At 35.9% G+C, this 60,948-nt stretch overlaps 1 protein-coding gene, 3 long non-coding RNA genes and 1 other non-coding gene across 19 annotated transcripts; 2 read left to right on the plus strand and 3 right to left on the minus strand.

Annotated features, from left to right (window-relative positions):
- The first annotated feature begins 22,863 nt into the window (after positions 1–22,863).
- LOC112745490 (small nucleolar RNA R71) lies at positions 22,864–22,971 on the plus strand. Its single transcript, XR_003173416.1, has one exon. It is a non-coding gene; the product is annotated as a small nucleolar RNA R71 (small nucleolar RNA).
- A 6,978-nt stretch (positions 22,972–29,949) lies between these two features.
- On the plus strand, positions 29,950–30,721 carry LOC140178890 (uncharacterized). Its single transcript, XR_011871875.1, has 2 exons — positions 29,950–29,999; positions 30,146–30,721. It is a non-coding gene; the product is annotated as an uncharacterized lncRNA (long non-coding RNA).
- A 605-nt stretch (positions 30,722–31,326) lies between these two features.
- Positions 31,327–33,503, minus strand: LOC112743163 (uncharacterized). The gene is made up of 3 exons (XM_025792377.1): positions 33,313–33,503; positions 32,959–33,219; positions 31,327–32,815 (listed from the first exon to the last, which is right to left on the minus strand). The coding sequence occupies exons 1-3, from the start codon at positions 33,501–33,503 to the stop codon at positions 31,327–31,329; spliced, it is 1,941 nt and encodes a 646-aa protein (XP_025648162.1).
- Positions 33,504–34,184: 681 nt separating this feature from the next.
- LOC140178891 (uncharacterized) lies at positions 34,185–35,247 on the minus strand. The gene is made up of 3 exons (XR_011871876.1): positions 35,107–35,247; positions 34,696–34,810; positions 34,185–34,432 (listed from the first exon to the last, which is right to left on the minus strand). It is a non-coding gene; the product is annotated as an uncharacterized lncRNA (long non-coding RNA).
- Positions 35,248–53,444: 18,197 nt separating this feature from the next.
- Positions 53,445–59,459, minus strand: LOC112744090 (uncharacterized). Of its 15 annotated transcripts, none has more exons than XR_011871285.1 (15): positions 58,539–59,459; positions 58,325–58,436; positions 58,003–58,127; positions 57,652–57,867; positions 57,482–57,520; positions 57,026–57,178; positions 56,735–56,935; positions 56,492–56,566; positions 56,263–56,316; positions 55,755–55,848; positions 55,624–55,677; positions 55,190–55,487; positions 54,594–54,722; positions 53,995–54,034; positions 53,445–53,885 (listed from the first exon to the last, which is right to left on the minus strand). It is a non-coding gene; the product is annotated as an uncharacterized lncRNA (long non-coding RNA). The 15 variants fall into 15 exon arrangements; XR_011871277.1 differs by having other exon boundaries at positions 54,594–54,726; XR_011871287.1 differs by having other exon boundaries at positions 53,995–54,093; positions 54,594–54,726.
- Between the last annotated feature and the right edge of the window lie 1,489 nt (positions 59,460–60,948).

Consider the following 60,948-nt stretch of genomic DNA (forward strand, 5'->3'; position numbering starts at 1 on the left):
AGGGGACAAAGCATGCTTTTTGTTCAGTGAAAGTAAACACACAAGCACACACACAGGCTAGCTTACTTATTTTAAGAGTGATTCTACTTGTACTAGATGAACACTTTAGCAAGACACAAGTCAAAGCATTTTTCAACAGTAAGAGTTAAGTGTAGATACAACCTATTGGTTTGCAGTTCCTTTGTCCTTCCTTCTATTGTGCCCTTTTGAGTTATGATGCATGGTGTCTTCAAATGGTAGTGAGTTCCCTGCACAATTCTCGAAAGTTGCTTGCTTCTCAAGCCCTTAGGTGACTGGTTAGTATGCATGAATTGAGTGTGGCTTTTGGGTTTGATTTGGTGTGGGAACACCAAACTTAATTTCTTGCCACTTCCTCTGATGCCACAGGTTGACTATATGTAAAATCTTGTTTCCTTACTAAAGGTTGTGGAATTAAAACTAGAAACCAGTTAAGTAAGTGAATAACCTGTTTGATTGCTTAGAGCTAGTATTGTGCAGGAGGTGAGAATGTGCTTTTAAATGAGGTTTTGATGGAACACCAAACTTAGAATCCTTCATTCTCCCTTAAATTGTTTTGGTGTGCAACACCAAACTTAGCTCCTTGCAATGCATACCAATTATTCAACATTTTTATTGAAAAGGCTATGAAAAGAAAATTACCTCAGGTTGGGTTGCCTCCCATCAAGCGCTTCTTTATTGTCATTAGCTTGACATTCTTCAATTCTTTTCAAGAAGGTTGTAGGTTCTGAACCTCTTTTTCTTTATCCCATTGTCCTCCCAAGTACAGCTTTGCTCTGTGACCGTTTGCTGTAAATTGACTCTTTGTTGCTTCATCTAGCAATTCAATACTCCCAAAAGGAAAAACCTTTGTCACCAAGTACGGGCCAGTCCACTTAGACTTAAGTTTGCCAGGGAAGATCTTAAGCCTTGAGTTATACAGGAGCACTTGTTGTCCTGGCTTGAACTCCTTCTTTGTGATCTTCTTATCATGTCACCTCTTAGCTCTTTCCTTGTATATCTTAGCACTCTCATAGGCTTCTAGCCTGAATTCATCTAACTCATTTAGTTGTAACAACCTTTTCTCTCCTACAGCTTGGGAATCAAGGTTGAGGAGTTTAGTGGCCCAAAAAGCTCTGTGTTCCAGCTCTACAGGGAGGTGACAGGATTTGCCATATAATAACTGAAAGGGTGACTTGCCAATAGGGGTTTTGTAAGCTGTCCTATATGCCCATAAGGCATCTTCTAACTTCCTAGCCCAATCCTTTCTCGTGTTTCCCACTGTTTTCTTTAGGATCTTCTTCAGTTCCCTATTTGCGAGTTCAGCCTGGCCATTAGTCTGAGGGTGGTAAGGTGTGGCTACTTTATGGATTACTCCATATTTGTGGAGGAGTTTCTCCATCTGTTTGTTGCAAAAGTGACCACCACCATCACTAACCAGCCCCTTGGGTACTCCATATCTTGTGAAAATGTGCTTTTTAAGGAATTGGAGGACAATCTGTGCATCACAGGTGGTTGTGGCTATTGCTTCCACCCACTTTGATACATACTCTACTGCCACCAGGATATATCTGAAAGAGTAGGAAGGAGGAAAAGGTCCCATGAAATCAATGCCCCATAAGTCAAACACCTCCACTTCCAGGATAAAATTTTGAGGCATCTCATTTCTCTTTGTCAATCCTCCAGTTCTTTGACATTCATTGCATTGGTGAACAAACTCTGTGGCATCCTTGAAGATGGTTGGCCAATAAAACCCACTCTGTAATTGGTGCACGAAATTGTGATCTCCAGGCTCAAACAAATCCTGATAATGGATCCAAAGCTTGGTGCTCTGATCTTAATTCATAATTGTCACAACTTCGATACAACTAACCAGCAAGTGCACTGGGTCGTCCAAGTAATACCTTACGTGAGTAAGGGTCGAATCCCACGGAGATTGTTGGTATGAAGCAAGCTATGGTCACCTTGTAAATCTCAGTCAGGCGGATTTAAACATGATACTTTATTAGATTAAAATAAACAATAAAAGGGATAGAGATACTTATGTAGATTCATTGGCAGGGATTTCAGATAAGCGAATGGAGATGCTTTTCGTTCCTCTGAACCTCTGCTTTCCTGCTATCTTCATCCAATCAGTCTTACTCCTTTCCATGGCTGGCTTTATGTGATACATCACCACTGTCAATGGCTACTTTCGGTCATCTCTCGGGAAAATGATCCAATGCCCTGTCACGGCACGGCTAATCGTCTGGAGGCATCACCCTTGCCAATGGCTTCATCTTATCCTCTCAGTGAATAATATGCTCACGCACCCTGTCACGGCACGGCTATTCATCTGTCGGTTCTCGATCATGCTGGAATAGGATTTACTATCCTTTTGCGTCTGTCATTAACGCCCTGCAATCGCGAGTTCGGAGCTCGTCACAGTCGTTTAATCATTGAATCCTACTCGGAATACCACAGACAAGGTTTAGACCTTCCGGATTCTCTTGAATGCCGCCATCGTTCTAGCTTACGCCACGAATATTCTGGTTAGGAGATCTAAGAGATACTCATTCTAGCTTAATTCATGTAGAACGGAAGTGTTTGTCAGGCACGCGTTCATAGGGGAGATGGTGATGAGCGTCACACATAATCATCACCTTCATCACGTTCTTGGGTGCGAATGGATATCTTAGAAGCGAAATAAGATGAATTGAATAGAAAACAGTAGTACTTGCATTAATCTTTGAGGAACAGCAGAGCTCCACACCTTAATCTATGGAGTGTAGAAACTCTACCGTTAAAAATACATAAGTGAAGGTCCAGGCATGGCCGAGATGGCCAGCCCCCTAAAACGTGATCAATAGTCTCCTAAGATGAATAATGGAATAAAACTGAGACCAAAGATGCCTAATACAATAGTAATAGGTCCTATTTATAATAAACTAGCTACTAGGGTTTACATGAGTAAGTAATTGATGCATAAATCCACTTCCGGGGCCCACTTGGTGTGTGTTTGGGCTGAGCTTAAGTGTAGCACGTGCAGAGGCCATTTGTGGAGTTGAACGCCAGTTTCTGTGCCAGTTTGGGCGTTCAACTCTGGTTTTGGATCCTTTTCTGGCGCTGGACGCCAGATTTGGGCAGAAGGCTGGCGTTGAACGCCAGTTTACGTCGTCAATTCTTGACCAAAGTATGGACTATTATATATTTCTGGAAAGCCCTGGATGTCTACTTTCCAACGCAATTGGAAGCGCGCCATTTCGAGTTCTGTAGCTCCAGAAAATCCACTTTGAGTGCAGGGAGGTCAGAATCCAACAGCATCAGCAGTCCTTTTTCAACCTCTGAATCTGATTTCTGCTCAAGTCCCTCAATTTCAGCCAGAAAATACCTGAAATCACAGAAAAACACACAAACTCATAGTAAAGTCCAGAAATGTGAATTTAACATAAAAACTAATGAAAACATCCCTAAAAGTAACTAGATCCTACTAAAAACATACTAAAAACAATGCCAAAAAGCGTATAAATTATCCGCTCATCACAACACCAAACTTAAATTGTTGCTTGTCCCCAAGCAACTGAAAATCAAATAGGATAAAAAGAAGAGAATATACTATAAATTCCAAACTATCAATGAAACATAGCTTCAATCAAATGAGCGGGACTTATAGCTTTTTGCCTCTTGAATAGTTTTGGCATCTCACTTTATCCATTGAGGTTTAGAATGATTGGCATCTATAGGAACTCAGAGTTCAGATAGTGTTATTGATTCTCCTAGTTCAGTATGATGATTCTTGAACACAGCTTCCTTATGAGTCTTGGCCGTGGCCCTAAGCACTTTGTTTTCCAGTATTACCACCGGATACATAAATGCCACAGACACATAATTGGGTGAACCTTTTCAGATTGTGACTTAGCTTTGCTAAAGTCCCCAATTAGAGGTTTCCAGGGTTCTTAAGCACACTCTTCTTTTGCTTTGGACCTTGACTTTAACCGCTCAGTCTCAAGTTTTCACTTGACACCTACACGCCACAAGCACATGGTTAGGGACAGCTTGGTTTAGCCGCTTAGACCAGGATTTTATTCCTTTAGGCCCTCCTATCCACTGATACTCAAAGCCTTGGGATCCTTTTTATTTGCCCTTGCCTTTTGGTTTTAAGGGTTATTGGCTTTTTCTGCTTGCTTTTTCTTTTTCTTTCTATTTTTTTCTATTCCCTTTTTTCGCCCTTTTTTTTTTCTGCAAGCTTTGTTCTTTGCTGCTTTTTCTTGCTTCAAGAATCATTTTTATGATTTTTCAGATTATCAAATAACATGTCTCCTAGTCATCATTCTTTCAAGAGCCAACATATTTAACATTCTTAAACAACAACTTCGAAAGACATATGCACTGTTCAAGCATACATTCAGAAAACAAGAAGCATTGTCACCACATCAATATAATTAAGCTAAGTTCAAGGATAAATTCGAAACTCATGTACTTCTTATTCTTTTGAATTAAAACATTTTTTTCATTTAAGAGAGGTGATGGATTCACAGGACATTCATATCTTTAAGACAAAGTTACTAACTACTAATGATCATGTAGTGAAGACACAAACATAGATAGGCACATAACATAGAAAACGAAAAACAGAAGAAAGAAGAACAAGGAATGAATCCACCTTAGTGATGGTGGCGTTTCCTTCTTGAGGAACCAATGATGTCCTTGAGCTCTTCTATGTCTCTTCCTTGTCTTTGTTGCTCCTCCCTCATTGCTTTTTGATCTTCTCTTATTTCACGAAGCATGATGGAGTGCTCTTGATGTTCCACCCTTAGTTGTCCCATATTGGAACTCAATTCTTCTAGGGAGGTGTTGATGTGCTCCCCATAGTTTTGTGGAGGAAAGTGCATTTGAGGCATTTCCGGAATCTCATGGTGATGAGCTTCTTGCGCCTCTTGAGTTCCATGACTGGGCTCTCTTGCTTGCTCCATCTTTTTCTTAGTGATGGGCTTTTCCTCTTTAATGAGGATATCTCCCTCTATGTCAATCCCAGCTGAATTGCATAGGTGGCAAATGAGGTGAGGAAAGGCTAACCTTGCCATGGTGGAGGACTTGTCAGCCACCTTGTAGAGTTCTTGAGGTATAATCTCATGAACTTCCACCTCTTCTCCAATCATGATGCTATGGATCATGATGGCCCGGTCTATAGTAACTTCAGACCGGTTGCTAGTGGGAATGATTGAGCATTGAATAAACTCCAACCATCCTCTAGCTATAGGCTTGAGGTCCAATCTTCTTAGTTGAACCGGCTTGCCTTTGGAGTCAATCTTCCATTGAGCTCCTTCTACACATATGTCCATAAGGACTTGGTCCAACCTTTGATCAAAGTTGACTCTCCTTGTGTAGGGGCGTGCGTTCTCTTCCATGTATGGCAAGTTGAACGCCAACCTCACATTTTCCGGACTAAAATCTAAGTATTTCCCCCGAACCATTGTAACATAGTTCTTTGGATCCGGGTTCTTACTTTGATCATGGTTCTTGGTGATTCATGCATTGGCATAGAACTCTTGAACCATTAAGATGCCGACTTGTTGGATGGGATTTGTTAGAACTTCCCAACCTCTTCTTTGAATTTCATGTCGGATCTCCGGATACTCATTTCTTTTGAGTTCAAAAGGGACCTCAGGGATCACCTTTTTCTTGGCCACAACATCATAGAAGTGGTCTTGATGGGCTTTGGAGATGAACCTTTCCATCTCCCATGACTCGGATGTGGAAGCTTTTGTCTTCCCTTTCCCTCTTCTAGAGGATTCTCCGGTCTTAGATGCCATCAATGGTAATGGAAAAACAAAAAAGCTACGCTTTTACCACACCAAACTTAGAATATTGCTCGTCCTCGAGCAATAAACAAAAGAATAGATGAAGAAGAAGAAGAAATGGAGGAGAGGGAGAGGGTGATGTGGTTCGGCCAAGAAGGGTATAGAGGGGTTGTGTTGTGTGAATTTGATGAAGAATGGGGGGCTTTATATAGGGAAGGGAAAGGGGGGTTTAAGGTTCGGCCATATGGGTGGGTTTGGATGGGAAATTGGTTTTGAATTTTGAAGGTAGGTGGAGTTTATGAGGTAGGTTTATTGGGAAGAGTGGGTGGATGTGAGTGGTGAAGGTTTAATGGGGAAGAGAGATTGAGGTGATTGGTGAAGGGCTTTTTAGGGAAGAGTGTTTATGGGGTTGTGTGAAAGAGAGTGGTGAGAAGAAGTGAGTGGAGGTAGTTGGGGATCCTGTGGGGTCCACAGATCCTGAGGTGTGCAAAGATTTACATCCCTGCACCCATTAGGCATGTAAAAATGCCTTTGTATCCAACTCTGGGCGTTCAGCGCCAGGTTGGTGGCCATTTTGGGCGTTCAACGCCCATATGTGTGCCATTTCTGGCGTTGAACGCCAGAACCATGCTTGTTCTGGACGTTCAGCGCCAGGATGCTCCCATTCTGGGCGTTCAGCGCCAGAACTATGCTCTGTTCTGGCGTTTGAACGCCAGACAGATGCTCCTCCAGGGTGTGATTTTTCTTCTGCTGTTTTAGATTCCGTTTTTGAATTTTTTGTTTATTTTGTGACTCCACATGATCATGAACCTAAGAAAACATGAAAAATAAGAATTAGATAAACATTGGGTTGCCTCCCAACAAGCGCTTCTTTAATGTCAATAGCTTGACAGTGGGCTCTCATGGAGCCTCACAGACGTGCAGAGCTCTGTTGAGACTCTCCAACACCAAACTTAGAGTTTGGATATGGGAGTTCAACACCAAACTTAGAGTTTGGTTGTGGCCTCCCAACACCAAACTTAGAGTTTGACTGTGGGGGCTCTGGTTTATTCTGCTTGGAGAGAAGCTTTTCCTGCTTCCTCCCCATGGTTGCAGAGGGAGATCCTTGAGTTTTGAATACAAGGGAGTTCTCATTCCATTGAAGGACTATTTCACCTCTGTCAACATCAATCACAGCTCTTGCTGTGGCCAGGAAAGGTCTTCCTAGGATGATGGATTCATCCTCTTCTTTTCCAGTATCCAGGACTATGAAATCAGCAGGGATGTAAAGGCCCTCAACCTTTACTAATACATCTTCTACTTGTCCATAAGCCTGTCTTCTTGAGCTGTCTGCCATCTCTAGTGAGATTTTAGCAGCTTGCACCCCATAGATTCCCAGTTTCTCTATTACAGAGAGGGGCATGAGGTTTATTCCTGAACCAAGGTCACACAGAGCCTTAAAGATCATGGTGCCTATGGTACAGGGTATTATGAACTTTCCAGGATCCTGTCTCTTCTGAGGCAATGTCAGTTGATCCAGATCACTTAGTTCATTGATGAACAAGGGAGGTTCAACTTCCCAAGCATCAATGCCAAACAATTTGGCATTCAACTTCATGATTGCACCAAGAAACTTGGCAGTTTGCTCTTCAGTGACATCCTCATTCTCTTCAGAAGAGGAATACTCATTAGAGCTCATGAAGGGCATAAGGAGGTTCAATGGGATCTCTATAGTCTCTAGATGAGCCTCAGAGTCCTTTGATTCCCCAGAGGGAAGCTCCTTATTGATCACTGGACGTCCCAGGAGGTCTTCCTCCTTGGGATTCACGTCCTCTCCTTTCCTCACAGGTTCGGCCATGGCGCTTATGTCAATGGCCTTGCACTCTCCTTTTGGGTTCTCTTCTGTATTGCTTGGGAGAGTACTAGGAGGGATTTCAGTGATCCTTTTACTCAGCTGGCCCACTTGTGCTTCCAAATTTCTAATGGAAGACCTTGTTTCATTCATGAAACTTACAGTGGCCTTAGATAGATCAGAGACTAGATTTGCTAAATTAGAAGCATTTTGTTCAGAGTTCTCTGTCTGTTGCTGAGTTGATGATGGAAAAGGTTTGCTATTGCTAAACCTGTTTCTTCCACCATTATTAAAGCCTTGTTGGGGCTTTTGATCCTTCCATGAGAAATTTGGATGATTTCTCCATGTTGAGTTATAGGTGTTTCCATAAGGTTCACCTAAGTAATTTACCTCTGCTATTGCAGGGTTCTCAGGATCATAGGCTTCTTCTTCAGAAGATGCCTCTTGAGTACTGTTGGATGCAGCTTGCATTCCATTCAGACTCTGAGAGATCATATTGACTTGCTGAGTCAATATTTTATTCTGAGCCAATATGGCATTCAGAGTATCAATTTCAAGAACTCCCTTCTTCATAGGCGTCCCATTATTCACAGGATTCCTTTCAGAAGTGTACATGAACTGGTTATTAGCAACCATGTCAATGAGTTCTTGAGCTTCTGCAGGCGTTTTCTTTAGGTGAATGGATCCACCTGCAGAAGTGTCCAGTGACATCTTTGATAACTCAGATAAACCATCATAGAATATATCCAGGATGGTCCATTCTGAAAGCATGTCAGAGGGACACTTTTTGGTCAACTGTTTGTATTTTTCCCAAGCTTCATAGAGAGATTCACCTTCTTTCTGTCTGAAGGTTTGAACATCAGCTCTAAGCTTGCTCAGCTTTTGAGGAGGAAAGTACTTGGCTAAGAAAGCCGTGACCAGCTTATCCCAAGAGTTCAGGCTGTCTTTAGGTTGAGAATCCAACCATAATCTAGCTCTGTCTCTTACAGCAAAAGGGAAAAGCATGAGCCTGTAGACTTCAGGATCTACTCCATTAGTCTTAACAGTATCACATATCTGCAAGAATTCAGTTAAGAACTGAAAAGGATCTTCAGATGGAAGTCCATGAAACTTGCAGTTCTGCTGCATCAGAGAAACTAATTGAGGTTTCAGCTCAAAGTTGTTTGCTCCAATGGCAGGAATGGAGATGCTTCTTCCATGTAAATTGGAATTAGGTGCAGTAAAGTCACCAAGCATCCTCCTTGCATTATTATTATTTTCGGCTGCCATCTCCTCTGCCTGTTCGAAAATTTCTGAAAGGTTATCTCTGGATTGTTGTATTTTAGCTTCTCTTAATTTTCTCTTCAGAGTCCTTTCAGGTTCTGGATCTGCTTCCACAAGAATGTTCTTATCCTTGCTCCTGCTCATATGACAAGGAAGAATGGCCAGAAAAATGATAATAATAATAGAGATCCTCTATACCACAGTATAGGGATCCCTTTGTGAGTGGAAGAGAAGGGGGAGACAAAGAATGTGATGTAAAGGAAGAAATGCAACTGTACGAATGGAAGAGATGTGAGATGAGATGTTAGGATATGAATGAATAAATAGAATAGGATGGGGGAGGTATAATTTTCGAAAATTATTTTGAAAAGGAGTTAATGATTTTTGAAAATAGTTTTTTTGAAAAATGTTTAGTAAATTTTTTTTTTTTTCGAAAATTTTTTTGAAATCAAAAATAAAAATTAAAAATAATTAGTTAATTAAAAAGAAATTTTGAAAAAGGGGAATATATTTTCGAAAATAGAGAGAGAGAGAGTTAGTTAGGTAGTTTTGAAAAAGTTAAGAAACAAACAAAAAGTTAGTTAGTTAGTTGAAACAAATTTTGAAAAAGATAAGAAGTTAGGAGGTTAGAAAAAATATTTTGAAAAGATATTTTTGAAAAAGATAATATGAGAAGATATTTTTGAAAAGATATGATAGAAATTAGTTTTGAAAAAGATTTGATTTTTAAAATCACAATTAATGACTTGATTCATAAGAAATCACAAGATATGATTCTAGAACTTAAAGTTTGAATCTTTCTTAACAAGCAAGTAACAAACTTCAAATTTTTTAATCAAAACATTAATTGATTAAGTTATTTTCGAAAATTTGGTATAAAAATAAGAAAAATATTTTTGAAAAATATTTTTGAAATTTTCGAAAATAACTAAGAATTTTGAAAAAGATTTGATTTTTGAAAAAGATTTTGAAAAAGATAAGATTTTCAAATTGAAAATTTGATTTGACTCATGAGAAACAACTTGATTTTAAAAATTTTTGAAAAAGTCAACTCCAAATTTTCGAATTTGATGAGAGAAAATAGGAAAGATATATTTTTTTTTTATTTTTGAATTTTTATGATGCAAGAGAAAAACACTAAAAAGATGCAATGCATGAAATTTTTAGATCAAAACATGTGATGCATGCAAGAATGCTATGAATGTCAAGATGAACACCAAGAACACTTTGAATGTCATGATGAACATCAAGAACATATTTTTTGAAAAATTTTTAATGCAAAGAAAACATGCAAGACACCAAACTTAGAATTCTTTAATGCTTACGCACTAAAAATTCAAGAATGCATATGATAAACATGAAAAGACACAAAACAAAAATTCATCAAGATCAAACAAGAAGACTTACCAAGAACAACTTGAAGATCATGAAGAACACTATGAATGCATGAAATTTTCGAAAAATGCAAGATGCATATGCAAGTGACACCAAACTTATGATATGACTCAAGACTCACACAAGAAAAAAAATATTTTTTTATTTTTATGATTTTCTAATTTTTTTGGATTTTTTTTGAAAATTATATGAAAAAAAAGAAAAAATAAGGATTCCAAAATTTTTAATATGAATTCCAGGAATCTTGCCATGTTAGTCTAAAGCTTCAGTCCAGGAATTAGACATGGCTCACTAGCCAGCCAAGCTTTCAAAGAAAGCTCCAGTCCAAAACACTAGACATGGCCAATGGCCAGCCAAGCTTCAGCAGGTGATCAGAAACAGTAGCAGGTGGATTAACTCCAACTAGCTTGCTCTTGATAACAAATTGCTGCCTCAGTCCAAATGAATTTAGACATGGCTTTACAGCCAGCCAGGCTGCAACATATAATTACATGGGCTGGAGTGATTAGTTGAATACCAATTCCAAAGTAGTTTGGGTATGGCTTTACAGCCAGATATGATTCAACATATTTCATGAAACACTAGAATTCATTCTTAAAAATTTTGAAGCCATAGAATAATTTATTTTTGAAAACATTTTTATTTTTTTCGAAAACAGATGAGAAAATTTTAGAAATTTTTTTGAAAAAATTTTGAAAATAAAACAAAAAGAAAATTACCTAATCTGAGCAACAAGATGAGCCGTCAGTTGTCCAAACTCAAACAATCCCCGGCAACGGCGCCAAAAACTTGGAGCTGTTGCCGGATCAAAAGGGAATCTGGCACTGATGTTACCGGACCAAAAGCTTGCCGAAGACTCAAACAATCCCCGGCAACGGCGCCAAAAACTTGGTGCACGAAATTGTGATCTCCAGGCTCAAACAAATCCTGATAATGGATCCAAAGCTTGGTGCTCTGATCTTAATTCATAATTGTCACAACTTCGATACAACTAACCAGCAAGTGCACTGGGTCGTCCAAGTAATACCTCACGTGAGTAAGGGTCGAATCCCACGGAGATTGTTGGTATGAAGCAAGCTATGGTCACCTTGTAAATCTCAGTCAGGCGGATTTAAACATGATACTTTATTAGATTAAAATAAACAATAAAAGGGATAGAGATACTTATGTAGATTCACTGGCAGGGATTTCAGATAAGCGAATGGAGATGCTTTTTGTTCCTCTGAACCTCTGCTTTCCTGCTATCTTCATCCAATCAGTCTTACTCCTTTCCATGGCTGGCTTTATGTGATACATCACCACTGTCAATGGCTACTTTCGGTCATCTCTCGGAAAAATGATCCAATGCCCTGTCACGGCACGGCTAATCGTCTGGAGGCATCACCCTTGCCAATGGCTTCATCTTATCCTCTCAGTGAATAATATGCTCACGCACCCTGTCACGGCACGGCTATTCATCTGTCGGTTCTCGATCATCCTGGAATAGGATTTACTATCCTTTTGCGTCTGTCACTAACGCCCTGCAATCGCGAGTTCGGAGCTCGTCACAGTCATTCAATCATTGAATCCTACTCGGAATACCACAGACAAGGTTTAGACCTTCCGGATTCTCTTGAATGCCGCCATCGTTCTAGCTTACGCCACGAAGATTCTGGTTAGGAGATCTAAGAGATACTCATTCTAGCTTAATTCATGTAGAACGGAAGTGTTTGTCAGGCACGCGTTCATAGGGGAGATGGTGATGAGCGTCACACATAATCATCACCTTCATCACGTTCTTGGGTGCGAATGGATATCTTAGAAGCGAAATAAGATGAATTGAATAGAAAACAGTAGTACTTGCATTAATCTTTGAGGAACAGCAGAGCTCCACACCTTAATCTATGGAGTGTAGAAACTCTACCGTATGAAAATACATAAGTGAAGGTCCAGGCATGGCCGAGATGGCCAGCCCCCTAAAACGTGGAAGATGCCTTGGATTGAATCGGATCTAAAACATAAATATAAAAGAGCTTGAAAAACAGTAAACAGAGGAATTAAAAATGGAAATCCAGATCTCAGGACTCAAGAGACTAGATAACTAAGTCTAGATCTCAATGCCTTCCTAGATCCAACAAGAGCAATTGCAAAGGAGATGAAGAAATGTAAATTGCAGAGAAAGTAGAAGAAGAAGCAATTAACAGAAACTGAAATTCAATGATGCGGAAAATTAAACAAGATCCCAAGGTGAGATTGAAACAGAATTTCTTCAATTCTCCACCCAAGATCCGAAGCAAGAAAAGTAAAGAGTATTCAAGCAAGAACAAGGAAGAAGAGAGATCAATTCTCCTCCCCAAATTCTCTTGAATTAAAACAACAATGCCAAAAGGTAAAAGTGAGCTCTCTACAAACTACCAAATCAAAACCGAAAAGAAAGCTCTCCTAAAACTTAAATCTTAAGCTATTTATACACTTTCTTCAAATGGTCTTCAAGCCTTGAATTGGGCCTTTGCTCATGATGGAATTGGGTTGATAGAGGCCTTGGTTGATTGCTCTTGGAGTTGGAGAGAGAACTGAAGTGAACCGGGTTGGGAATTATGAAAGCTTGAGTAAAAGTTTGAGTAAAAGTTTGAGGCAAACTTTTACTCAAACTTTTTACATCAGCAACCCCATTCTTGCTGCTACCAACGTTTGAGCTAAAGTTTGGGGTCAAACTTTTGCTCAAACGTTGGCCCTCTTATGCACACTCATGGCGCCAACGTTTGCCAAAAAGTTTGAGGCAAACGTTGGCGCAAACTTTTTGTCTCCAGGGTGTGTTGCTGATGGCGCCAACGTTTGCCAAAAAGTTTGAGGCAAACGTTGGCTCAAGCTTTTCTCCCAAAAGTTTGAGCTAAAGTTTGAGGCAAACTTTTGCTCAAACTTTTTGTTCTCTTTTGCTCCTAGCCATTCCTTCTTGCTCCAACCTTTCTCCAAGCTTTCTTCACCTATCATTAATCAACCAAACACATCAAAGCTATGCTCAAAATCATGAGTTTGTCATTCTTTCATAATATGTGGCAATTATAGCATAAATCCTCATGAAATTGCATTAATTCATTTATGGTTGATTAAATCAAAGGAAACATGAAAATTTACCCAATTGGCTTGCTTGTGGCTCAAGAAAGTGCATAATTCAATTGAAAATAAAAGAAAAGGGCTAGTGAAACTAGGCTAAGATGACTTGTCATCAGTTCTAGCCCTGAGGGAGTTCTTACTGTTATGGAAATGAATTTTGATGCCAGAAACTTCATAGATTCTCAGCTGCTTCCAGGCACGGAAGAATACTTCCAGGCACGGAAGAATATTTCCATAGCTCCGACCTTTTCGGGCAGGCGAGGTGGATGTACCGCAGTCTTCTTCGTGGTGCTACCATAGCAAGGAAGGCCGAGTTTTCCCTGTCAGGGATGCAGTCAGTGCAGAGGAAACTTGAGGCTTCTGTTCAAGCTAATAATAAATTCAAGGTCGAAGTGGAAACACTTCGGGAGCAGCTGTCTAGCGCCGATAAGAAACTCAAAGCTGCCGAGGAGAAGGCCACAGTCGTTGAGAAAAAATTGAAGATTTCTGATGCAGCCGTTTCTCAGCTAACCGAGCGAGAGCTGACTTTGGAGAGCCAGCTTAATGCTGCTCAGGGTCGGGTGGCTGCTTTTGAGAAGGAACGCGACGAGGCTGCCTCGTCGGCTAAGACTGCTCAAACCGAAGCTAAAGAATTTAAGAAGAAGTACAAAGAGACCGTGAAACTGGGGAAGAGCGCCATACTGATGACTGAAGAGGCACTTAAAGCCCAAGTGAAGCTGTGGCTCCTGACTTCGACACGTCGGTAGTCGGGGTCCTTAAAACCATCAAGGATGGCAAGATTGTCGATATGCCGAAGAAGTGATCTCTGTACTCTTGTATGAATCTTGTAATTTTTTTGTTTTTGTGGACCTTGTCGCATAGTTTGATGAACTTTGTTGTTGTGCATGTTGGATCTTGCAACTTTAAACTACTTTATTAGTCGCTTGGTCGGCTTACGATTATTGTTCTTCCCCGCTTACTCGGTAGTACATTTTCATTCTATTTTATTACTGTTTTGTTGGTATTGGCTTGTTGCTTGTGTTTGTTTACCGTTGCATCGGTAATTTGATGAAGCTAAGTCGTGGCTTTATTATTGCTGTAGCTGTTTGTTATGGTGTTAATTTGGTTGGTTTCCGGGGTGATCAGTCCTGGGATACCGTATCGTCGCCTCATTTAACACGTATCATAAGAAATTCGTTATCATGGGATGTATAAAAGGGAAAATGTAAATTTAACCACAACTAAACATTAATCGGCAGTTGAACAAATCTATGGCAATGATAAGTATTTAACAGAAGTAAATTATTTAATGATAAAGCGAAACCCGGGTCTTACTGAGATTCTCGGGTCGCCTCTTTAGCCCATTTGGTCTAAGAATAAAATCTTCTTAGGTTACTTGCATTCCATGTTCTCGGGATTTCCTTGCTGTCGAGTCTTTCCAACTTGTAGGCGCCTTTGCCGATTACTTCCTTTATCCTGTACGGGCCTTCCCAGTTCGACGTCAGCTTACCTTCCCCCTGAGTCGGCAGCCCGATGTCGTTGCACCACAGGACCAGGTCATTTTGTTCGAATTCTCTCCTGAGTACTTTGGCGTTGTAGCACAGGGCCATTCTTTGCCTTAATGTTGCTTCCGATAAATGGGCCATTTCTCTAGCCTCGTCTACTAGGTCTTTCTCTACAGCTTCCTCTACTCCTCCCAGAAGTAACCGTGGGCTCGGCTCGCCGACCTCTACAGGTATCATAGCATCCACCCCGTATGTTAGGCGGAATGGGGTTTCTCCCATGGATGATTGTTGGGTTGTGTGGTAGGACCAGAGGACTGAGGCGAGTTCATCAGCCCATGCTCCCTTTTTCTTATCAAGCCACTTTTTGAGGCCTAGCAAGATGACCTTATTCGCGGTCTCAACTTGGCCGTTCGTCTGGGGGTGTTCCACGGATGAGAACTTTTGCTTTATGCCCCAACCGGCGAGGAACTCTACGAACTTCTTATCAGTGAACTACATCCCGTTATCAGAGATAACGACCTTAGGGATGCCGAATCGAGTTACCACTTATTTCCACATAAACTTCCGACAATTGGATGAGGATATGCTGGCCAGTGGCTTAGCCTCTATCCACTTGGTATAGTAGTCGATAGCAACTATAAGGTACTTGACTTCCCCTAGACCGACCGGGAAGGGTCTTAGGAGGTCGACTCCCCAATGTGAGAAAGGTCGGGAAGACATCAATAGACTTAGCTCGGTTGCCGGCGCCCTGTGGAAATTGGCGTTCTCCTGGCACTTGACGCATTTCCTTATAAATTCTTTGGAGTCCTTCATCATCGATAGCCAGTAATAACTAGCTCTGATGAGCTTTCTTGCTAGGGCTTTGCCCCTGATGTGGTGACCGCAACACCCCTCATGGACCTCTTTGAGCACATAGTCCGTTTGGTCGAGATGCAGGCATTTCAACAAGGGTTGGTTGAGTCCCTTCTTAAGCAACTGACCTTGTATGATCGCATATTTGACCACCTCCCTTCTCAACGTTTTGGCCGACTTCTCGTCATCAGGGAGCTTGCCGCTTTCCAAGAAGTCAGTGATCGGGTCCATCCAAGAGGGATCTACCTTTGTCAAGTGGAGGGTGACCGCTGGTTCTTTTATCAAGCCTTGGATGAGAGATTGGTTTTCCGCTCCCGATTTGGTGCTTGCCAGCTTTGACAAAAGATCTGCTCGTGTGTTTCTCTCTCTCGTGATGTGCTGCACCAAGACCTCCTCAAATTGCTGGGTTAACTCTCTGACCTTCTCCAAATATCTTTGTAGCAATGAGTCTCTGGCCTGATATGTCCCATTGATCTGTGAGGTCACGACCTGTGAATCACTACATATTTCTAGCCTCGTGGCTCCGACCTACCTGGCCAGGACTAAGCCACCCAAAAGGGCCTCGTACTCTGCTTGATTGTTTGACACTGGGAATTCGAACTTGATCGACTGTTCGTATACGACTCATGTTGGGCTTTCCAAGATTATTCCTGCACCTCCAAATGTCTGGTTGGAAGCTCCGTCCACGTGGAGCTTCCATCGTGTACTTGGTGTCTCTGTTGGGTCTCTTGTGACTTCTACCAGAAAGTCGGCCATGGCCTGAGCCTTAATTGCGTGCCTGGGTTCATACCACAGGCTGTACTGGGACAGTTCAACAGCCCAGGTCATCATTCTTCCCACTAGGTCAGGTTTCTGAAGTACCTAGCGGATTCTTTGGTCCGTCCTCACGATCACTTGATGGCCTTGGAAGTACTGTCACAACCTACGGGATGAGGTCAGGAGGGCAAGTGCTAGCTTCTCTAGCTTGCTGTATCTTAACTCTGCTCCCTGTAGTGCTTTGCTCACAAAATAGATTGGTTGTTGGGTTTTTCCTTCCTCTCGCACCAAGACCGCCGCCATCACTTCCTCAGTTATGGCTAAGTACAGGTACAGCGGTTCGCCATTTTTGGGCTTCTCGAGGACAGGTGGTGTTGCGAGTATCTCCTTGAAATGCTTGAATGCCTCTTCACACGCTGGGGTACATTCAAACGCTATCCCCTTTTTCATCAGGTTAAAGAATGGTATCGCCCTAGCAGCCGACGCCCCGAGGAATCGGGATAGCACGGTGAGCCTCCCTGTCAACCTCTGAACGTCTTTGATGCACCCTGGACTCTTCATCTAGAGTATTGCTTCACACTTTCCGGGTTGGCCTCTACCCCTCTTTGGGTTATCATAAACCCCAAGAATTTTCCCGCTTCCATGGAGGCATATTTAAGTGGGTTGAGCCTCATGCCGTGTTATCGGAGGGAGGCGAATACGTTTCCCAGATCGCCTATGAGATCCTCAGGTCGGCTAGTCTTCACTAAGATATCATCTACATATACTTCTACCGTTTTGCCTATGAGGTCGCTGAATATCTTATTCATCAACCTTTGGTAGGTGGCCTAGTGCACGAAATTGTGATGTCCAGGCTCAAACTATTCCTGGCACGTGAGCAACTTGGTACGCGTAATCGTGATTACACATTCATAATATGTCACAACTTCGATACAACTAACCAGCAAGTGCACTGGGTCGTCCAAGTAATACCTTACGTGAGTAAGGGTCGAATCCCACGGAGATTGTTGGTATGAATCAAGCTATGGTCACCTTGTAAATCTCAGTCAGGCAGATATAAAGTGATAATGGTGTTTTCGAATATTATATAATAAAATAGGGATAGAGATACTTATGTAAATCATTGGTAGGAATTTCAGATAAGCGAATGGAGATGCTTTTCGTTCCTCTGAACCTCTGCTTTCCTGCTATCTTCATCCAATCAGTCTCACTCCTTTCCATGGCTGGCTTTATGTGATACATCACCACTGTCAATGGCTACTTTCGGTCATCTCTCGGGAAAATGATCCAATGCCCTGTCACGGCACGGCTAATCGTCTGGAGACATCACCCTTGTCAATGGCTTCATCTTATCCTCTCAGTGAATAATATGCTCACGCACCCTGTCATGGCACGGCTATTCATCTGTCGGTTCTCGATCATGCTGGAATAGGATTCACCCTCCTTTTGCGTCTGTCACTAACGCCCTGCAATCGCGAGTTAGGAGCTCGTCACAGTCATTCAATCATTGAATCCTACTCGGAATACCACAGACAAGGTTTAGACTTTCCGGATTCTCTTGAATGCCGCCATCCTTCTAGCTTACGCCACGAAGATTCCGGTTAAGAGATCTAAGAGATATTCATTCTAGCTTAATTCATGTAGAACGGAAGTGTTTGTCAGGCACGTGTTCATAGGGGAGATGGTGATGAGCGTCACACATAATCATCACCTTCATCACGTTCTTGGGTGCGAATGGATATCTTAGAAGCGAAATAAGATGAATTGAATAGAAAACAGTAGTACTTGCATTAATCTTTGAGGAACAGCAGAGCTCCACACCTTAATCTATGGAGTGTAGAAACTCTACCGTATGAAAATACATAAGTGAAGGTCCAGGCATGGCCGAGATGGCCAGCCCCCTATTGTGATCTAAGATAGCATACAACTGATCAAAGATGCCTAATACAATAGTAAAAGGTCCTATTTATAATAAACTAGCTACTAGGGTTTACATGAGTAAGTAATTGATGTATAAATCCACTTCCTGGGCCCACTTGGTGTGTGTTTGGGCTGAGCCTGAGTGTTGCATGTGTAGAGGTCCTTCTTGGAGTTGAACGCCAGCTTTTGTGCCAGTTTGGGCGTTCAACTCTGGTTTTGGCTCCTTTTCTGGCGCTGGACGCCAGATTTGGGTAGAAAACTGGCGTTGAACGCCAGTTTACATCGTCTATTCTTGGCCAAAGTATAGACTATTATATATTGCTGGAAAGCCCTGGATGTCTACTTTCCAACGCAATTGAAAGCGCGCCATTTTGAGTTCTGTAGCTCTAGAAAATCCACTTTGAGTGCAGGGAGGTCAGAATCCAACAGCATCAGCAGTCCTTCTTCAACCTCTGAATCTGATTTCTGCTCAAGTCCCTCAATTTCAGCCAGAAAATACCTGAAATCACAGAAAAACACACTAAATCACAGTAAAGTCCAGAAATGTGAATTTATCATAAAAACTAATGAAAACATCCCTAAAAGTAACTAGATCCTACTAAAATCATACTAAAAACAATGCCAAAAAGCGTATAAATTATCCGCTCATCACAACACCAAACTTAAATTGTTGCTTGTCCCCAAGCAACTGAAAATCAAATAGGATAAAAAGAAGAGAATATACTATAAATTCCAAACTATCAATGAAACATAGCTTCAATCATATGAGCGGGACTTATAGCTTTTTGCCTCTTGAATAGTTTTGGCATCTCACTTTATCCATTGAGGTTCAGAATGATTGGCATCTATAGGAACTCAGAGTTCAGATAGTGTTATTGATTTTCCTAGTTCAGTATGATGATTCTTGAACACAGCTTCTTTATGAGTCTTGGCCGTGGCCCTAAGCACTTTGTTTTCCAGTATTACCACCGGATACATAAATGCCACAGACACATAATTGGGTGAACCTTTTCAGATTGTGACTCAGCTTTGCTAAAGTCCCCAATTAGAGGTGTCCAGGGTTCTTAAGCACACTCTTTTTTTGCTTTGGACCTTGACTTTAACCGCTCAGTCTCAAGTTTTCACTTGACACCTACACGCCACAAGCACATGGTTAGGGACAGCTTGGTTTAGCCGCTTAGACCAGGATTTTATTTCTTTAGGCCCTCCTATCCACTAATGCTCAAAGCCTTGGGATCCTTTTTATTTGCCCTTGCCTTTTGGTTTTAAGGGTTATTGGCTTTTTCTGCTTGCTTTCTCTTTTTCTTTCTATATTTTTTTTTTCGCCTAATTTTTTTTTCTGCAAGCTTTGTTCTTTGCTGCTTTTTCTTGCTTCAAGAATCATTTTTATGATTTTTCAGATTATCAAATAACATGTCTCCTAGTCATCATTCTTTCAAGAGCCAACATATTTAACATTCTTAAACAACAACTTCAAAAGACATATGCACTGTTCAAGCATTCATTCAGAAAACAAGAAGCATTGTCACCACATCAATATAATTAAGCTAAGTTCAAGGATAAATTCGAAACTCATGTACTTCTTGTTCTTTTGAATTAAAACATTTTTCATTTAAGAGAGGTGATGGATTCATAGGACATTCATAACTTTAAGACATAGTTACTACTACTAATGATCATGTAATGAAGACACAAACATAGATAAGCACCTAACATAGAAAACGAAAAACAGAAGAAATAAGAGCAAGGAATGAATCCACCTTAGTGATGGTGGCGTTTCCTTCTTGAGGAACCAATGATGTCCTTGAGCTCTTCTATGTCTCTTCCTTGTCTTTGTTGCTCCTCCCTCATTGCTTTTTGATCTTCTCTTATTTTATGAAGCATGATGGAGTGCTCTTGATGTTCCACCCTTAGTTGCTTCCAATAATTGTGTGGAAGAAAATGTATCCCCTGAGGTATCTCAGGGATCTCTTGATTTGCAGTCAAATGTTCTACCACTGAGCTATAGACCCTTTGATGGAAGCTTTTGTCTTCCCTTTCCTCTTTCTAGAGGTTTCTCTAGCCTTAGGTGCCATCAATGGTTATGGAAAAAACAAAAAAGCTATGCTTTTACCACACCAAACTTAGAATGTTGCTCGCCCTCGAGCAAAAGAAGAAAGAATAGAAGAAGAAGAAGAAGATATGGAGGAGATGGATGGGTGTGTGTATTCGGCCATATGGCTGGGATTGGGTGGGAGAGAGATGTTGAATTTTGAAGGTAGTGGGTGTATGGATGTGAGTGGTGAATGGAAAACAGAAGGGATGATCATGAATGGAAAGAGAGATGATGAGGTAGGTGGGGATCCTGTGGGGTCCACAGATCCTGAGGTGTCAAGGCATTTACATCCCTGCACCAAATTAGGCATGTAGAATGCCTTTGCACACAACGCTGGGCGTTCAACGCCAGGTTGGTTCCCATTTTGGGCGTTCAACGCCCATTTGCTGCCATTTCTGGCGTTGAACGCCAGAACCATGCTTGTTCTGGGTATTTAGCGCCAGGATGCTGCCCATTCTGGGCGTTCAGCGCCAGAACCATGCTCTGTTCTGGCGTTTGAACGCCAGACAGATGCTCCTCCAGGGTGTGATTTTTCTTCTGCTATTTTTGATTCCGTTTTTGATTTTTTTGTTTGTTTTGTGACTCCACATGATCATGAACCTATAAAGACATATAACTAAGAAAAATATAGTTAGATAAATAAAAATTGGGTTGCCTCCCAACAAGCGCTTCTTTAATGTCAATAGCTTGACAGTGGGCTCTCATGGAGCCTCACAGATGTTCAGAGCATTGTTGAGACTCTCCAACACCAAACTTAGGGTTTGGATATGGGAGTTCAACACCAAACTTAGAGTTTGGTTGTGGCCTCCCAACACCAAACTTAGAGTTTGACTGTGGGGGCTTGGGTTGACTCTGCTTTGAGAGAAGCTTTTCATGCTTCCTCTCCATGGTTGCAGAGAGAGATCCTTGAGTTTTAAACACAAGGGACTCCTCATTCATTTGGAGGACTAATTCTCCTCTGTCAACATCAATCACAGCTCTTGCTGTGGCCAGGAAAGGTCTTCCTAGGATAATGGATTCATCCTCTTCCTTTCCAGTATCCAGGACTATGAAATCAGCAGGGATGTAAAGGCCATCAACCTTTACTAACACGTCCTCTACTTGTCCATAAGCCTGTTTTCTTGAATTGTCTGCCATCTCTAATGAGATTTTAGCAGCTTGCACCCCATAGATTCCCAGTTTCTCTATTACAGAGAGGGGCATGAGGTTTATTCCTGAACCAAGGTCACACAGAGCCTTAAAGATCATGGTGCCTATGGTACAGGGTATTATGAACTTTCCAGGATCCTGTCTCTTCTGAGGCAATGTCAGTTGATCCAGATCACTTAGTTCATTGATGAACAAGGGAGGTTCAACTTCCCAAGTATCAATGCCAAATAATTTGGCATTCAGCTTCATGATTGCACCAGGAAACTTGGCAGTTTGCTCTTCAGTAACATCTTCATTCTCTTCAGAAGAGGAATACTTATCAGAGCTCATGAAGGGCATAAGGAGGTTCAATGGAATCTCTATGGTCTCTAGATGAGCCTCAGAGTCCTTTGGTTCCTCAGAGGGAAGCTCCTTATTGATCACTGGACGTCCCAGGAGGTCTTCCTCCTTGGGATTCACGTCCTCCTCTCCCTCATTGGGTTCGGCCATTTTGCTTATGTTAATGGCCTTGCACTCTCCTTTTGGATTCTCTTCTGTATTGCTTGGGAGAGTACTGGGAGGGATTTCAGTGATCCTTTTACTCAGCTGGCCCACTTGTGCTTCCAAATTTCTAATGGAAGACTGTGTTTCATTCATGAAGCTCACAGTGGCTTTAGATAGATCAGAGACTAGATTTGCTAAATTAGAAGCATTTTGTTCAGAGTTCTCTGTCTGTTGCTGAGTGGATGATGGAAAAGGTTTATTATTGTTAAACCTGTTTCTTCCACCATTATTAAAGCCTTGTTGAGGCTTTTGATCCTTCCATGAGAAATTTGGATGATTTCTCCATGATGAGTTATAGGTGTTTCCATAAGGTTCACCTAAGTAATTCACCTCTGCTATTGCAGGGTTCTCAGGATCATAAGCTTCTTCTTCATAAGAAGCCTCTTGAGTACTGTTGGATGCAGCTTGCATTCCATGCAGACTCTGAGAGATCATATTGACTTGCTGAGTCAATATTTTATTCTGAGCCAATATGGCATTCAGAGTATCAACTTCAAGAACTCCCTTCTTTATAGGCGTCCCATTGTTCACAGGATTCCTTTCAGAAGTGTACATGAACTGGTTATTAGCAACCATGTCAATGAGTTCTTGAGCTTCTGCAGGCATTTTCTTTAGGTGAATGGATCCACCTGCAGAAGTGTCCAGTGACATCTTTGATAGCTCAGATAAACCATCATAGAATATATCCAGGATGGTCCATTCTGAAAGCATGTCAGAAGGACACTTTTTGGTCAACTGTTTGTATCTTTCCCAAGCTTCATAGAGGGATTCACCTTCTTTCTGTCTGAAGGTTTGAACATCAGCTCTAAGCTTGCTCAGCTTTTGAGGAGGAAAGTACTTGGCTAAGAAAGCCGTGACCAGCTTATCCCAAGAGTTCAGGCTATCTTTAGGTTGAGAGTCCAACCATAATCTAGCTCTGTCTCTTACAGCAAAAGGGAAAAGCATGAGCCTGTAGACTTCAGGATCTACTCCATTAGTCTTAACAGTATCACATATCTGCAAGAATTCAGTTAAGAACTGAAAAGGATATTCAGATGGAAGTCCATGAAACTTGCAGTTCTGCTGCATCAGAGAAACTAATTGAGGTTTCAGCTCAAAGTTGTTTGCTCCAATGGCAGGAATGGAGATGCTTCTTCCATGTAAATTGGAATTAGGTGCAGTAAAGTCACCAAGCATCTTCCTTACATTATTATTATTTTCGGCTGCCATCTCCTCTTCCTGTTCAAAAATTTCTGAAAGGTTATCTCTGGATTGTTGTATTTTAGCTTCTCTTAATTTTTTCTTCAGAGTCCTTTCAGGTTCTGGATCTGCTTCCACAAGAATGTTCTTATCCTTGCTCCTGCTCATATGACAAAGAAGAAGGCACAGAAAAGTAATAATAATAATGGAGATCCTTTATACCACAGTATAGGGATCCCTGTGTAAGTAGAAGAAAAGAGGGGGAGAGAGAGAATTTTCGAAAAATATTTTTGAAAAAGAGTTTATGATTTTTGAAAATAGTTTTTGAAAAATGTTAGTAATTTTCAAAAATTAAGATTTAAAAAATTAAAAATTAAAATAATTAATAAATTAAAAAGAAATTTTGAAAAAGGGGGAAGATATTTTCGAAAATGAGAGAGAGAGAGTTAGTTAGGTAGTTTTGAAAAAGTTAAGAAACAAACAAAAAGTTAGTTAGTTGGTTGAAACAAATTTTGAAAACCAATTTTGAAAAGATAAGAAGTTAGGAAGTTAGAGAAGATATTTTGAAATCAAATTTTTAAAAAAAGATAAGAAGATTTTTTTGAAAAGATATGATAGAAATTAGTTTTTTGAAAAGGATTTGATTTTTAAAATCTCAATTAATGACTTGATTCACAAGAAATCACAAGATATGATTCTAGAACTTAAAGTTTGAATCTTTCTTAACAAGCAAGTAACAAACTTCAAATTTTTGAATCAAAACATTAATTGATTATGTTATTTTCGAAAATTTGATCTAAAAATAAGAAAAAGATTTTCGAAAAATATTTTTGGAATTTTCGAAAATAACTAAGAATTTTGAAAAAGATTTTGAAAAAGATAAGATTTTCAAATTGAAAATTTGATTTGACTCATGAGAAACAATTTGATTTTAAAAATTTTTGAAAAAGTCAATCCAAATTTTCGAATTTGATGAGAGAAAAAGGGAAAGATATTTTTTTTATTTTTGAATTTTTATGTTGCAAGAGAAAAACACTAAAAAGATGCAATGCATGAAATTTTTAGATCAAAACATGTGATGCATGCAAGAATGCTATGAATGTCAAGATGAACACCAAGAACACTATGAATGTCAAGATGAACATCAAGAACATATTTTTGAAAAATGTTTTATGCAAAGAAAACATGTAAGACACCAAACTTTGAAATCTTTCATGTTTAGACTCTAAGAAACGAAAAATGCACATGTAAAACAAGAAAAGACACAAAACATGAAAACATCAAGATCAAACAAGAAGACTTACCAAGAACAACTTGAAGATCATGAAGAACACTATGAATGCATGATATTTTCGAAAAATGCAAGATGCATATGCAATTAACACCAAACTTATAACATGACTCAAGACTCAAACAAGAAACACAAAAAATATTTTTGATTTTTATGATTTTCTAATTTTTTTGGATTTTTTCGAAAATTATATGAAAAAGAAAAAATAAGGATTCCAAAATTTTTAACATGAATTCCAGGAATCTTGCATTCTTAGTCTAAAGCTTCAGTCCAGGAATTAGACATGGCTCACTAGCCAGCCAAGCGTTCAATGAAAGCTCCGGTCCAAAACACTAGACATGGCCAATGGCCAGCCAAGCTTCAGCATGTAATTCAGATATGACATGCCTGACATACTCATTCCCAAAGGAATAGATATGGCTTTACAGCCAGCCAGGCTTCAACATGCTTCATGAAACACTAGAATTCATTCTTAAAAATTTTGAATAAAAATTTTTGAAAACATTTTTTATTTATTTTCGAAAACAGATGAGAAAATTTTGAAATATTTTTGAAAAATTTTTGAAAATAAAATAAAAAGAAAATTACCTAATCTGAGCAACAAGATGAACCGTCAGTTGTCCAAACTCGAACAATCCCCGGCAACGGCGCCCAAAACTTGGTGCACGAAATTGTGATGTCCAGGCTCAAACTATTCCTGGCACGTGAGCAACTTGGTACGTGTAATCGTGATTACACATTCATAATATGTCACAACTTCGATACAACTAACCAGCAAGTGCACTGGGTCGTCCAAGTAATACCTTACGTGAGTAAGGGTCGAATCCCACGGAGATTGTTGGTATGAATCAAGCTATGGTCACCTTGTAAATCTCAGTCAGGCAGATATAAAGTGATAATGGTGTTTTCGAATATTATATAATAAAATATGGATAGAGATACTTATGTAAATCATTGGTAGGAATTTCAGATAAGCGAATGGAGATGCTTTTCGTTCCTCTGAACCTCTGCTTTCCTGCTATCTTCATCCAATCAGTCTCACTCCTTTCCATGGCTGGCTTTATGTGATACATCACCACTGTCAATGGCTACTTTCGGTCATCTCTCGGGAAAATGATCCAATGCCCTGTCACGGCACGGCTAATCGTCTGGAGGCATCACCCTTGTCAATGGCTTCATCTTATCCTCTCAGTGAATAATATGCTCACGCACCCTGTCACGGCACGGCTATTCATCTGTCGGTTCTCGATCATGCTGGAATAGGATTCACCCTCCTTTTGCGTCTGTCACTAACGCCCTGCAATCGCGAGTTAGGAGCTCGTCACAGTCATTCAATCATTGAATCCTACTCGGAATACCACAGACAAGGTTTAGACTTTCCGGATTCTCTTGAATGCCGCCATCATTCTAGCTTACGCCACGAAGATTCCGGTTAAGAGATCTAAGAGATATTCATTCTAGCTTAATTCATGTAGAACGGAAGTGTTTGTCAGGCACGTGTTCATAGGGGAGATGGTGATGAGCGTCACACATAATCATCACCTTCATCACGTTCTTGGGTGCGAATGGATATCTTAGAAGCGAAATAAGATGAATTGAATAGAAAACAGTAGTACTTGCATTAATCTTTGAGGAACAGCAGAGCTCCACACCTTAATCTATGGAGTGTAGAAACTCTACCGTATGAAAATACATAAGTGAAGGTCCAGGCATGGCCGAGATGGCCAGCCCCCTATTGTGATCTAAGATAGCATACAACTGATCAAAGATGCTTAATACAATAGTAAAAGGTCCTATTTATAATAAACTAGCTACTAGGGTTTACATGAGTAAGTAATTGATGTATAAATCCACTTCCTGGGCCCACTTGGTGTGTGTTTGGGCTGAGCCTGAGTGTTGCACGTGTAGAGGTTCTTCTTGGAGTTGAACGCCAGCTTTTGTGCCAGTTTGGGCGTTCAACTCTGGTTTTGGCTCCTTTTCTGGCGCTGGACGCCAGATTTGGGTAGAAAACTGGCGTTGAACGCCAGTTTACATCGTCTATTCTTAGCCAAAGTATAAACTATTATATATTGTTGGAAAGCCCTGGATGTCTACTTTCCAACGCAATTGGAAGCGTGCCATTTCGAGTTCTGTAGCTCCAGAAAATCCACTTTGAGTGTAGGGAGGTCAGAATCCAACAGCATCAGCAGTCCTTCTTCAACCTCTGAATCTGATTTCTGCTCAAGTCCCTCAATTTCAGCCAGAAAATACCTGAAATCACAGAAAAACACACTAACTCATAGTAAAGTCCAGAAATGTGAATTTATCATAAAAACTAATGAAAACATCCCTAAAAGTAACTAGATCCTACTAAAATCATACTAAAAACAATGCCAAAAAGCGTATAAATTATCCGCTCATCATGGCCCCTGAATTCTTCAACCCGAACGGCAATACCTTGTAGCAGTATGTTCCCCCTGGCGTTATGAACACCGTCTTCTCCTCGTCTGGCCGGTGCATCGGTATCTGATTGTAGCCAGAATAAGCATCCATGAAGTTCAGATACTGATATCCCGCCGCCGCGTCGACGAGCGCATCTATGTTGGGGAGGGGGTAGGAGTCTTTGGGACATGCTTTGTTAAGATCGGAGTAATCCATGCACATCCTCCATTTGCCGTTGTGCTTTCTAACCAGAACTACATTCGACAGCCAAGTCGAGTAGTCGAGTTCTCGGATAAATCCTGCTTTGAGAAGGCTGGCCGTCTGCCTGGCCACCTCCTCTGCCCTTTCTTGTGACATTTTCCTTCTCCTCTGAGCGACCGCCTTGGCCCCGCGTTGATGGCCAAGCAATGCGACATGAGCTGGGGGTCTATCCCCGGCATGTCGGCTGGCGTCCAGGCAAATAGGTTGGCGTTAGCCCTAATCATTTTTATTAGAGGTTCCTTCAGGTTGTGTGGGAGATTTCTGTTCATGAAGGTGAACTTTTTCTCTGTGTCGCCAACCCTGAACCTTTCTAAGTTCCCTTCTGGCTCGGGTCTGGGCTTGTCATCGACTCTAGCGTCCAGGTCGGCGAGGAACACTCCCGATGCTTCTTTGGATTTCTTCCTTAAGGAGAGACTGGCATTGTCACAAGCGACTGCCGTTTCTAAGTCTCCCTTTATGGATCCCACAGATCCGTCATCAGTGATGAACTTCATTACCAACATCTTTGTACTGATCACTGCCTCGAGATCGTTGATAGTCTTTCTTCCTAGGATGACGTTGTAGGCCGTGAACTAGGCCAAGAAAGCGCGGCTAATGTCCGAAAACCTGGCAACAGAGCCTTGTGGGAGGCTGTTAAACCACTGTATTGCAGGCCCAGCTAGAGTGACTGGGAAAGCGCGACACCTCACTTCGTCGCCTACTCCCTCCAAGTTCATTCTGGCCTCGAAGGCCGTAAGATGCTCCTATGGGTCCTGGGTTCCGTCGTACCTCATGTCCGTCGGCTTATCAAAGTGCTTTGGTAGCCGGACCTCGAGGATGGAATGATGAAATGGGGTTGCGCCCATTATCACGGGTCGTCGCGTTCTCTTTGGCCTTTCTCCGCCGTCTTCCCGGTCCCGCTCTGTGGTGCGTCTCCCTTCAGGCCGGGTGTATATCACGGGGTCACGACGTCTTCTTGGGAGGTCCCTCGGATGGTAAGGTGGGGTTTTCGCCTAGTTCAGGGTTGCGGGAGTGGAACTGGAGCAGCCGACTTCTCGAGTTCTTTGTGTGGAGAGGGGGTGTCACCTGAAAAGATACTCCGACGCCCAAGTCAGTGTGGTGTACAGGTGGTCAAGGAGAAAAGTTGTGTGTACGTTCCTGGGGGGAGGGGTAGGACCCTCCCCATATATACTGTGTCAGAGGTGGGCCCTGCACGGGCAGACCCACCTTCTGCGAAGCTTCCCCTTGATAGATGTTGCTAGGTGAGCTGGAACCCAGGAGGAAAGGTGCCCGGGTCAAGGATCGGGCGCATGGTGCTCCGCTGGGTGGTCGTCTGGACCCGGTACAGGTGTGCACCGGTCGGGTCGGTTGTGAAGCCAGCCGGGCTGGGCCGCAACAATAAGTTTCTGATTTTTCTTAACTCTTGACTTCAATTTTCTTAGACATATATATAATTAATATAAAAATATTATTTGTATACTAAAATTAGTTATTAATATATTTGTGGTATAAATATATATATGGTTTAATTTATTTTTAAGGAAAAATTAATATAAAGGACCATTAATAAAACTTAATTAATAAAAAGGATTATTAATTTTAAAATTATTAAAAAGGACTAATTTATATATTATTAAAAATAAAAACAAAAAAATAAAAAATGAAAAGACAATAATATCCAATAATCTTTCTTCTCCTTCCCCTTGTTTTCTTTCCCCATCTTCTTCACCCGTTCTCAAACCCACTCCATACCCAACCTAAGGGAAACGTCGGTGGCGCGCGCTTGAGAAGATTTGCCAAAGGTAGAATCGTCGTATCAGAGGCGGAATCGATGCCGTCTTCGTCGCGTCAAAAGAGATTCGTCTTCATCACCATACAGCAAAGTTGTCAGAGGCAAAATTGTCATCTTTGGGCAGAATCGTCTTCTGAAGCTCGTCGCCGGCGGTAAAACTCATTCGTCCCACGTCGACCATCGCTCCTTTGACTCCTCCAGTCGCTCGCAGCAGCAAGCCCCACCTGAAGCTCCCCAAAGCCACACGCTTATTTCAGGTTCAAGTCCCTGCCTTAAGCTTTTGAGCTATATTAGTATCCCTGAAATTAAAAATTGTATAGCTTTTAAGGTGAAAACTGCAATACATGATGAAGTTTGAACATTTTCAATTCATGAATAAGATTTTAGTGTGATCTGGAAATGCCTTAATTCAAACCTGATGATGCTATTAGTCACTGTTTTGTTTTACTGATTATGTGATTTTCAATTTTGTTTCTTTCAAGTTATAAAGGCATATGCATTAAACAAAATCTAAGTTACAGTTTTTTTAATGAATATAGTAGTGCATTATTGATGTTAAGAGCGTTATCTTTGGCCCCAGTAAGAACTCTAATAACACTTGTTGTCTATATTGAAAAATACATTAATGAATGAATGAATCTGAATTTGAAGGGTTTATATTCAAGGTGTGTTTGGTATGAGGCTGAAAATAAAGATGGATCAGTTTTTGTTTCTAAACTTGTGTTCTAAAATTGTTCATGGACTTTAAACACAATGCTTTGGCGTTGCTTATGATTGTAGCATTTCTTTCTATTTGTCTAATTAGAAGAACCTGATTATATGTCATGACTCTTAATTATGTTTACACAAAAAAAAATGCAGGATTTCAAAGATAAAGAGCTTACTTCAACAATTTGGTCTAATAAAAAGGGTCATGTGGTAAGTATCACTACTAGCCTTTAGGTGGCTACAATTTAGTGACCAAAAATAATTTATATTGGTTATAATAATAAAAGTTTATGGTGATTGTTTTGCCAGAGAATTAACCAAAGTTCTTGATTTCACTTTGTACTTTGTTTCTACAGGCTCAGGCAAGACAGCAAGGAGAATACGAGACTCTCCACCGTGACTTAAATATTGGATTTGGTAAATGGGATTTTAGTCTTTTGGATCTTGAAAACCCGTTTCCAAATAATGAAGCTTCTGTCCATCTTCTTTGGCATAGAGAGGAAGATTTGATGGTGTCTGTTATAGTGCAACAATACATCGCCGAAAATCTTCCTTGGATTCAGTATCATGAACTCAAAGGATCTGGTCACTTGTTCCCTTATCTTGATGGTATGAGTGATACTATCATTAAGTCACTTTTAGGTGCAAAGTAGGCTTCTATGTTATGGTTAGTGATTGTTCTGTTCCGGCTTCGAGATTCGGCTTCTCCGTATCTGAAAATTCAAAGAGTTGATTAGAGTAAAATGTATTATCTACATTGAAACATCATTGAGTACACATGGCTGTAGGGAGAATCAGGTTACTTTCAAACATGAATTCTATCTCTTACTTGAAAACAGATTGAAAGAGAAGTTGAAATATTTCTCTACAGCCTCATTGAGTCTATGAACCTGAATTGATTTGAAATATGAATTTCTTTTTGATGAGTGTGATGATCATTGTCCATGATTATTAGTAACTAGCAACTATCAAGGCTATCAATGAAGCATAAGGAATAATGGTATGAAAATATTAGAGTGGTCTAATTTTACTGGAAGACTGGTATGGAAGCACAATTATTCATTGGATCTTTGACTTGTAATGAAAATATCAATTGAAAATTTTATAGAAAGTGCTTCTTTTTCTAAGATTGTTTTGTTTAACTATGAGCAGAGTTACACAATTTTAGTGTAAAATTGCAGAGTTTGTGCAGAAAATTACAGAACATTAGTGCAAAATCATAGAAAAAATTAAATTGCAGATTTTTATTTACTAAGTGCAGCAACTTTAATGCAGAATTGCACAATAGAACTAAAGCCAAACCTGTTGCATAATTCAAGTGCATATTTGCAGAAACGCTATTAAATCAACGTAAAACTACAAAATTCAAGTGTAAGATTACACAAATTTAATTAAAAATCAAAGTAAAACTATAAAGTTTAAGTGCATATACAATTAAGAAACTTAGCAGAATCACCTAATATGCATAACTTAAGAAAAACCAATATTGCAATTCTAAATGTGACAATCTATAAAGTTAGAACTACCTAAAAAAAATTCATATTTTTTTTGGATTAGGATTTCTACATTTAGAACGATTATGACCACTCTGATCACATCGGCTACATTTGTAAACATGCACATCTTGAAATTGTGACTCTCGGCGCTTCTTGCATGGTCTTCCCGGAGGACGAGTTGTTGTAGGTGGCATAAGAAAAATATTATTCTCCCAGTCTATTAGGGTCAGGTTGTTGACATCAGGCATGTCATGAGTTTCAATTGGGATCATACTGCTCGCATAAATCTTTTCTTGTGAACTTTTCAGATAACGCTCCTCTACATAGATGTAGATGTTGCCATGTAATAATTTAATTGCAGCACAAGCATGTGGACATGGAATTCCAGTCATTTGCCATTCAAGACATGTACATTCTTTGCGTAGTAGATTCACACATACATCAACATTTGACCCTCTAACCATAACATTATGATTTCCATATCTCACTGCTTTAAGAAACTCACTTCTAGCTACATGCTCCATCAATATTTTATCAATCTTTGGCCCAACTTCATTCTTCCATTTAGTCATCTCTAACTTTGCAGTATATAACAGATTTGCAAGTTTGTCTCTATGCTCTGTTATTAAAGCACAAATACAATGAGTCCTCTCTTTTCTTATCCATGAATTAAATGATTCAGCTACATTGGTAGTTATGAGGTCCCATCGTCGATGAGGGAATTGAGACTTTTCCCATTTGTTAATATCTCCTTTAGTCTCTAACCAATTTGCAAGTTCTGGTGAAAATGCACGAAGTTGTTCCACAGCTTCTGTAAATTCTGTGCCAAAACGGGTATAACAAACTGCGTCTAGTAGTTTTTTTGCATCTTCTTTTACTTCACCGCGTATTTCCCTCTGTAACTTTTTAGTTTCTGCACAAAAATTTTCTTTCACATGTCGATAAAAATAAGCATGTCTATCCCTGTCATATACTTGCTCCACAGCTGCAATAATTGATGGATGCCTATCAGATATTAACGTAACTGGAATTGACCCAGTTAGTTCTTTCAAATTAGATAGGAACCAAAGCCAATTCTCATTATTTCCAGCACTAACAATTGCATACGCAATCGGAAATAAATCATTATTTGCATCGCATGTAGAGGCAGCTAGAAGAGTTCCCTTGTATGGACCACTTAAGTGGCAACCATCAATAAATAATATAGGCCTTGCTCCACGAAGAAAACCTGTCACACAACACCCATATGCAACAAAAAGCTTTTCAAATTGATAACTAGGAGAGCATGTCCATTTTGCAACTGTTTGTGGATCAGTTTTCACTAAACGATTACATATCCAAGGAATTCGCATATATGAATCTTTAGGTACGCCATTAATTTCAGCTAATGCTTTCTCCTTTGCAGCCCAAGCTTGGTGATATGTTAGTGAAAATCCGTATTCCTTGAAAATATCATTTCGTATGTCATTAGGCAACTTGTCAGGAGTTAATCTCAACTTGTCGACAATAATTGAAGACACCAAATTAGATCTGAAAGAGTGAGTACTCTCCAATACATCTTGAGTTGAGTGCTTATGATTCTTGATAAAATGTCTCACCACGAGGAACGAAGTATTTTTTCCATAGCATAAGCCGACAATTTCCACGGACAACCTTCAACCTTGCAGACACACATTATTTTACCCGGACTGTTCTTTAAGAACTTGTATGTAAACTTATGAGCAATACCATATTCAAACAATGCTTTCCTCAGCTTACTTGCATTTTGAAAAATCTGTCCTTCTTCCTTTATAAGATCATTCCACTTAGCAGAGCCATTAATAATCTGAGGTGTAGGGACAAGTTGGGTTGTACATAGAATTGGTGTCAATGAATTTTGACCATCAATATTAGTAACGACGTTGACTTCTTGAGTTGAATTACTTGATAGTGTACTAATCATAAAAAAAATAAATTAATTTCATAACAATTCACTAATCACTAATATAAGAAAATTTATAAAAAGATAACCCAGTTGGAATACATACCTGTCATGAACGTTGTCGTCATTGTCCTCATGAGGTACAATATCATGGTTAGTCTTTTCTACCTCCATGATATATACATGAGCTGTATCATCATTGAATGTGATCAATTGGTTAACACTATCAATATCAATGAGATCTATGAGTTGAGATTGGTTAAACTTGACTGTGTAGGTAATGCGTTTATTCTGCATTTTTTCCTTGGTTCGAAGCCATATCTTATGCATTAAATTTGAATGCGTGCATCCTTCTTCAATTAGCTCTCCTATGATTTTTTCTCAATGATAAATAATTTTCTGGTTTGGTACAACTTCAATATTACCTCCAATGTGAAAATAACAAAAAATTTGTCGACGAACAGTAGATTCCATGTCTATGCAAAAATATAAAAATAATAACACTACAAAAATAATCACTTTTAGCGGCCATTTATTTTGCTTTTAGCGGCAATAAAAATAGCCGCTAATACATTTACCGACAATTTGACATTAGCCGTCTTATGCTTCCTCGCTAAAAGGTTTTAGTAGCCATTATAACATTTGCCGGTAAAAACTGTTTTAATGGCCACAAAAAGTATATAACTTTTAGCGGCCATTTTCTTGGCAATTTATATGGCCACTAAAAGTAATTCTAAGATTGCAACATTGTTCACTTTTAGTTGTTATTACTATTGCCGCTAAAATCCATGTTACCGGCAATTTATATGGCCGCTAAAAAAATTCTAAAATTATAATATTATTCACTTTTAGCTGCCATTACTATTGCCGCTAAAATCTTAAAGACTTTTTTTTAATTATACTCACTTTATTAGAACTAACAACCTATAATTTTTTCTATAATAATAATAATAATAATAATGATAATTTGCATTTGAATTTCAATCAAGAAAATTTAAAACAAGCTTTCTATTAAAATGCTCTTTTTAACAAACTAGAATATTAAAAGCAGTATTTGTCAATACATAATAGAGATTTCTTTGTCATTTCATTGACTTTTAATACATTTTGCAAAAAATAAAAAAAAAAAAGCCAAAATATACTCAATTCTTCTAGGCTAATGGTGCAACAAAGCCACCAACTGAGTCCCACAACAGTTACAGTGATGCCAATTCCTATAACACTATCTGCATATATAACAGATTGAAATTTCAGTTCAGTTAATATTCCAATACTTATTTTAAAATTCATAAAACTATAAACACCATCCAAATATAAATTAAATTTCAAAGAGACTAAATTCATAAAACTATAAACACCATCCAAATATAATCATTAGAAAATAAAAACTTATTTAATTTTTATTTATAGTATTAAAGATCATTATCACTAAATATGAACATTATTAAAAGAGACTAAATTAGCTTGCTTGGTGAGACAACCAACTAACCTTGTTCAGGGACCGCACACCACTTGTGTTTTCTTTTTTGCTTCGGAAATGGCAGCTAACTAACTTTGTAGGTTGTGGCCGTCAACTTGCTTGACCGACCTGGTCCATCAACTAGCTATAAAACAAATATGGGCACCATATAACAAACACCTAAATATTAAATTTTATAGCAAATTTTAAATATTTATGATTTTATACTTTTCAATTAAATATCAACTAATTTCTGAATTGAACAATTCTACAAAGAAAAAACGAGAAAAAAAAGTATCAAATCTTTCCCCAAAAAATATGAGGTATGGTGTGATCTTTGAAACAGTCTCAATGAAATTCAAGCTAAAAATGAAAAAAATAAAACAAAATTATATGTAATAGCAAAAAAGGAAAAAGAGAAAGAAAGAAAGAAAAAATTACGTGATCGAGTCTTTATCTGAATCGAAATAATTTACTTTCTTCCCTATCAACAGCAACCAAATTCAAGAAATCATTAGAAGCTGCAAATTCTCACATAATAGTGACATAAATATAACAGTAATGGATATGATGATTATTAACTACAATTTACAACCTTATATATTAATTAAACTAATCAGTACCTAAGGTTTAAAAAGAATCAGAGAAAAAAAGAAGTGAAGTGATAAATATGGCATAAAGCAATGAACACAATTCATAGTCAACAAGCATTATTAGACCCAAAAAAAAGGAGGGGGGACCATAGATTTGTTAGCAAGTGATAATCTATTCTATGCATAGAATAAGTGATCAGTGCATCAGCATTTAGCATATGACAAACTAGTACTAATGAGAATAGATTCTCATTGATTACTTGAAAAGAAGCTCAGTCACAAGGTCAGTCACAAACCTATTCTCAAATTAAAGTGGGTAAAACTTAAATGGTAATTCACTAATTCAACACCCCCTTATTTTGTGAAAAACTCACATATACCCCATACTTCTTCAGTTCTTCTAAGTTCTTTATGCAGTCCAACATGTGAGCATGCCGGCAACACCAAAACCAATGGTGGGGAGGTATGATATGCAAATTGCAAAGAAAAAAAAAAGAAAGAAAAGCTAATACATAAAGTAAAACACATAGATCAGTGCAGAAAGCAGTGCAATTAAGCTAAGCGGCAACAGAAATGAAAATCGATGTGAGGAAACAGGGATAGTAACCTGAAAATTCAACCAAAAATGTGATGAATCATGCAATGAAACAACACATCAAATATATAGCCCGTGATAATACAATCAAATCATGTCATAGATATTCATCCCATAAACTAGTCATGAAGAACTATCCCTTTTACAGAAGGATTACTCAAACACATGCCTTTCATTAACTTAAAAGCAAAAATATAAGCAACTGGATGCAGTACTTTGGCAATAAGCAAGTACTATCGCTTCTGATAATTGGTATCAAACTGAAAAATAAAGAATAGAAGAAAGCCACAGTCATAGTATAGCATGGACAAGCAAAACACCAGTATCGTTCATGTTTATCTAAGCTGTGGCTACCTGAGTAAATCTAGTTGTAATTGTCGCAGAATAATAAATGACACATTTTAAAAGAAAAAATGGCAAGCGACAAATACTCAAATATCAATATGCAAAAAAATACACAGAACGATTCCTAGTCAATGCATAAGAATAAATAAATATAAACTATAAAACAGTGATGTGCGGAAAATGATCCGACACAAAACTCACCGGCAAGTGCACCGGGTCGCATCAAGTAATAATAACTCACGGGAGTGAGGTCGATCCCACAGGGATTGAAGGATTGAGCAATTTTAGTTTAGTGATTGATTTAGTCAAGCGAATCAAGATTTGGTTGAGTGATTTGTGATTTGCAGAATTTAAATTGCATGAAAAATAAAGGGAATGGGTAATTGGCATGAAATTAAAGAGAACAGGAAATAAAGTGCTGAATCTTAAAGAGCAAGAAATTAAATGGCAGAAACTTAGAACGCAAGAAATGTAAATTGCAGAATCTTAAAGTGCAAGAAATGTAAATGGCTTAAATTGTAAAGGAAATTGGGAGTTGGATTTGCAGAAATTAAACAAGGAAAAGTAAAATTCAACAAATAGAAGAGTAAAAGATGGCTTGGATTGAACCGGATCTAAAACGGAAATGTAAATGAACATGAAAAGCGTTAAACAGAGAAAGTAAAATGATAATTCAGATCTCAGAACCCAAGAGACTAGATAACCAAGTCTAGATCTCAGTGCCTTCCTAGATCCAACAAGAGCAATTGCAAAGGAAATGTAAATTGCAGAGAAAGTAGATGAAGAAGCAAGTAACAGAAATGGAAATTCAATTATGCAGTAAAATTAAACAAAGAGATCTCAGGATGAGATTGAAACAGAATTCCTTCAATTCTCCAACCCAAGATCCAAGACAAGAAAAGTAAAGAGTGCTGGGCAAGAATAAGGAAGAAGAGAGATCAATTCTCCTCCCAAATTCTCTTGAATTAAAACAACAATGCTAAATGTAAAGTTGAGCTCTCTACTAAGTGAACTCAATCCAAGCCGAAAAGAAAAAGCTTTCCTAGAAACTTAAATCCTAATCTATTTATACACTTTCTTCAAATGGTCTTCAAGCCTTGAATTGGGCCTTTGCTCTTGATGGAATTGGGTTGATAGAGGCCTTGGTTGATTGCTCTTGGAGTTGGAAAGAGAACCGAAGTGAACCGGGTTGGGAATTATAAAAGCTTGAGTAAAAGTTTGAGTAAAAGTTTGAGGCAAACTTTTACTCAAACTTTTTACATCAGCAACCCCATTCTTGCTGCTACCAACGTTTGAGCTAAAGTTTGGGGTCAAACTTTTGCTCAAACGTTGGCCCCCTTATGCACACTCATGGCGCCAACGTTTGCCAAAAAGTTTGAGGCAAACGTTGGCGCAAACTTTTGCTCTCCAGGGTGTGTTGTTCATGGCGCCAACGTTTGCCAAAAAGTTTGAGGCAAACGTTGGCGCAAACTTTTGCTCTCCAGGGTGTTGATTTGTGATGCCAACGTTTGTCAAAAAGTTTGAGGCAAACTTTTGCTCAAGCTTTTTGTTCCCTGGTGTGTTTTCACTTATCCGAAAGTTTGGGCTAAAGTTTGAGGCAAACTTTTGCTCAAACTTTTTGTTCTCTCTTGCTCCTAGCCATTCCTTCTTGCTTCATCCTTTCTCCAAGCTTTCTTCACCTATCATCAATCAATCAAAACAATCAAAGCTATGCCCCAAATCATGAGATTGTGTTTCTTTCATAATATATGAAAATTATAGCATAAAATCTCATGAAAGTGCATGAATTCATACATGGTTGATTGAATCAAAGGAAACATGGAAATCTACCCAATTGGCTTGCTTATGGCTCAAGAAAGTGCATAAATCAATCGAAAACAAAAGAAAAAGGCTAGTGAAACTAGGCTAAGATGACTTGTCATCACAACACCAAACTTAAAGCTTGCTTGTCCCCAAGCAAGAAATGAATTATGTTCAAAGGTTCTTTTAATTAAGACGGATTGAAGAACAACTTGTAAAGTCCTGTGAGTGAGGTGATTAAGTGACAGTGGAGTGAACTCTAAATTATATGCTCATGCAAGGGCTTCAGTGCTTACTAGTCCCTACATCTTGGGAGTCTTAGGTCTTAGAACTTTCATCCAAATAATATCATGAAGATCTCTTTATATGTAATCACCTTGAAGCAGCTTATAGTTTCTGTGCTTTGGCCTTGACTCTAAGTGTCATGTCTCAAAGCAGCTCTTTAGATAAGCTTTCAATCAATACTCCTAAACCAGTTGGTTTTAAGGTATTAGGTGTTAAAGCACCCCTAAGGATTTACTTGCTCAAGCCTCTTTCTTTGACACAATTCAACCACAAGCATTTACTAGGATAACAACTCTTTGAGTTTTTGTTTCTCTTTTCTTTTCTGCCTAGTAATTGATGCTCAGAACCTTGGGTTATGTTCTTTTTGTTTTTGTATTTTCTTTATTTTCTTTTGTTTTGTTTGCTGCTTCTTGGATCAATAAATGTTTGAGAATCTCCACAACACTTCTTTGAACTCTATGTCCCGCCTATGAGCTCCCATGCAAGTTTTCATAAGCATGCAACCTCAATACATGATTATACAACTAGAACCACCACTTCTCCTAATCTTTTGCTTGCCTCAAAATTATTCAATTCCTCAATCCTTCTTTTCAAAGAACTTTCATGTGATGCATTTTTTTGAAATATTGAGTGCAAACAAGTTTTGGAGAGTATAGTGTTGTGAATAATCAAGTATCTTAATTATTAAATTACAGAGAAACTATACCAAACAGACAGACAGACAGGGAAACGAAATCACTCTCAATCATAGCAGTGTTTGATGTAAAATATTCACTTAACAATACAACCTTTTGGAGTTCGCTTGCTTTACTCCTCATCATCATCATCACTGATCTTCACATTCCTCTTTCATCTCTTTGGTTGATGATGCTTAATCCTTCCAAAAGTTTGTATGATGCTCTACAATGATATTGAAAGTTTCTTGTTCCCCAAGCACTTGAAAAATGGTTAGCATGCATAATTTATTTGTGGGCCTTTGAACTTACTTTGGTGTGGGAACACCAAACTTAGTACCTTGCCAATGGTTCTCATGCATCAGATTAACCATGTGTGAAACTCTTTTTCTTTTTCAAAAGTAATAAAACTGAAAATTTAAGAAACAGCAGAATAGTTAACTAGTTTATCTAAATGCTTGAAGCTAGCATTATACAGAAAGTGAGAATGCGTTTCATGATGAAATTTTGGTGGAACACCAAACTTAGAATCCTTCATTCTCCCTTAGATTGTTTTGGTGTGCAACACCAAACTTAGCTTCTTGCAATATAGATAAAATTAATTAACCTTTTTATTAAAATAGCTATGAAAAGCAAACTACCTCAGGTTGGGTTGCCTCCCAACAAAGCGCTTCTTTATCGTCACTAGCTTGACATCCTCCATTCTTTGATCATGGAGGTTGAAAATCATGTTGCCTTTGATTTTTTCCTCTCACTATGGACTTCCTTCCGGTCTCCTCCATTTTTTTGTGTCCTTCTTCAGAAATTCCAGAGGTGGAGAACTCTCTCCTGGTTCATGTCATACAACAAAAACAGCAAAGATACACAGATCACTCTGTAGCTTGAGTGCAATGGGAGTTAGTAGAGACAAAGTCTCAAACAGTTAGTGTGCAAGTCAAAAATTAAAGAAACAAAAAATAAAAAGTGCTTGATCTAAACTACCACCTCACTTAATCATTGTCAATCTATTCAATCCCAGGCAACGGCTCCAAAAACTTGATGTGCGGAAAACGATCCGACACAAAACTCACCGGCAAGTGCACCGGGTCGCATCAAGTAATAATAACTCACGGGAGTGAGGTCGATCCCACAGGGATTGAAGGATTGAGCAATTTTAGTTTAGTGGTTGATTTAGTCAAGTGAATCAAGATTTGGTTGAGTGATTTGTGATTTGCAGAATTTAAATTGGATGGAAAATAAAGGGAATGGGTAATTGGCATGAAATTAAAGAGAACAGGAAATAAAGTGCTGAATCTTAAAGAGCAAGAAATTAAATGGCAGAAACTTAGAACGCAAAAAATGTAAATTGCAGAATCTTAAAGTGCAAGAAATGTAAATGGCTTAAATTGTAAAGGGAATTGGGAGTTGGATTTGCAGAAATTAAACAAGGAAAAGTAAAATTCAACAAACAGAAGAGTAAAAGATGGCTTGGATTGAACCGGATCTAAAACGGAAATGTAAATGAACATGAAAAGCGTTAAATAGAGAAAGTAAAATGATAATTCAGATCTCAGGACCCAAGAGACTAGATAACCAAGTCTAGATCTCAATGTCTTCCTAGATCCAACAAGAGCAATTGCAAAGGAAATGTAAATTGCAGAGAAAGTAGATGAAGAAGCAAGTAACAGAAATGGAAATTCAATTATGCAGTAAAATTAAACAGAGAGATCTCAGGATGAGATTGAAACAGAATTCCTTCAATTCTCCAACCCAAGATCCAAGACAAGAAAAGTAAAGAGTGCTGGGCAAGAATAAGGAAGAAGAGAGATCAATTCTCCTCCCAAATTCTCTTGAATTAAAACAACAATGCTAAATGTAAAGTTGAGCTCTCTACTAAGTGCACTCAATCCAAACCGAAAAGAAAAAGCTTTCCTAGAAACTTAAATCCTAATCTATTTATACACTTTCTTCAAATGGTCTTCAAGCCTTGAATTGGGCCTTTGCTCTTGATGGAATTGGGTTGATATAGGCCTTGGTTGATTGCTCTTGGAGTTGGAAAGAGAACCGAAGTGAACCGGGTTGGAAATTATAAAAGCTTGAGTAAAAGTTTGAGTAAAAGTTTGAGGCAAACTTTTACTCAAACTTTTTACATCAACAACCCCATTCTTGCTGCTACCAACGTTTGAGCTAAAGTTTGGGGTCAAACTTTTGCTCAAACGTTGGCCCCCTTATGCACACTCATGGCGCCAACGTTTGCCAAAAAGTTTGAGGCAAACGTTGGCGCAAACTTTTGCTCTCCAGGGTGTGTTGTTCATGGCGCCAACGTTTGCCAAAAAGTTTGAGGCAAACGTTGGCGCAAACTTTTGCTCTCCAGGGTGTTGATTTGTGATGCCAACGTTTGCCAAAAAGTTTGAGGCAAACTTTTGCTCAAGCTTTTTGTTCCCTGGTGTGTTTTCACTTATCCGAAAGTTTGAGCTAAAGTTTGAGGCAAACTTTTGCTCAAACTTTTTGTTCTCTCTTGCTCCTAGCCATTCCTTCTTGCTTCATCCTTTCTCCAAGCTTTCCTCACCTATCATCAATCAATCAAAACAATCAAAGCTATGCCCCAAATTATGAGATTGTGTTTCTTTCATAATATATGACAATTATAGCATAAAATCTCATGAAAGTGCATGAATTCATACATGGTTGATTGAATCAAAGGAAACATGGAAATCTACCCAATTGGCTTGCTTGTGGCTCAAGAAAGTGCATAAATCAATCGAAAACAAAAGAAAAAGGCTAGTGAAACTAGGCTAAGATGACTTGTCATCAAACAGCAGCAAGAGAAAGCTTGAAAACAACAAGGGAGCAGTTTCTATTTTTCTAAGGTAGAGACAGAGAAAGGAAAGAAAGGGGGGTATTTCAATAAACAAAAATAATAGTGTTGTAATAGGGAAAAGGACATGACAAGAACAAGTAGTTTACAAAACAAGTGGGTAAATAGCTACAAAATTATAACAAAAAAATGAACCACGCCTTCCAATAAAATAGCAAAATAAAACCCCCAACCATTAGCAGTTTCCAGAAAATGGGACCATGCTCCCACTGCCATCGTAACAGAAAACCAACCCAACATCTTCATAACAATACCTCGGACGAAAGCGAACAACTCTAAACCCAAAATCTAAGGAAACAAAAGCCTAGAACCTAAGATCTTAGTTTACGCGACAACGACAAAAATTAAATTAAAAACAAAGAAGAAAACACAGTTCTTAAGTTCAAGACTAAATTAAAAATATAAACTAAAACCTGAATCTGGCTTTGGAGTTGACCCAGCTTGAATTCCTGGTAACCAAACCAAATTAGAATGACATATTACAGGACAGTCACTTGAACAAAACCCATTTCTAGTTGTTCAGACTTCAGATCCCCTGTTTCTATGAGACAGTCACTTGAACAAAATCCATTTGATCCCAAACGATTGTCTAATTTTAGTTACGCACATGAATTTGAAAAATAATAACAAATCAAAGGCACATAAATCAGGCATCATCCAAATTCCAGATTCCTTTATCATCTCACATCTTAAATTGAAAATAAAAATAAACCAAACGACAGTTCATTTGACTACACATAGCTTCAGTTGCACGAACAAGAATTAACATTAATAGCAGAAAACTAAATTCAAAGCTTAAGAACTGGAACCGCAAGATCTAAATCAGTGAAAATAATGAGTAACGCAAACGCAAAGATCTAACTTGGAAGAGAATGAAATGAAGGAGTTGTAAGAGAGAGCACAGTAAATCGAAGCTGCGAATGAGTCGACTCGGCGATACCTGAAGGAGCAGATCGAAGCTGCAAGGATCTGAGTCAAAGAGCGAGTTCGTGAGCCCTAAATTGAAAATGAGAGAGAAAGATAGAAAGCTATAGGTATGAGCCTTTCTCTTCTCTGAACAACATAGAAAGGGATAGAAGATCTGAGTCAAAGAGCACAGTTGCTTGATCTGAACTGTAGCAGCGAGGGCGGCAGCGACCGCTACGGCGAAGCTTTGCGGTGAGGTTAGGCTCTCTTCTCTAACACGTCTTTCTTTGGTTTTTCTGAATCCCTTATTTGAGTTATTTCTTTAGTTTAGATACAAGATTATTTTACTAAAAATAATACTAGCCATAATTTTATGGCCACTAAAAATACTTTATTAAAAAGGTAATGATAGTAATAATAATTATTATTATTACAATATAATTTTAATAAGAATAATACTGGCCATAATTTTATAGCCACTAAAATTTTTTCACTAAAAAATATTTTAATGATAATAATATTAGTCATAATTCTATGGCAAATATATTAGTGGCAATAAAGATAATTACCGCAATAAGATATAGTAACAACGGCAAATATATAATTGTCACAAAAACATAATTAAAATTAAGAAATTAATGGCTATTATGTTATTGCCACTAAAAATTTGTCGCTAAAACATATTTTTTTTGTAGTGTAAATAACCAATAATGAGGGAAGAGACATTAAAATCTAAAAACGAGTTTGAAAGAAATATATTACTCAATAGCAATGTTTCTGCAAGGATATACCAGAAAATCAACTTACCTGCCAGGAGTATACTCATAGGTACTCCGAAGTCTTAAGTTTTGTGATTGGCAGCAACAAATGTCTCTATGAGTTATAGATGAAGAATAAGGATTTGAGTGTCATAGATAATTAGAAAAAAAATTATGTTAAAAAAAAGGAAATAAATGAAAAAATAATGTAAGGATATATTTATCTCTTCACAAAAAAGATTTGGTCCTTTTTTTTTAAATATTAAAAAATAAGTCTTTCTAAATAATTTTAAAATTAAAGGTCCTTTTTAATAATTAAATCTTCTTAATGGTCCTTTATAATAATTTTTCCTATTTTTAATTTGTATTTATATTTTAACATGTATTTATATTAATGGATGATTTTAATGACTGATTTTAATATACACGTAACATAATCGTAATTAATATTATAATTCTCTCCTTAAAAGGAAAATAATAATTATAATATAAGACATTAAATTCTTAATATTGAATTATTACTTAGGAATTAAGTTAAGTGATGTTGAATTGTTGTTTTTTTTTTCAATATTTTTAAATTATAACATTTTTTTTAAAATTTAAAACAACTTTCAATCATCCAATTAGATCTTTAGAACTTTAGACACATTTGAGTCCAATATTTTAGTATTAGATATCGTGTTTTTTTTGTAAAAAAAACTACAATAATTAATTGAATTCTTTTTTCTCTAGAAGCTTATTCAAACACACTCATCCAGCAGTCATCCTTTCGTAGCATTATATTTTAATTTAATGACAGTAAATGATGATAAACCAAAATGCCACTATAGACGAAATTTACGCAGGGATCGGGGGAGACCAGAGTAATTGAGGAGAGAGAAATGAAAGAAGAGAAATTATTGCAAATTTGCAATGTATTCATTATTCATGGCGGTATAGATAACAATGTCAACGGAATACTCCTATTAATTCTTGAAGTTATATTTGTATTTTAATTTAATTTTTAAAATTTTAATTTATTTAATTTAGCACTAATACATATTATTTTTTTATTTTATTTTTGTTATAAGATAATTAATGATGTGATAAAAGAGATTAATAATGGTCCAATTAAATCTTTTAACGGTTATCTAAAATGACAATAAAAAATATTTTAATTTTAAATTTCTTAAAAAATATTTAAAATCTTAATTCTAATTTTACTTAAATATATATGTTAAAAGTTTTTTGAGCAAATTAGAATAAAATATTTTAATTATTATATCACATAGTTATTAGAAAATTTAGGCCAATAGAATAATTATCAATCTATCTAAGCACACGATTAACAGGTAATAAAAATAAAATCAAAGACTAACATAAATTACAAATGCTAAATTAAAAGTCTAAATTAAGGTATAAGTATAATTTTAAAGATTAATTTAAATATTAATTCTAAAATTTCACAAGAATTTGATATTATTTGATGAAATATGTTAAATTTATACAAAAAATTAATTATTAAATTAATTATTAATATAAAATATATGTTAAAATATAAAATATATATAAATATATAATAACTAATTTGATAACGGATTCCTTTTATACGTATATATAATATTTTTGTTGTTTGACAATCTATAAATTTTTGTTGTTTGATAGATGCAAGCTCTTCCGATCCATATATGGTCATTTATAAAGCTTGTATAATGAATTATAATACCTAAGGCTATGTTTGATTGGAAGAAAAGAAATAGAGAAGAAGGAAATAGAAAAGAAAGAAAAAAAAAAAGAAATTAAATGAATTTTTATTTTTTTTAGATGTGTTTGGATGAAAAAAAAATAAAAAAAAATATTATAAAAAAATAATTTTATCTCTATATTATAAAATATATTTAAAAAATAAAAAAATAATATTAAAAATAAAAAAAATATTAATTTTTTCTCTATTTTCTTTTTAATGTTAGAGAAAAAAAAATAATAGATCCCATCAATTTTTTTTCATTCATTTTTTTTTTTAATTTTCCTTCTCAATTAAATAATAAAAAATAATCATTTTCTTTCCTCTCTTTTCTTTCCTTTTATTTTCTTCTCAAAACAAAGATTGTTGTGATGGCAAAACACACAACCTTATTTTGTTGGGTGTATTACCCATTAATATAATATTACCTCACTCATCAGCTCTTTGTCCTAGGAGCTTATCCATAATTCACGCTTTATATCTTAAAAAAAATACCAAAATAGTCGGTTGTTTGAAAATTAGTCTTTACTGCTTATTATCCATTCCAACCTACCAACACAATTTCTATTGCAGCTATTCTAGCTATATTATATGTAAGAATTTAATTTTGATCTATTAATAATATAAAATATTTTATACATTTATATAATTATAATTATTTGTTGGATGATTATTTATATAATTAATATAAAAGATAATTATTTTTTATTAATATAATATTATATAATTAAATATATATATATAACAATTTTATACTCATAATATATTAAAATTAAAATTTATATTTAATTTACGTAAACAAAAATATATAACACGACAATTACAAATTGCTAATGGAGATAACCACAATAACGAATATATATATATATATATATATATATATATATATATATATATATATATATATATATATATAAAATGCTAAACATATGATAAGCATTCTATATTGGAGGATTTTGACCTATTACCTTCGATTTATTATTACTATTAAATCAAAACCACTTGTATCAATTTATTATGGAGAAAATTCAAATCTTTGTTGTCTATTATAATCAGCCTCAATCAATTCGATTTATTAAGGAGAAAGTTAAATGGAATATACCTTATTCAATTTAGTAGTAGCTAAATAGATTATTTAGTCCAAGTAATTCGAATTTATTAAATTCGATACTATTAACAACTTTAATTTAAATTTAATAAATTCGATTTACATAAAAATATGAAGCGAGATATTTAATTAGGTAAATTCTACTCTACCCTTCCTATAATAACATGTACATTACCCTCTGTGACATGTCACTCTCTAATTGGTGGTTATGTTAACTATGGTTAAACTATTGGTAATTAAATTATAGCCCAAAATAGGTAATCATATAATTTACTAAATTATTAAAAACCCAATTTTTGTTTCTTTCCCAAATCATGCTCCGACAAAATGAACCCTTGCTTTTCAATTGATGATGTTATATCAAAGACATGTTGTGGCTTTGCAGAATCAGCTAACCAAGATCGGCGAAGACTTCTTGCAAATGTTGATCCTTAAGAAGGAAATTTCAGCATGGTTTGAGCATTAGGAAGAGGATGACGGAGTATCAGTATCATTCCCCCTGAATTGCCCTTCAATTGAAACCATCGCACTTGCTCTCTGTTTCCTAATTGAAATTAAAGAATATATTAACGTAGTACAGCCATTGGTGATATGCACGGTGAAGAATTCATCGAGTTTATCCGTGGGATCCACTTGTTCAGATCATTTGTTCATCGTCTGCGTGAATGGTTACTATTTTAGTAAGTTGTTATGCCAACACAATATAATTTCAGGTTATCATCATGATCTTGATATAGGACGTAGATATGGAGCACGTTGGATTACAGTTTGCACACGGCAGTTTCTATAAAATTGATTTTGATAAAAAGTAAGTTTGGATTAACGTGATTTATTTTTGGCAATTTTTATATCAAAATTGATTGTAGTAAAATAAATGTTGTTTGGATTATACTACTCAAAATCACTTTTAGATAAAAAATTACTAAAAGAGACATCAATTTAAATAATTTTTTTTATATATATACAAAATCAGAACAATAACAAAAATAATATAAAAAATATTTATCATATAAATAAAATAAATACAATAAAAAATAAAAATATGAAAGAGAGTACTATAAATTTTATAATGTCAAACAAAAAGAAAATATTTTATAATTTTTTTAGTACTGTTAGTACTCTTTAATTTAGTATTATTTTGGACTATAAATTTTCATTATTTATGGCTTTATTGTTACTTATAATTAACTTTTTATTTATTTTGTCCTTTTTTATAGGATCATAATTTATATTATACAAAATTTTGATAATAAACGTAGTATATAATAATTATAATTACAAATTTTACAAGGTCAGAATAAAAAATAAAAAAATTAATATAAAACAAAAATAGAGTACATCAAAAAATGAAAAAAAAATCATACAGATAAAAAATAATAAAAATTTCATAAAATCAACAATATATATATCATATGAACAAAAAAATACAATAAAAAATAAATAAAATTCGTATGAATAAAATCAAATAAAAAAATAAAAAAATTTCATACACAACCTAAATACAATGTAGTAAAGAATAGGAAAAAAAAAAGAATTCATATGAACAAAAAATAATAAAAATATCATAAAAAAGCCAACAACATTTGTCATATGAATAAAAGAAATACAATAAAATAAATAAAAAATCATATGAACAAAAGCCAAACAAAAAAAATTTTCATAAAAAATATACATATAAAAAATAGTATAGTAAATGATAAAAAAACTCATAAAAATATAACATGAGAAATCAGAACACTACACAAATAATATAAAAATATTTATCATATAAATAAAAAATATAATAAAAAAATAAATAAAAAATATAATAAAAAATATAAAAATTAAAATATGAAATGAGTACTAAAAATAAAAAAATTAAAATATTCAATTTGCTAGTGATTAAAACAAATCTGAACTATTTTAATGAAAAAAAATTAGAACGAACAACTATGAAGAAGTAGGAAGAACTATAAAGAATTATTGTGAAGGTAATAGTTACTGGTATCCTTCTTAAAGAAGAAAATGAAGGGTATGGTTGGTAAAAAAGAAATAAATTTTTCATCTAATTTTCTAAAGATAATAAGTAACCATGAATGTGAAACCCAGAAGTTACAAATTTTAGCTTCTCATGAACGTGAACGTGCTTTCAGAAGCAGAATGGCCAAATATAAAAGTTCAATTCTGCATTCAGAAAGATAAAAATGGCCAAATATAAAAGTGAAACTTTCAAGAAGTTCAAACGTACTTCTCTCCTCTCCAACGCGTTTGTCAAACACACCCTAAGTAAGACGGGTGGGTACAGGTTGAGTTATTTTTTCTTTCAATTTCAGAGAGAAATGGGAAAAGGGACATTGAGCTTCTAAACAATGATAAGAAATATAACTTTACTTTTTAATGTTTAGAGAAATTATATATTCTTCCCTCTTATAAAAATATTTAATTACAAAGTTACTCTACTTTAGTTAATATATTAAGTCTTATTGAGTTAAATTAACTCAAACTAAAACTAAACATCCAATTAAAACATGCCATGTCATAAGGAGTAATTTACATGTTGATTTAGAGGGGATTGGGTAGAACTCACCATTTAATTAACGTTTTTGTATTTGAAAATTTTAACTATTGATTTTTCTTTAGTTTATAAAAATCATTTATTCTAAATTAAAAAAAAAAGAAAAAGAAAAAGATGAAGAATTGAAATAACTTTAGCACGAAATTGCATGAGTTCTCAACTTATTCCAAAAAAAAAAAATTAAGAACAACTTTGAGTTAATTGTTTATCATAGTATCTATTATGAGTCTCGTGAGACTAATATTTTAAAAAAAATTTACATTAACGAATTAATACTTGAAGAATAGTTCTATAAGAATTTGGGCTCCACTCTGCGACACTTTACTCGTTTTTTTTTTCAGGTGGTGGTTCCCGATATGAGATTTATTTTTTAAAGGATTTTACGAGACTCATCATAACAGTATCTATTATATATTTTTAACATGTTTGTTGATTCCATGGTAAGCAATCATGTCCCGGAGCATTAAAATGCCTACATGGTCCATTGCGATGCACAGACCAATCACAATGACCACAATAAACATAATCCCTATGATCTTTGTATATATCAAACCGATGACAAGTACCATCAAATTGAAAGGAACAAAAGAATAATGTGTTCCCAACCCAATTCGGAGTAAAACTAAATTCATAAAATTGGCCTTGACCAAGAACATGTGGTCCAAGATCATCATCTTTAGATTTGCAGTGAACTAATAGGTTTACACCTCCATCTAAATCATTGTGAATTCTCACATATTTTTTGCCATTAATGACTAATGGCACTAAAAACAGCCATAAGAGGAGAACGTTTTTTACCAAAAGAGACATTATTATTTCTAACTTTTTTTTTTCTCATGAGTTTCATTTTCTTTTGCAGCGAATCATTGGTATAAATAGACTAGGATTTGAAATTGTTACACAAATAAAAATGTCTCTGTATGAAAATTATAGTTAAAATATAAACACATATAACTAATTTAGATTGGTTGAATAATCAACATACTTGTCTATTTAAATAAATGTTTGAATTTGAATTCCACTTTAGCTTATACATGATGTAATTTATTGGCCAACGACAAATTCTAAAGTTGAAATACGTATTAAATTAGTCTTTGACATATTAAATTGAATACTCTAAAACTAAAAAAACACATATTATATTAAAAAATTTACATAAAGATGGCTAGGTCACCGAAACTCAAAAAAAATATTAAAGGAATTCATTATGAAGTGAGATTTTAAATGCTATAAAACAAATTAAAGGAACTCATTATGAATTAAGATTTTAAATGCTAATTATTAGAGGTTGCAGTTGCGATTGTCTTTATCGTTGGCATTGTCCCTTTTGTTTTTGTCAGCTATGCATATAGCATATTAATATATCATTGAGATGCGAATATATTCATTTTTCTTTTAATTCCATGCAAGTTGAATTTGAATCTATTATGTGTTGCAACGAGATAATATTTAATTTTGGTTCTTGAATTTACATCTAAATCTCAATTTAGTTTGTAAAGTTTCAATTGCCTTTATTTAGTTCTCAAATTTTGTAAACATAATTTATGTTAGTCCTTGAAACAATTTTCAACGTTAACGAAACACTGTTGTAGACAGCCATATGCTACATTAAACTTTGTAAAAAGATGTCGTTTTAGTTTTGGCACTCAAATAACCCAAAAACAACATCATAAGTGGTGTTTATTAAAGTTTTACCTAACAAAATAAGTAATACAAAATTGTTTATGAGATATTTGAATGTCAAAATCAAAACTGTATCATTTTACAAGTTTTAACATAATATTTGACTGTCTATATCAGTGCTCCATTAATGTTTTTGTACTAAAAATCGTCGTAGGGACTAATGTGAGGTAATTCATCATATCACGTGTAACAGCCCAGACCACCCGCTAGCACGATATTGTCCGCTTTGGCACACAAGGTCTCACGGTTTTGCCTTTGACGATAGGGATGATAGCCTAAGCCCCCCACACTCACTCGTCAAAACACGTCATGCTAGGGAGAGGTATCCACACCCTTATAAGGCATGCTTCGTTCCCCTCCCCAACCGATGTGGGCCTTACATCACGCCTCAAAAGTAAGTAATAAATGCATGATAATGTACTCTTTATAGTTTTAGCATATGATGTACATATACTAATATAGATATGGGACACGACATGACACGGAATATATAGACACGTAAATTTAAAATTTTTACAAGACATGAGAACACAGTATATATATAAAATATAAAATATTTGTTACATAAATTGTAATAGTAGTTTTATATTTTATTAATATTAAAATATAAATTAATTTTTTAATTATTTTTAATATTTTTTTATATATAAAATATTTAAAATATTTTTTGTTTTAATACTTAATAATATATATTATTTTTAAACTCATTTCAAAAATATATGTTAAGAATAAGGCTAGACACACTGATACGTGATAGTATTTAGGTGTGTCGTCTAAGCGTGTCCGAAAATTTTTTTTTCATTTTTTATTAAGGTACGGTTAGACACAGAAGACACGCATGTCGAACGAGTGTTGAAGAGTGTATGTCGTGTCGAAAATTTGTCCAACAGACACAGCAAATCAAGAAAATGTCCATACTTCGTAGGTTTTGTACTTGTTTGGGCGCCATTAAATCGATTAAAAAGAAAATCTTTTTTCAATAAAAAAATCTTTTTTATTTCTTTATCTATTTGACAAATTTTTAATAGTAAAAATAAAAGTACTAAAACATTAAAAAAAACATCTTTTTTAAGAAATTATCATTTATATTTTTTTTAAGTATAAGAATTTTAAACATACCTCTAATGGATTTAAGTATTAGAATTTTTATAGATACTCTCTATATGTGAAGATGCTAACCTGAAAAGCAAAGATACTAAAAGAAATTCATTTGATACCGATAGATTTACCAACTGAAAATTTCAAATAGTAATAAATAGTTATTATCAGTAAATTTTTTTATTTATCACTAATTACTGATAAATTTTGCAACAGAAAAAACCTTAAATATGACAAATTTCCGAGAGTCATAGAAAATGATCTATCACAATTTCATATTACGATCCTACAAATTTATGTTCTACTATGAGAATAATCTTAGTCTTATTTTTTAAGCAAATATCTATATATTAGGTATTACATTTCAATACGAACCAAAAAAAAAAAAAAGAAGGAATGAAATAATAAAATAATTAATGTAAAGTGACATGAATTCTGCTATACATTCCAGTGATGAGAAAATATTTGTTCCAACAAGATATCGCAAAAGCAATAACATTGAATTCTCACATTATTCTATATAGATATAGATATATATTCAAAAACATGTGTGGATCCCCACGTAGGCAACGAGGTTTTGGTACACTACAACAAAAATGTTGAATACTATTAGATTTAGTAATAAACGTTATTGTCAGATTTAGTGACAGATTTTTCGACATATAAAAATAAAAATTTGTCTCTCGAATAAATTATACTGTCGAATTTAAAATTCTGCCGTTAAATTTGACGGAAATAGAGACACAAAAATTAATTTTATTAGTGTCAAATTTACTGTAAAAGTTTTCGACGGTAACAAAATTTAATGAAATGCATCGTTTAGACAATGACAAACACTTTACTGTCGGATTTTTTGCCGATAAATCCGACGATAAATTTGGGATAAAATTTAAATGCGAAACTCTTCTCCTTCACTTCTGCAAACTCTCTATCCTCCTTTTTTTCTCTCTCATCTTTCTCCCTCTGGTCCAATGAAAAAGGGTGCGCCATCACCATCTAGAGTTGTCGTCGCCACTAGTAAGCAACATTGTCGTCGTAAATCGTCGTTGTCACTGCTGCTAGAGTCTCCGTGGAATGCCTCTGTCGTGTCGCCATTGTTGGTGTCTATTATCGTCGATTGGAGGTCGTCGTGATCATTGTGGCTGAGGTCCACTGTGCCAAGGTAAGATTGTTTTCTATTTTTTCTTTTGGTTGTTTGTTATGTTACTAAACCCTAGTTCCACCACTATAGGTTTCACTGCTTCCTCCTGTCACCCACAACTAGAAAATGGTTTAATACAGACAGATTTACAGACAGATTTGGTATATATTACAGATGGATTTTTTGTTACCAACGAAATTACCGACGGATTTTGTCCCTCTGTAAAAACCTCGTCGGAAATTATTTACCGACGGATTTTTTTTCGTTGGAAAATTACCGACGGATTTTTACCAGTTACCGACAGATTTTCCCTCTGTACATTCTCCATCTATTTTCCGAAGCCGACGAACTTTCCGATGGATTTTCTGTCTGTAATTACAGACGGATTTTCCAACGGATTTTCCGTCTGTAATTACAGACAGATTTTTCGATGGATTTTCCGTCTGTAATTTAAACCTTTGGAAAATCATCTCACACTCTTATTACAGACAGAAAATCCGTCTGTAAATCCGTCAGTAAGCTAAAATAGATTTTTTTTATTTTTCTAATTACAAAATAAACTTGTTTTCATACAAAATAAATATAAATTTAATACAAATTTTTATCTAATTTGTATTCGAATATTTATAATATTACAAAAGATAAACAAATTCATCGCATTATAAAATTAAAAGAAAATTATTATAAACAAGCAAGTCAATATAATTCAAAACATAAACAAAGTGTATTATCAACTATAATCCTTAGTATATTGTTCAACCATACTAAATTTTACACAATTTTACATATATTACAGAAAGATTAACTGAATTCTTTCTCAAAAAATGGACATGAATCAGCATCCATCAACTATTTGTGTATGAATTTTTCTTGAACCTGATAGGTTTGATTCAGAAGAGTTGATCACCAAGGGAAAGTAATTTCCTTATGGTGCTTTGTTTGACATGCCAGAGCCTTCAGCAACAAAATCAAAAATAAGCATTGAGAAGAATTCTGCAAATGCTGCTCTAATTGCATCAGGCTGAGCAACCTTTGCAATTCTTTGGACTGCCATCAATTCACGTGGGAACAATAAAGGATCCACATCCTCTTCTGCCCAACTGTGGCACAGAATGAGAAAAAAGATAATGTTAATACAATGATTGAAGTTTTACACTAGGAAAGAGCTAGATACAGATAGAGAGAGAGAGAGAGAGAAGAGTAGCATACCCAGAAACACCATCAGCAATAGCAAGAACTCCCCCATTAACTGCAGTTAGGTGAAATTCTTATCAACATCACCTTGGAGAACCCATCAAAACTTAACGTCTTGCAAAAAAATATATTTACGTATAATTAATATGTACATATATGAATCACTAGAGCATCAAGTGCAAGCTTTTTGTAAGCCCTTTCAATTATTTTCTCTTCAATTGTATACTGTGAATTTTCATTGTACAAGATATTAAGACCAACCAAAAGTATAAATTCAGTGCTTAAAATTGGTTGTTGTGCCAGAGTTAGATATATATCTTGTCGGATATTTATAGAAACTTTGTGCCAATACAAGTGAGATATCGCACTTACCAGATATACAGGCTTTTAGTTTATCTATAATGACTAGTGCAGACAATGGCATTCATTCTAGATTAATATCAATAGGTTTTATCTTGATATTGTAATAATTTTATAATTTACATCATAGACAGCATGTGTTGCAATTTTTTTAAAAATTAGATATATCCAGTTAGGTGCCTTACATGTATGCTGCCTATATACAAAAGCATAGATAATAGTGAACATAGTAATAATGCACAACAATTACAAACCTCCGTGCAAAATCGGAAAACTTGTACTTATTTCTTCTGTCCAATCCTATGAGCACGATCTTGAGCTTTAACTATTGGTTCTCCAATAGCATCTACTAATGCCTGGTTCTTGCTCACTTGCTCCATGGCCTTGCTACAAATTTCACAGTTAATCAGTTTGGAAGCTGCTAAGGTGGGACAGAATTTCAATTTAGAAATGTTAAGAAGTTAAACTCCTATCACGATTAATATAAGGTCCCACAAAATGTAATTCAAGAAACTTTCTCTCTACCATCTAAAGATAAAAGCAACGATAAAACTACAATAGAATTTACTTTGGATATGAGAGTGAACAAATTGAAATCAATTATTATTCTATCATCAACTGGAGGGCCATACTTAAAATCATTTCATAGAAAATATCACAAGGAAACTATAACTCTAATGCTGGAAGTTATATATAATACAACAAGAAAAGAAAAAATATCTTTGATGTGCTCTTGCCTCTATGAGAACCTAGTTATATAGCTAACAAGCTAAAAGTAAAAAAACGATGGTGCTTTACTAAGGTATACTAAAACAAAGGATATAAAAATCTAGATGTTGAATACTCCTACCAAATTGTAAATGCATCTCATTCATGTAAACGGAATTTGCAGTTCGAATCTCAACACCAGGGAGATTATGAACCCACACAGGGATCCCACCGTAATTCCATTCAGCACAAACATATGGACCAATGCGAAGAATAGAATAGAGTCCAGCTTCTTGAATAGTCTTGAGGAATCTAATAAGATCCTTGTTGCCACTGAAATCATATAATCTACGACTTGGTTCATGCGCATTCCAAAACACATACGTTTCAATTGCATCTAACCCTCCTTCTTTAGCTTTATTAATCAAATCCAGCCACATCTATCAAATAAAATCAATTAATTAATATGAACATTTATGGAACGTGACATACACAAAATCATTTGTTAAAATTAATTTTTATATATTAAAATATGCATTTATAAGTAAATAGTAAAGTATATTTAGATCATTTTACCTACAAAAGAACCTTTTAATTTAGGAAGTAACTTATTCAATAGAACCATTTTACCTACAAAAGAAATATTTAGAAACATTTGACAATGTCAAGTCATTAAATGATCAGTCTACAAAAAACTTCCATTTCACCTGATATTTGGAACCATTCATCAAAAGTTTCAGCAGAGCTAAAAATTTCAGGCAGAAGAAAATTGAGAAGGGCCCAGAGTTCATGAAGATTGTTCTGCAATCACAAAATAAGAAACCACAGTAAATATCCAACTTTGTTAGATGATGCATGTTACGAGGGAAAGTGAACTAGAATAAGAGTTTTAAAAGTTACACCAGTCTATGAACAGATAATGCTGCGGGGAGGTACAAAAAATAAACAAAAACACAAAACAGCAGTGCTACCAAGTTAACCCAAATTATGAGTACAAATGCATTGAAAATAAGCTTCTCTTAGCAAGCAACAAATTTTTTGCAAGAATTTATATACAAGACCTAGTTAACTCAAGATACATTAACTATACCGTTCTTTAATTTATTAAATTCTCACAAAAGACAAACATTGGATAATAAGATGAACAATGTCAAAAATTTATAAAATTCCATAGCATATCTATAAAGATTATAGTTATTGTAGCTGAAATGATACCTCTATTGGTTTTGGATCAAATGAGAGCACAACCCCGGATTGTTCAGTGATTCTCTATCATAATACAGAAGAAGTTACATAACAAGAACAATAAATCATGCATAGAATCCAAAGTCCATAAGATATGAAACAGAACTAGAACCAGAAATCTGTAGTGTAAAGAATTAAGTTGTCTTAGCATATCTATAACTGATTATTTTAGAAGCCAGATATAATAAACTACAATTACCTCAAGGATGTACCTTGAGCACCAAATATGATCAGCGGCTTCAATAACTACACAAGGGCCAACTTGATACTCCCACTGTAATGTTCATCAAAATAATACTGTGAAAAACGGAGTTCTTGTATTTATAACCTCTAAACCATAATTATATATCTGTTGGAGTTTGAGTATAAGCATAAGCACTTACACAACTAGGCTAATAAACCATAATTCTATTATTATATATTATGAAGCATAAGCACTTACACATTTTATCTTTTATTTTGCATTATAGGAGATCCTTATAGGAGAAGACAGGGACCCCAAAGATTTTTTTACTTGAATATCCCTATGTTGTTGATCAGATAGCTCTTTCTGTCTCAGAAGTTGGCCTCTTGATTGCTCAGCAACACGGCTTTTCTGAATGAAATTCTCTTTCTTTGTTACCATATTAATCCTGTTGTCCACCTAACCAATTACAACAAAAATGCATTCTTAAGTTTCATAAGGTCCTAGAATGTTGCAAATACTAGGCATAACAAAATGTGATTGTGTTACCCTTTTATCTGGCATAACAAACTTCAATGCAGACCCATTGCTTTGAGAAACAGGATCTCTTGAAGTTATTTTTGGCCGTACCTGTTCACCTCCTCAGCTTGCAATCTGATGCTCGAACTCTTCTACAACCTTGCTTAAAATAGATTCAACCAACTGTTCCATGAAGAGAAAAATATTACTTAGAAGCTTGTAGGCTCAAACGCACTCTTGATAGTACTGAAGCAGTGAAAGACTAGTGATTGGACTATGCTCCAACTCTCTGGTTCTGAATAAGAAGATTGGACTATGCTCCAACTCACTTCGAGCCTTCTCAGATTAAAGGGTTAAAAATTGATTACTAACTCCTCCAATCCTCTTACCATTGCTTCAGAGCTCACAGAAGATAAGAATTAAAGGGTTAAAAATTGATTAAGTATGTCTTCAAGACTTGGGAGAGACAAGGAGGGCCAGCTTTACCTGGGAACTAATAAAATTCAGTGAACCTTAATGAACAAGCTGCAAAATACATAAGCAAACAACACAGAAACCAATACAGATTAAATATTGAACTAAACCTTATTTACCAGAATAACAATTCTGAAACATAAAATAGAACTCCATAAGGGTTATGCAATTGAAATATTAACCTGAGTATTTTGACCCACTAGACCAACTTGATCTCGTCTAACAGATCCATCGCCAATTCTAGTAGATCCTGAGTATTTCTTCTGCATCAATCGAATCGAATCAATGCAACAGACGCAGTCAAGTCACCAAGAGAACCCCACTGCTCAGCCACCCTTTTATATATTACATTGGAAGTCTGAACCCTCTCCAACATACATATTATGCACTGGCATGCTCTGCAACATTCACAATCTCAATTACTATCAACATAATCTCATAATTAGCATTTTTATATTATATGACACTATCTCATTTTATAATTTACATTATACAATACATTTTTAAATATGGTAGCATATGGTTTTACTTACACAGGGAATGCAAAAGAACTATTACTGCCTTCAGATCGGTTAGAATCACTTAATTCAGAATACAATATTCCAAACTCATCAATTCCTTCTCGGATTTGCTCCCTTTCCATTTCTTTTATCTCTTCCTACAAAGTAATAACAGAAGATATAAATCAATAAGAAACTAATACTTTGGTGATAACACTAAAGAAGAATAATTCATGTAAATTGTAAAGAAACATCTAGTTAGACACAAAATTGTAAAGGAATAATCTATTTTTATTTTCATTTTTTCAGTTCTATGCTAAAAATTGTTCAGCAGCCAAAAATTGGAGAAGGATACAAATCATCTTCGTTGAAGCTAGAATCCGGCATAGGAGCTAAAATCTCTCCTTCTTCTTCTTCTTCTTCTTCTTCTTATTCTTTCCCATCCTCTTCATCCTCAAAATCTGGAGCTAATTCCCGAAAATAAAAAATTCTCAATCCAACAAAACAAAGGAAGGAAAAAATGCAAAGTAAAAATGGAAAGAGGAGCGAGAAGAGGAAGTAAGAAGCACCTGGAACGTAGCCGTAGCTGCTCTTGAGACGGTCTTCGAGTTAAAGTAGATCGGAGTGGTTTTTCTTGAAACTAATAGATTTTCCATAAAAAATTATTCCTTGATTATTGTAAAGTAGGGTAAAGAACACAACAAGAAGCAATTTCAACAAATTAAATAAATAATTCCATTCCAAATTCTCTGCACAAATTCAGTTCTGCCATGCTGATATCTTTGCATTAACCTCCTCCTTCTTCACCCTTTGCACTGAAACCTCTTCAACTACTTGATGATGATGGTGTTGATGTTGATGTTGATGATGACCACTATTAGAAGCTGCACCACCACTACTAGAATATAAACTCATAAACCTGTACCACCACTACTAGAACCTGCACCATTGCTGTTAGGCTCTGATTCCACCTTCTATGGGTTAATTCTAGTTCAGATTTTGGTAGAGTTTTTATGATTTAGGAAAATTTGAAGTGATTTATGAGTTGGAATAAGAAAAGATTATGTTAACAAAAAAAAGAAAAGGAAATTCATAGATCAGATCAAGCTATCACAGATTGGAAAACCTAGCTAGGAATATATGTCACAGAAAACATGGATACTTGAATACTTGGATACAATAGTTGTTGAAAAGATAACCTATCTGGCGGAGAGAGCACTGCGACGACGGCGATGAAGGGAGCAGACGCGCGACGAAAGTGGTGGAGAGGGCTCTGCGACGATGGTGACGAAGGGAGCAACGCGATGCGAGAGGCGCCGGAGGGGCTCGTGCAATGCGAGCGGCACCTGGTGTGATGCGAGCGGCGCCGAAGGAGCTCGTGCGATGCAAGCGGCGGCGGCGGAGAGAAGAAGTAGCTTGTTGACGCCTTGACGGAGAGAGGAGAAGCTCGTTTGATAATGTGTGGTGTGAATGGAGCTCGATATGATAGGGATGTTTAACTCAATATTTCCGACGAAAAATTTTAAATTACAGACGGATTTTTCGTTTGTAATAATTTAATAAACGCAGCTTTTTGTCTATTTAATTACACGAAAAAAAATTAATTTTTCCGACAGAATTACCGATGGATTCTCTTTTTCGTCTGTAATTTATGCTGATTCATTTTTTTTGTTTCCGACAAAAAATCCCTCTGAAATTCCGTCTGTATTTCTGTGGGATAAAATCCGTCGAAAATATCCGTCTGTAATAACTAGTTTTCTAGTAGTGACCATCACACTTCCACCATTTTGTAATCACCATCAAAGATAATTTTCTTATAATTTTTATTTTTTTTTAGATTTTTTTTAAGATTTTGTTAGGTATTTTATTAAATTATTGACTAAAACTTTTAATAAAGTGTGTGATTGGGATTTGTTATATTAATTTAGTATAATTAGAAATTAAATAATATCAGCTAAGGTAGGGTTGTAATTTAGGGTTTGTTTTGAGTTGATGGTGTTTTGGATGATTGTTAATTTTTTTAGTTTATTATTATCTAAGTTAATTGATTTCTGAGTTAATTAGTGTTGATTGTTGTTAATTATCTGAGTTAATTTTAGCTTGTTAATTTTTAATTTAATTATTGACTTATTGTTGATTGTTGTTAATTTTTTGAGTTTACTATTATCTGAGTTAATTATTTTCTGAGTCAATTAGTATTTATTGTTGTTAATTCTCTAAGTTAATTTTAACTTGTTAATTTTTTAAGTTAATTATTGACTTATTGTTGATTGTTGTTAATTTTCTGAGTTTATTGGTTTTTGAGTTATTTGTTTTTTGAGTTAATTAGTGTTGATTGTTGTTAATTCTCTGAATTAATGTTAGCATGTTAATTTTTAAATTAATTATTGACTTATTGTTGATTGTTGTTAATTTTCTGAGTTAATCGTTTTCCGAGTTAATTAGTGTTGATTGTTGTTAATTTCTGAGTTTATTATTATCTGAATTAATTATTTTATGAATTAATTTTGCTGAGTTGATTGTTGTTAATTTTACTAAGTTTGTTGCAATTTGCTCATTTGAATATATGATAATTGATTTGTTTGTTTAATTATAATTTATGTGTTGATTATGTTTATAGTTTGTAATTAAAGGTGTACAATTTGCTATTCTAGAAAATACTCCCGTAGATATGTAACAAGTTAAAAAATATACCTTTTGAGAGTCATACATATGTAAGTTAGTGAATTATTTAAAATCTTAAATAGATATACCATTTGTTTAATTAATTTTTCTTTTTGATATTTTATTATCTAGAGAATTTCAACTATTCAATTTACTTAGCCACCATGAAATATCTTGTTTTTCATATCGAACTTCATGCAAGTTTATCTTTTCTGAATTTAGAGTATATGTTATAGTGCTACTTTTTTTTTATACACGAGTAATTATTATTTTTTTTTTTATTCTTCAATTTTGATATGTGAACTTATTTGTAAA

Source organism: Arachis hypogaea, chromosome 14, assembly GCF_003086295.3.
Source record: "Arachis hypogaea cultivar Tifrunner chromosome 14, arahy.Tifrunner.gnm2.J5K5, whole genome shotgun sequence".
Taxonomy (NCBI): domain Eukaryota; kingdom Viridiplantae; phylum Streptophyta; class Magnoliopsida; order Fabales; family Fabaceae; genus Arachis; species Arachis hypogaea.

Excerpts from the sequence above, each read along its gene's own strand:
- LOC112743163 (XM_025792377.1), bottom strand. The coding sequence starts at position 33,503 with ATGCAGAATAAACGCATTACCTACACAGTCAAGTTTAACCAATCTCAA. Across the intron at positions 33,220-33,312 it reads GACGACAACGTTCATGACAG|TACACTATCAAGTAATTCAA; the intron begins GTATGTATTCCA and ends TTTTATGATTAG. Across the intron at positions 32,816-32,958 it reads AACAGTCCGGGTAAAATAAT|ATCTAATTTGGTGTCTTCAA; the intron begins GTGTGTCTGCAA and ends TCACTCTTTCAG.